The sequence below is a fragment of the Arvicola amphibius genome, chromosome 15 (genome assembly GCF_903992535.2).
Source record: "Arvicola amphibius chromosome 15, mArvAmp1.2, whole genome shotgun sequence".
NCBI classification, from domain to species: Eukaryota; Metazoa; Chordata; class Mammalia; order Rodentia; family Cricetidae; genus Arvicola; species Arvicola amphibius.
The window spans coordinates 6533132-6604685 of NC_052061.1; the positions used below are offsets into that span (position 1 = coordinate 6533132).

At 44.6% G+C, this 71554-nt stretch overlaps 2 protein-coding genes across 4 annotated transcripts; both read left to right on the forward strand.

Moving 5' to 3' along the window:
* Positions 1-989: 989 nt before the first annotated feature.
* Positions 990-25113, forward strand: LOC119801644 (carboxylesterase 1C-like). Of its 3 annotated transcripts, none has more exons than XM_038312243.1 (14): positions 990-1183; positions 1519-1723; positions 4308-4452; positions 6206-6339; positions 7616-7751; positions 9923-10027; positions 11172-11276; positions 15257-15301; positions 18117-18257; positions 19535-19615; positions 20505-20652; positions 22402-22533; positions 24432-24504; positions 24756-25113. In XM_038312243.1, exons 1-14 carry the CDS (start codon positions 1132-1134, stop codon positions 24925-24927), a joined length of 1674 nt encoding a protein of 557 aa, XP_038168171.1. In that variant the 5' UTR covers positions 990-1131; the 3' UTR covers positions 24928-25113. The 3 variants fall into 3 exon arrangements, with proteins under 3 accessions (XP_038168171.1, XP_038168172.1, XP_038168170.1); XM_038312242.1 differs by having other exon boundaries at positions 992-1183; positions 7616-7769; XM_038312244.1 differs by lacking the exon at positions 15257-15301 and having other exon boundaries at positions 7616-7769.
* Positions 25114-29217: 4104 nt separating this feature from the next.
* On the forward strand, positions 29218-58631 carry LOC119802211 (liver carboxylesterase 1-like). Its single transcript, XM_038313154.2, has 14 exons — positions 29218-29269; positions 32754-32958; positions 35705-35849; positions 37848-37981; positions 41818-41971; positions 45427-45531; positions 46740-46844; positions 48393-48431; positions 51980-52120; positions 53694-53774; positions 54010-54157; positions 56677-56808; positions 58000-58072; positions 58286-58631. Exons 1-14 carry the CDS (start codon positions 29218-29220, stop codon positions 58461-58463), a joined length of 1692 nt encoding a protein of 563 aa, XP_038169082.1. The 3' UTR covers positions 58464-58631.
* The last annotated feature ends 12923 nt before the right edge of the window (positions 58632-71554 follow it).

Consider the following 71554-nt stretch of genomic DNA (forward strand, 5'->3'; position numbering starts at 1 on the left):
ATACATGCAGCCAAACACACGTTTCATATAAAACAAAAATAGGTAAAATCTTACAAAAACAAAGAATTCATAAATAAATACATAGATGGATGATTAGTGTAAAATACTGTGGTCAATGGAGTTTATTGACTGTAAGAACACTGCAGTGGTTTGCATGAAAAATATTCCCATAGATTCCGGCATTTGAACACTTGATCCCTGGTTGGTGGTGCAGTTTGAAGGTTTTTAGGGGAGGCAGCCTTGTTAGGGGAATGTGTCACTCAGGAAGGCTTTGACAACGCAGAGACTCTCATCATTTCTCTGCTTCCAGCTTGCATTCCAGCTTATGAACTCTCAGCTGCTCCATCCTGCTAGTTACCATGTTGCTCTGCCATCATAGACTCCTAGGCCCCTGGAAACTGGCTCTTCCTTAAGAGTGAGATTAGCACAATCCCAGAGAACCTAGACAACAATGAGGACCCTAAGAGAGACACACATGGATCTAGTCTACACGGGAAGTAGAAAAAAACAAGATCTCCTGAGTAAATCGGGAGCATGGGGACCTTAGGAGAGGGTTGAAGGGGAGGGTGAGAGGCAGGGAAGGGAGCAGAGAAAAATGTAGAGCTCGATAAAACTCAATAAAATAAAAAAAAAGAGTGAGATTAGATACCTTCCAAAATTGAGAGCATAGCTGCTAGGAGACAGCAGTCTAAAGAAGCTGGCATTGTGCTAATTCCCCAGCTGAGCAACGCTGGGAAGGTAGAGTGCTCGCAGTGTTCAGGTTTGTAGTGGGAATCCTTAGCCAAGGCTGCTCACTGCCTGCAGACATCTGCTGGCTAGTGACTGTCCTGGGAAGTTCAAGTTGTGCTGTAGTTCGAGTGTTGCAGTTAGAAATGCTTACATAAGAAGTTGTTGCCTGAGTTCTTGGCTACCTGTAATCTGAGAGTCCTGGACTCTAGATAAAGAAGGGCAAACTCTTAGTGGGTGTGGCTTGGAAATCAGAACACACATAGAAAGTTCTTTGGAGGAGGAACAGATTTATCTAATTGTGCTAGCTGGGCTAGAGGCAGGCCTACAGCAAAGAGACGGGAACAATACTTTCTCTTTGAGCAGCAGGCACCTCCCTGCCTCCAGAGTTCTGGTTCTTCCGCCATGTGGCTCTGTGCCCTGGTCTGGGCTTCTCTTGCTGTTTGCACAGTTTGGGGTAAGTTCTTCTGGATTATACATATTGAGATGCATATTGGGAAATCTGTGGGACAAAGTGGGTGAGCATATATACAGGACAAGCACAAAATGGTGCCATAACTGTCTTGCTGTAGTGGCTTAGATTGGATACTTTTACGCCTCCAATGAGTTTACTTTTCAGTTGACCTTCTTAGACAAAGATATTTTTCTTTATCATATGTAATGTAATATTTATCATGTAAGAATGAAATGGGACCTTGGATGTTTCAATGACACAGTATAAAAGTGATAAACCAACCGTGAATATTGGTTTTATCTTTCTCCTCTGATGTGCCCTCATATTGTCTTGTCCAGGGCACCCATCCTCACCACCCGTGGTGAACACTGTTCATGGCAAAGTCCTGGGGAAGTACGTCAGCTTAGAAGGATTCGCACAGCCTGTGGCCGTCTTCCTGGGAGTCCCCTTTGCCAAGCCTCCTCTTGGCTCCCTGAGGTTTGCTCCACCACAGCCTGCAGAGCCCTGGAGCTTCGTGAAGAATGCCACCTCCTACCCTCCTATGTAAGCCTCCGGAATAGGACCAATTTCAGGGGGACGTCTATCTCGGGAGCTCCAGGATGATCTCAAGGCAATCCTCTGACTAGCTCTATTAGCAGCAGTTACTGTTGCACCTAAGAACACTGTGCTCCTCAAAAATGCTCTAGTTACTAAGTAACTTTCATAGTTTCCCAAGCCTTTTATTTGGCACATAACTTGTTCAGAACCTGAGTCAAATGAGGAAGGTTCTGAGTTTTCAGAAACTTTAGGAGGAAAAAAAATGCATACCTTAGAAATTTTATCCTATTGGTGGAAAGAGAAAATGAGAAACTTGTGGATTAGTACATCAAGTACATAATATGCTAGAATCTGCTAAATGGTTTGGAAAACAGTAATCGATCAGGAGAGGGAGCCTAAAAGAAGCCATATGCACCGAATTTGAACCTTGGCGTTGCTCAGGAGTGAGGTGGGTGTGCACTTGTGGGTGAGAACAGTGAACATGGCTGCCACTCTCACACCCAGGTCCACCTATCTGCATTCTCGCAAGCTAAGCAATCACCAAGGGTGTGTCACACCACCCCGGCACCTGAGTGAACACGCCCAGGAATTACAGATGGCCTTGCAGCCACCACAGGGAACTTCAGACACCTGCAAGTCAGTTCAGACAGCATTTGTGTCCCCAGCAAGGTGCCTCTGGGGATTTCCAGGATCCCACTCCTGGCTGTCTTCTTGGTATTCTGTCCTTTCCTTCTACAGTAATATTAGCTATTTATATGTTAGCAAAACAAGACACAAATATTACAAAAAGTAGGGAGATACACAGAAGTGAAGGAAAGTTAAAGTCGTGCAATTCAACAGCTCAGAGAGAACTGCTGTTAGCAGTTGAGATCATGCTTCCCAGGCTTTTGTCTGTGTATACCCTGCTTTAAACAGAGATCATAATACCGTGAGTTTGGGTGACAGCGTGACACGTCCATAAGCATCTGTATCATTTCAGACCATATATATAGCAGCTGAATACTTATTAGCTGTGCTTAATTGGGTACTGAAGCATTATTTATTTACCCTATCTTTCATATAGGCTCATTAAAGTACTTTGGTTTTCTTAACTATAAATAAAATTTGATGAATTCTCACTAGCTAAACCATTACACATAATCATGACTATTTTGGGATAACTTTCCAAAAGTAACAGTCCTATCAAAAATACGAATTTTAGGTACATTAGTCTCTAGAAACTGCCGGACTCTGTAGAGTTCTCCCTTGCAAACATGGAAACTTCCATTCCTGGACCCTTACCCATGCCATGGCTTACTTGGTGAAATTTTTCTTCTATGTGCATTGAATAAACAAACTGAGACATAACAATAATAATTAGAATCTTTATACTACATTTTCTAAACATTAGTGAACACGAACTCATGTTTCCTCCTTTGACATTTGAATTTATATTGTTATGAATATTGTGCACTAACTCTCAGTGATGTAAGGAACATTACTCTGAATGGAGGCTTAGGTGTCCCAGCTGTTCTAACTCTGCAGTTTGTGTGGCGTGCACAGCCTCACTCCTGCATAAGGATGGGGACATCCAGCCTACTCATTGCAAAGGGACCCAGAATGTTTCTGATTACCTACATGAAGTATAAGTGCTACCTAATACGATCATCCTGGCTATGTGTCCTTGGGACAGCTGTCAATCCTTCCTGTGCCTTCAATTACTTGCCTGTATATGATAATATTTATTAACACTAATAAAAATAATAATAAATTTATAATAAGGAAATAAATAATAATAGACACTTGAGGCTGAGCTGACTCTTAAATGGCTTCATACGCATGGAGAAATTGAATCTGTTCCGGATTCTCTGCAAGGACTCAGTAACTGCTGTCAATTCCATTCTGCATTGTTCTTTTGAAGACCCTTTATCAAGAAGCCAAAAGTGATTGTTGAATTAGGAGGATGTTGAACCTTGGCAGACGAGGCAGCAAGATCTTCAAAAACCTTACTCACCCCACCTGGACCTAGAAACTTGGGGCCAGAGCAGAAAAGGAATTCACCTTAGGTCACCCAGCACATCACGTCTGAGACCAGACACGAATTCAGTTAGCCTGAGGTTCTCTCACAAAGATGTCCTGCCCCACCTCAATCTTCAAAAGCTGCCTGTCATTGCAGCTACCTGTCTTGGTGGATGGACATCTTCTGAGAGCTACAGCATGTGAACCTGGTGGAGGAACATGGTCAACTAGAGACCACCATACAAAGCCCAGGAGATCAAAGCTCTGTCCGGGCACCACAGGAAGTGGTATCTCCTAGGGCAGGTCACAATATAATCACTTTTCTCCTTGGTTCAGAACATCCCATAATCTCTAAAAAGAAGTGAGGTACCAAAGTGTGTCTCCCTTTAAAGAAGTGAGGTACCAAGTGTGTCTCCCTTCACAGGACTGAGAGACCCTAGGATTACCGTGGTTGCCACCTCTCACCAATGGCAATGACGCCACTAAAGTAATAGGAACATCTTTCCTAGGTTCAAATCTCTCAGCGCATGGTCAGGCCCACATGACATGCACAGTCTGTCTGGTAGACTCTGAGATGTTCTCTCCCCTCCAGGTGCTCCCAGGATGCAGTTGGAGGACAGGTGCTCTCGGAGCTTTTCACCAACAGGAAGGAGAGCATTCCTCTCAAGTTTTCAGAAGACTGTCTCTACCTGAATATATATACCCCTGCCGACTTGAGAAAAAACATCCGATTGCCTGTAAGTGCCAGGACCATTGGTCCAGACTTCCGTTGTGAGTGTGTAGACCTTCCTGGGATTAGAAGGTCAAGGGCACACAGGCAGGGAGTGACTCCGGCAGCAGAGCTTCCTTCAGCTTTACACGTGCATGATTTCCTGGTGATGTCAGACATAGGTAGAGATCACTCTACAGCTGACATGTACTTTCCCAAGTCACCATAGGATGGAAGGAAAAGAATGGCTAATCTTATTTCAGAGAGGATTATCCCTGTGGCAGTTAAGCCATGATTTCCAAAATAGTTACAGTTCAGAAAAATTGGGGGGGGGAGTGAAAAACCCAGCATGATGCAGGTGAAGAAACTCAGGTCCTGATGGGAAAAAAGAGGACGTGGAAGGGATGCTCGCAAAACTCGGGTCTCCTGGTTATTACATGTGTGCTCTTAGATGGAGTCTCCGGGGAGATGTGTGATGGCTTTGTACTCAGGTCACCTGTAACAACTTTCATTGCCAGATGAAAATTTCTTCTGTCCCGTGGAGTAGGGAGAGAGGATGCTGGGCCAATCTTATAAATGTGTTTCCTGCCTGAAGACAGCAGCCTGGGATTTTATTGTAGACCATTTCCATGTCTAGCTATCTTTGGCAGAGTCTAATAACAAAGTGAGTCAGCCTTTCATATAGGAACACAGTGCAAGGTTGCAATATACCAGTCACAAGGTTGGGAAAGAGTTTTCTGGAAACGATAATCCCTGGGTTGCAACAGGCCAGCACCCAACACATTTCCCAGAAACCCTCTTCATGAAACCCAGGATTGGGGGAATTGTAGATACAAATGCTAAAATTCGGCATTACCTGTACTAGCAGTCACAGAGAGATAGGGGAAAGTCTCAGTGACACCATTCTTTACAGCATCTATTAGTGAGCATCCCAGGAGACAACCATATCTGGCCTTCTCACTGGAAAGGGACCCGGGATGTTGATGACTATCTACTTGGTTTAAGCTCTGCCTAACACGATCTTCATGGCTGTGTGACCTTGGGCCAGCAGACAATCCTCTCTCTGCCTCCAGTTCCTCATCTGTAAAGTGTGAACAGCAATAGATGCCTGAGGTTGATCCAAGCCTGCAATGACTTTGTGCATACTGAGAACTTGCATCTCTGTTCCTGACATTCTGGGAGGAGTCAGTAATTGCTATTAGTTCCACCAATCCTTGGACCTTTGAGACCCTTTATCAGGAAGCCAACAACAATTGTTGGAATAGCAAGTGGTAGAACCTGGGTAGGCCATGAGGTAAAACCTTTGGAGGTTTTTCTTAACCCCATGTGAACCAAAAGGTTCAAGTGCCTAAACCGTCAAATGAAGCCAGAGAAAGAAAATATTTAGGCTATTCCCACACCGCTATGTTTTCAAGACCATTCCAACTGCTCTACATAGATATATCATAACCTCTTCAAGACATCACCTTGGACTCAGCCTTCTCTCTTAGATACCCATGATTCCATCTCCCTTGGATGTTGCAGGGATCCAGTGGGAGATAACAGGCACTTGAGATCATGGTAACAGGAGACACACCAATAGCTGCGACAACAGGTTCTGAAACCACAACATCTGAGTATAAATCCCGGCTTTTCCTTTGAAAAGATTAAACATCAAAACATTTTCTTAATCTCAGCAATAAGCTGGAGTCCCAGCCTACATACAGGCAACCAATTAAGATGAACTTGGCAGTCTTCCCCAGTCTTCAATGTACTGCTTGTGTGGCTGTGTTGTTGTTCAGGTGATGGTGTGGATCCATGGAGGTGGACTGATGATAGGTGGAGCATCACCATATGATGGACTAGCTCTCTCTGCCCATGAGAACGTCGTGGTGGTAACGATTCAATATCGCCTTGGTATTTGGGGATTACTCAGGTAAGATACTAGATTTTCCTCTCTGCATATTAGTCTTTGCTTTGGTTTTCTTTCTATTAATAAAAAAAATACTGAGGCTGGGTAGATATAAGAATACTGTTTTATTGAAAACAGTTTGGGACAGTCCAAGTCCAATATTGGGGAGAAGACCTATAATGTGAGTGAACCCTTGGCCAGAAAGCAACATAGGAGAATAGAAATCAGATTTTTGCATGCAGATGAGATCACATGAAAAGGGAAGTTGTGAGTGATTAGAGACAGTCTGGCTACTTTTCACACACACACACACACACACACACACACACACGCGCGCACGCACACGCACAAACACACACACATACACACACACCACACACCACCCCTGGGACACCAAAGTTCTAAGGTGGCTACAGAGATCCTTCTTGGGGGTGGCACACAATGACATAATCACCGTGCACTTGACCTCATCTTTTCAGATTCTTTCACTGTTTGTATTGACTGTCATTGTAGAGATCAGAACCAAGCACTGGCTGTGCGGCCACTATTATCTTTTACTATTACCATAACCAAAGCCCGATGTCTCTGACATGTATAGTTTCTATAATCAGTGGTGGTTCCAAATCTGTAGTTTTAATACAATAGCTGCTCCAACCAGTGGCCTGAGTGTTCTGTGAGACAATGATGGGGCCTACCATGTCTCTGAACAGTGGTCCCCACTCACAATGGTATAGAAGATCCTGCAAAGTCTCTGGTCAACCTTCATCTCATAATTACTATATTTACACACCGATGCCCCTGAGCTGGGTCTCTGTATCTGCTGCTTCTCCTAGCTAAAATTCCTTTTGCAATTATTGTTGTACTCCTTTCTTCCTCTTTCACAATGCTACTGCTTCAGGTAGGTTTTCCAGCTGAAACACCACCATACAGCCCTACACTGGCCACATTGTCTTTCTCCATCAGCTGACATTCTCCCTTCTAGTCTACTTGATTCAGCTCTGCAGTGTGAGTTGTACCTAGTCAGAGATTTTGTCTGTCTTGTAATGGGATATACTCTAGATATTAGGGCAATGTTGGATGCATCATGGAAGCTCAGTGCAGCACATAGTTGCTAGAAGATGTGTGTGGAGCCCCACATAAAGCGATGCTATAGAGATGACAGCCTAGTAAAGTTACCCATGTCAAAGTTGCAGCATCCAATCTGATTTTGAAAAGGTCACTGAACCTTCCCAGGCCTTCCTAGCTCTTGAGAGCCTTGCCATGGCTTCTGTACCCCCCATTACACCCTGTCATCTTGCAGCACAGGTGATGAACACAGCCCTGGGAACTGGGGTCACTTGGATCAGGTGGCTGCACTACGCTGGGTCCAGGATAACATTGCAAACTTTGGAGGGAACCCAGGCTCCGTGACCATCTTTGGAGAGTCAGCAGGAGGTGTGAGTGTCTCCGTTCTTGTAAGTATTGTTGGCATCAGATTTCTTACGAGGGTTTGATATAGCTGTTGAAGGGACCTGTTGCAAAGCAACCAGTCTAGCATTACACCTTTGCATCTAATACCTATGTTCAGGTTGACCCTGTTGCACAGCATCAGATGGTGAATAGCTTCAGACGCAGTTAACTGTCTTTTGCTCATAAGTTTACCATTCAATTTTTTGCCCTGGGGCCATAAAAATCTTCAGATCCTCTTCTCACTTGGTTGATAGCTTCCTCTTTCCTAATAATTTTAGCATTAGGTCTCCCTTGGGATGCAGTGATAGGAATAGACTACAAATAGGAGGAGAGGAGCAATGTACTGAACCAAGGATCCTTGCTTGGGTTGAAGCCACATCTACAAATTTAGGAAATTCAAAGGCCAAGGTTAGACTGGGACTTTCCTTGAGGTTAAAAGGACAACACAGTCTATCTTCGGGGTGTAAGGGATTGAATAAATGAAGGAGGAGATATGGAAGCCTCAATGGGGAAGACTAGAGAAGAGGATGCAGGCATAGATTGGGTGTGTGAAGGGTCTTGCTGGTGCATGGAATTGAGTCATAGGGACAGTGAGGGAAATTGCAGGATGTTCTGGAAGCTGTAAGAAACCTTAGCTTCCTTAAAGTTGAGGAGAAATTCAGCAATGGAGTGTGCACTGGTTTTATACTTGAATTCTCAAGGAAGAATTTTTAAGTAAAGGAAAAAGAAATCTCTAAAATGCCCAATGAAGAGTAAAATCATCCATAACAACATACCCAGAGACTACCACTTGGCTATTGTCACATTTATTTTTTCAGTCTTTCCCTAAAACTGTGTATACATTTACATACATATGTACATAATATATGATACTTCTCATTCTTTTCATCTATTCATCATGCATGCATTTATCTCTCCTCCATCTATAATCCCTTTTATTTTTCCTCTATATATAACATAACATAAATATTTTCCCTAATGGTAAGCCATCTTCCCCATTACCACCTTTCTCTAATTCATCATATTGCATTGTAAGAATGAGTCCTAACTACTGAATTTTATGATAACGACACCTTGGAGTAATTCCATTTTTTTTTACCATGGGAAAAATGCATGAGCTTTCTGAGAAATTCTCACAGACTTCCATGATCTTTTAATCAATTAGTCTTAGGGTAATTCTGAACAACAGAGAGACAGTTTGTATGGTTAGATATTACCAAGCTTTTTAATGGTATTGTCTTTCCAAAAGTTTGAACTTCTCCTGATAGGTACTGGTAGTGTGTTGCCATTCCATTCAGTTTCTAACTCTGACCTCAAGTCACATCTTGTGGAGCTGCTCTTGGGGAATGTCAAGTCAAAACAAAAAGCTACTTGGGAATTGCGCTAGGACAGGTGTGAAGCAGTCATGTCCGCGGAGCACCAGGGCTACCACATGCGTGACCAGGAGAGAGGAGAAAGTAGAGGGGATCCTAGAAGGCAAGAGTGTCATGATTCGTAGTATTCGTTACTTTTATCCTTGCTGTGACAAAAATGACCAACGAGAACAGCTTAAGGAAGAGTGTCTTTTGACTCAGGGTTTAAGGATGCAGTTTATCACAGCAGGGAAGTCATGACAGCAAGAGCTGAGGTGACTGGTCACATGGAATCCATAGAGAGGATACAGATCAGAAGTGAATGCAAATGCATAACCCAGTGGGGCCTCAGATCTTCAAAGCCATGTCTTTCAGCATGGGTTAGGAAATCAGACAAGTGTGGTATCTCTCCAAGCACAGCAGAATTCATCCGCAGAAACTTGCACAGAACCATGACAAGTGTGTGTGAGAGGCAGACGGGGCAATCCCCTTTGGCTTTGGTCAAACATCTGGGACTTAGTTATAGTTTGTTTTTCTCCTTTGTTGCCTTTGGCATGGGCTGATGACCCAGTGAGTCAGCACTCCCATGTAAACAGAAGCCCAGAGACTGCGCAGACTGCTAGTTACAGGGCACAGAACACTCCTGCCGTTGTGATGTGGCTTCCAACTTCTTTTTCTATCTGCTATAGAAATTCCCTCACAGCTTTGCTTAGAGCTTTATCTCACGGTGACTCTGGATCTGTTTTCAATTTGATGTTAACCAGGACACCCATCTTGCGAACATAAAATCTCCTCTCCCCTGTCAGGTGCTGTCTCCTCTGGCCAAGAACCTCTTCCACAGAGCCATTTCTGAGAGTGGCGTGGCCCTCACTGAAGGCCTGGTCAAGAAGAACACGCGGTCTGTGACTGAAGTAGGTTCCAACCTGGACAACTGCACCCTTTTCTGAGCTCCCCTTGGGTCCTCACTGGCCTTTCTGGCTATGAGATGCAGCTTAGGAAAGCAAACAACTCTAACAGGAAGAAAGGCTTGGCAGAAGGGCTGTTTTGGGCTCAGAGCTAAGACACATCCTGCGAGTTCTGAAGTCCCTTTATGTGAGTCATGTTACTCAGATACCTTGTGATTCTGCCCAGAAAAAGAAACAGGAAGAGTTTCTGTAGCTCATCTGAGACCAACTATTTAGTGAGTAGAAGAGGTAGTATTTAAAACCAATCAAAATTATCCTTTATTTCTAATTGCCCCTTTAGAGGCTTTCAAGTTGAAGAACATTATGCCAGTGTGTGTGTGTGTGTGTGTGTGTGTGTGTGTGTGTGTGTGTGTGTACATGGTACTTAGCCTGGACTCTGTACCCATTATTTGTACATGGGGTACAAATATTGATTATGTAAATAGGACATGTCATTCTTCCAATTAGTAATAAAGCCAATATTCCGTGGGATCCACTATCTACACCTGGTAATTTAGAGCAATGACTCTTACCCCTCCTACTGCTGCAACCCTTTAATATAGCTCTTCATGTTGTAGTGAGCCCCAGGCATGAAATTATTTTCATTGCTACTTCATAACCCTAATTTTGCTACTGATATGAATCATAATGTAAATATCTGATGTGCAGGATGTATTTTCACTGTTACAAATTTACCCAAAGGGTTACAACCAACAAGTTGAGAGCTATTGATTTAGAGACGTTACAAACTGTCTCTAACAGTAAGAGACTGGGTGTGCCAGTCAAATGTGATGATGCATGACTAGAATCCAAGTACCTGGGGAAGCTGCAGTAGAAGAACTGAGCCAAAACCGAGACCACCCTTGTCTATATTCTAAGTCCTGGGCCAGTCAGGGATATTTAGTGAGACCCTATTACAAAAACAAACAAAAATAAATAAGGTGAATGAAAGGAAACAAGAGGGAGTCAAGGGGAGGAGGAGAGAGAAAAGGAAGGAAGGGGCTGAGGAGGATAAGAAGACGATTGGATACAGTCTAGAATCCACGGTCTACATAGATGAAGGATAGAATCATTGCTCTTGACCTCTGCTGTTGCCTGTGGTCTTTTTCAGCTAATTGCTACTGCTTCTGGGTGTAAAACCACCACCTCAGCTGTCATGGTTCACTGCCTGTGCCAGAAGACAGAGAATGAACTCTTGGAGATCGCACTGAATTTGGTACATGTGTCCATTCCAGTTGCCTCCATTCTGAGTCCTTGGTCCTAAACTCCATCTATTCTGTTGTTCTTACCCTGAATAAACTCTAAGGGTAATTTCTCAGCTCTCAGATAGAGCGTCGGCCTCCTCATCCAAATTGGGAATTTCATTTCTTATTATAAAACATATAAAATGCCAAAAGGTAGTCTAATAATATATTCCATGGTGAAGAATTGTATGGAAATCTTCCAAACTAGCTTTTCAAACATTCTTGTCACATTCTTTATTCAATAAGATATTCCAGATTCCTGAAAACATAGCTAGTAACCTGAATCAGGTATATACACATCAGAGTTACATTTGAGTTTAATATAATTATATTTTCCCTTCCTTTTCTCTCTTCAAATCCTCCTATATACTCCTCCCCATTCATATTCTTCATTGCCTTTTCTTTATCATTTGTTATTGAATGCATATATATATATATATATATATATATATTCCTAAATATAACTTCCTTAGTCCATATATTTTTACTTCCATGTATAGTTTCTAGGCTGGCATTTTTAACTATTCAACAATTTGGCATACTGTTCCTATAGAAGACCACTTCTCCTGCTCCCAGCTTTCCTCCGTGGAAAGTAGTGTTTAGCTCTCCTAGGATTTTGCCATCCACTTGGCCGGGTCTGTGGGTATAGTCTTTGTCAAGCCCATATTTAGGCAATCATGTTAGTGAGATTCTGTGAGTGTATCTTCTTGCATTACTATGATACGCTACCTCACAGCAAACTCCCTGATCCTCTTACTCTCAAAATCTTTCTGAACTCTCGCCCACAATGTTCCTGAGCCTGGAATGCAGGAGTGTTTTGTAGATGTAGCCACTGAGACTAGGCCCCAGAACTCTGCCTTTGATTTTTGTGATTTTCTGTAGTGATCTCCATCTATTGCAAAGAGAACGAAGTTTTCATGATAAGCTATGAGGATTACATTTGTTTGTGGGTATAAGGACACATGTTTATAAATTTGCTCTTGGGCTCATGCTGGTTTAATGAAGTTGCAGTTGTAGATTCTCCCCCCAATAATCATGATTCACAAGCGCTGAGTAAGTAGTTAGCCGGTTTTCCAGTACCAGGCACAGCTCCCTCCTTTTAAGCAAGTGATAAGTCCAATTAGAGGGCTGTTGATTACTGCCAACACCTGTGTGCCACTCCTGCATCCTTAGGGCTGTTTTGCCATGATGGCTGTTGATGTGGTTCGTAGAAATCAATTGGGTGAGACTGTTGATTGCCTTCCTCATTTGGAAGTTTGCATGGCACCTTTGGGTACCATAAAAGTTAATCCTCAGAAAGAGGCATTCAGGTCAGATCCAGACCAGAGGTCTCTGGGCTGGGTCTCTGTCTGAAGTGCATGGTGTCTTCAGCAATAGGGACTTACCTTCCACCTCTGGGGGAGCAACGAGGAGCAACAGCTATAGGTTCTGGGAGTCTCTTGGTTATCCATGGCCAACAACTCAAAAGAGGGCTTCTCATGTCTGATATTGAAGTTTTTGTTGGATAGTCTTTAAGAAAGCACTAGCAGCCCAGATGAGAGAAACATCATTAAAATTACACATATGTATTTGCACACAGAATTTTCTTATAATTTATATACAGAATGTTTTATAAGACTTGAGGGGATAAATAGTTAATAGTATAATTTCTGTGACTTTTTCAGATATCCTTATTCTTAATTTACCTTCCTCCCACCTTCTTCTGTATTAAACTTCCTCCCCGCCCTAAAGATCCCCCTCCTCTCCCATTTTCTCTTTAGTGCATTTGTATCTTGCTCTTCCCCTTGACCCACCCCCTTTCTTTTAATTGACTTTTCTCCCCCTCCCTAGAGGCCCCATCTTTCCCATTTCCCTGACCAGATCACTTGTACCCTGCTATTCCCTTCTCTTCTCTATTCCTTTCCCAAATCCCCATCCTGCTTGACTTTCCTGGTTTCCATGGTTACTCCAAATTATATATTCACATCTGAGGTTTCAGAGCTAGGATCCTCCAGTGAAAAAGATGTGACGTTTGTCTTTCCGCATCTGCACTAACTCATTCAATGTGATCTTGTCCAGCTCCACCCTACAAAGTTGATGAGTTCATTTTTCTTTACAGCAGGATAGTATTCTATAGTATCTATGTACCACATTTTCAGAATGCATTTGTCAGTTGAAGGACGGGTAGGTTGTGTCCTTTCCTGGCTATTGTGACTAGAACATGGCTGACAGAATTTGGAGTAGGAACTCAAGTCCTCTGGGCATATGCTAAGTAAGGGTATAGCAAGATCATATGGAGGTTTATATTTAGTATTTTGGGAATTTTCCACACTCACTTCCATACTGGTTGCAACAGTTTGGACTCTCACCAATAGGAATGGATTCTTTTCTCCCCACATTCTCTCCAACAATTATTCTTGATTGTTCTTTGAATATTTCCTATTCTGACTGGGGTAAAATGAAATATCAATGTTTTTTGGATTTTCATTTACCTAAAGACAAACATTTTTAAGGTATTTCTTAGAAATTCTCTCTCTCTCTCTCTCTCTCTCTCTCTCTCTCTCTCTCTCTCTCTCTCTCTCTCTCTCTCTCTCCCCTTGCCATTCAGGTCCCAGGCTCATTTTTGAATGAGTCGTTTGTTTTATAGACTCACTATTTTTTGAGGTTTTTTAATAATTTGAATACCTTTCCTAATGTCAGGCTGGTAAAACTTCTTTCCCATTATGTGGGCTTCCTCTTCCTCCATTCAGGACCGTGAGGATTGCCGCTTTTGTGAAAGAGGAGTTGGTATAAAGCCCAGTAGTCATCTGAGCTCTTGTCTTTTCTATATGAATCATGGTCACTCCAAAATCCTGCTGGGTCTCTTGGGCAAGTTCTAGCCTTGTGTTCTTTCTGAATATGCACAGCTTATGTTGATATGGCCTTGGGGCTTTGGTTATAAAGTTCAGAAAAGGAACACAAGATATTTATAGACTTAAAAGAGTTATTTGCTAATACAAGAAGCCATCCAATATTTCAGGTGTTCTTTATGTGTATAGGACAACCAGATGATGCAGGAATAGCTGATGATTTTCAGAAACTCAGAGACCTAAGGTTCCAGCACAATCTGAGACTATCTGAGATCTTGGAGAAGTGCTTCTATGATTATTCACTGCCCTATCACACATACACACACACACACACACACACACACACACACGTACGCGAACATGCAACACACATACATGCAAATGCACATATACACAGATATTGCTTCCCTGGCTGGTAAAGATTCAACCCGCAATGAAGGGTTCCTAACAGTGACTTCCCCATATATGAGAGAACAAATGGGTAACATGCAGCATTATAAACACTGCAATATTATTGACACAACAAAGGAAGGGATGTGCAGAAAACAGGGGTAACTGAACTTTAGGGCACCCACATTTTGTTAAGCAAGATTAGAATACTCTCCAAGAATTCCTGAACACAGCATTTTTCTCTTTGTCATTTTTATCAGAATTTATTTTAAACAAATATCATGGAAATTCTCTTGACATATGCTAGTATGCATCTTTAGGAAATCTACTTTCTGTTTATTTTTGAGATTATAATTTCAGTCTATGTCTTCCTTCCCTTTCCTCCTTCTAAGCTCTTCAATATACCTTTCCATAGTCTCATTAAAATACATGGCCTCTTTTTCCACCAATTGTAATGACATGCATAGGTTTGCTTGTATATACATATATGTTCCTAAATATAATCCCTGAACAGAATCTTCAAGCAACTATAAAGTTAGGAGCAGAAGGCTCATGTCACACCTGGATCAGGGGCTCTGAAGGCCTTATTCAGTATTCCCATCCTGTTATACTCTGTGTTCATACATGAGAATCCCATGTAAGACTCAGATGGGAGAAAGTGGTGCCCCGGGGTGCAGATCAGGGGGCAACCTTTTGTAGGGGTTAGTTTTTCAACGCATCCTTTACCTTTGTATTCACAGAATCCTTTTGACGCGGATGACAACAGAGACCACGGAGAGGTAAGGAGCTTTTTCTGGGTTACTAATGTTGCATCTTGAAAGCATTATATTCTAGTTAACTATGGATGAAGGCTTCCCCCTAGGCGCCAAGAGAAGTCACTGGCCAGTTAAAACAGGCAACTGGACCAGAGGTAGGGCTACCTGACTCCCTCTACAGGGCTCTCAGTCAGCAACTTTATCCCCCCTGCGTCCAGTTCTGCTCATGGTTCTCACTACCAGATGGCCTGCTGGGAGAAAACCACAATGAACCTCCAGGATCAGGAAACTGAGATAACCGGCTACGGTACAGGGCTGTAGTTACGCAGAGAGGAGCCTAAGACATTTGCACATGACCCAGGAAACAAACAGACAGTGCCCACGGCCTCCTCCCTCCTACCCTGCCACCTCCCAGCACTGGCCCGTGTCTGCTGTCGTTAGCTGTGAGCATCTACAGTCTTGTCCTCTCTCCTTCCCTGGAGATCACAGACATTCCCTGAAGACCCTGTGAGGAAGAAATGAGAGTCTTTCAGTCAGCTTTTACTGTGTGATGGGAGCTGATTCACAACTGAGCTAAAACATTGAAACAGACCGTGATCTGTGCCTCCCTAGACCTGCAGCGGGAGAAATTTAGGGTAGAGGACGTGAGGAAGCCACAGAGGTAGGAGGCACAGTTTCAACTGAAAATAAAACGGGTCATGTGCAAATGTCTTAGGCTCCTCTCTGCATAACTCCAGCCCTGTACCGTAGCCGGTTATCTCAGTTATGACTCACCATGAGAGAGATGATCAGTGAGCTCTGAACACTGGGGGTTTTTTAAATGTTTTTAATTGTTTTGATTCCAATGCCCTACCGTGACCCTCCTACCTCAGCCCCGCAAATGTCAGTATTACAGGTATAAGCCATAACACTGAGTAAAATGTAGAAATATATTGTACAACCAAGGGGCAGGGAAGGCCCAGGAGAGTGGGTAGGAAGACTGTACCGCAGGGATCCTGTGGGTCCCGTCAGGGACAGAGCAATGGAGTGATGAGACGTGGCTGGGGTGCAGATCATCGGGAAGGAACTTCTCACTGGACGTATAGACAAGCACGTTGTGGAGCACGAGATAAGCAGAAGAAGGAACGATGCCTCTGGCTTCTCCTATTCAAAAAGGCAAAGCACTTGGACTGGAAGTATAGCTGTCAGTATTCCCGGGCAGCAGTGGCATTTCCTGTGGGCCTCACAGTTGCTGGTATCAGAGTCTTGCTTAGAATCCCAGGTGCCAATCCATGCTGGCCCTTACGTCTCTCTTCTGGAAGTTTTCTGCCTCTACCGTTCCTCCTCACTTCATTTCTCCTTGAGAATACAAGTTAGACCCTGCCATTTTCTCTTCTGACAAGCCTGACTTTGCTCACAGGATTCATTCCCTTGCCTCCATTGAGGCAGTACCCACAAAACAGCCCTGAGTGCCAGGAAGGTGCCTTTTATATTTCTGTTTTACTTTCCTTTCTGTTGCTGTAATTAAAGCACTCGGATCCAAAGCAATTTGGTGGAGGAAAGGGTTTATTTGTGTTACACCTCTAGGCCACAGTCCATCATTGACAAGAGTCATGACAGGAATTCAAGCAGACCTGGGAAGCCAAGGAAATCAGTCCAGCGGAACCCATGGAGGAAGGCTGCTGGCGGGCTCACGGGAAGGCTCATGCTTAGCTAGCTTTCCTATACAGCTTAGGATGTGTTCCCAGGGAATGGTGCTGCCCACATTAGGCAAACAAAACATTCCTCCACAGACATGCCCGCAAGCCATTATGATCTCTACAATTCTCAAGTTGTGACTCCCTTCTCCGGTGACCCTAGGTTCTTAAAGCCATATATATATATATATATATATATATATATATATATATATATATATATATATATATACATATATATGGTAACATATTACAAAGAAATAAATTTTATTATGAAAGTTTTCAAACAATTTTTGTTGTTTTTCTGCCTGCACGCGTCTATTTGTTGCTTCACTGTTCATAATGTCAAAAAAAATGGAATCACATGTCTATCAGCAGAAGAATGGATAATGAAAATGTAGCATGTTACTCAATGAATTTTAGTCCCATGTAAATAAAAATGGGTCACATATGGTAAATATCATTCCACCCTGTGGTCCTCACTCTAGTACTCCCCCAGAGAAGTCCCCCAAGTCCAGGCCTCTGTGACTTTCCTGGGATTAGCCCTGTACACAGTCTCCTCTGTCACTGATCCATTCCCTCCCCACTTCTGACAAATGCCCGCTCTTCTTTCCATTGACCACAGTGTTCTTGCAAAGATTCCACTCCAGACATCAAAAAGCCCAGTTTCCTGTAGCCAGCATGTCCCCTCCCTTCAGCTCCTCCTGCCAGATCCTAGAGCAAGCCCTCTTCACTACTCAGCCTTTGTGAGGTGGCAGTAATTGCACCCAGGTGGTACTCACTATTGTTGGGCTGGCGCTTGTTGCGGTCTTTTATTTCTCTAAATAGGAACAAGGCACCTTGAGGAATAAGTCCAATGCCTCAAAGTCAAGAATATTCCCCAAAGCACCCAGATTTAGATATGGATAGACAGATGCAGATGGCCTCATTAATAGAATTCTCTTCTCAATTCCCTCCCGCCTTCATATTGCCACTGGTGACTGCCACTCACAGTTCCGAGCTTGAAGACTCCTCGTCTCAATCATTGATCTTAGGACATTTGTTTTCTGTGGTCAAAGCGATACAGATTTATGCTTGGCAAACTCTCAGACCAGCAAAGAGGGGATAAATGGGGGAAACACACAATGGGGTATTCATAAGCGCTATATTTCTATTTTCCCCAGGAAAATAACTCCCTGTCCACTGTGATTGACGGAGTGTTCCTGCCAAAGACTCCAGAAGAGATCCTGGCTGAGAAGAACTTCAACACTGTCCCCTACATGGTGGGCATCAACAAGCAAGAGTTTGGCTGGATCATTCCAATGGTGAGCATGTATAGGCCTCCTACGTGCACTCCACAGGGGCTAGTCCATCATCCTCCCTGCTCTGATCAAGGGTTATGCACCCAGCTTTGACTACATTTCAAAGAAGCTTAAAACTTTTCAAGTTAAATTTGTATTGAGAGTCCCTGATGAAGCCATTCAGAGTGCCAATTTACATCACATGAGGCAGAGGAGGGATTAGTAATTGGAATCATTCTAAAGTAACTACCGAAGAAGGGCTCAGGGCCTGTCTGCCCACTGTTAGCATCCAAGCACACCTAGCCTTGACCCTTGGGGACCTGGCAAAGTGCATCACCCCTGCATGGCAGGCAGTACCAGTCCCTTTAAAAGATGGTTCTCCTCCTACTTCTTCCTCTTCTTTCTCTTTCTCTTCCTTGCTCCCAACTGTCACACTCCCACCTCTCTCTCTCTCTCTCTCTCTCTCTCTCTCTCTCTCTCTCTCTCTCTCTCTCTCTCTCTCTCTCTCTCTCTCTCTCCCCCTCCCTCCCTCTCTCCCTTCCCCTCCCCCCAACAGAGACTGCTCTGTACTACCACCTTTCTCTCTCCCCTCTTCCTTCCCTTCACCCACTCTCTTCCCTTCCCCAATGACCCGACCCAAGCTCTGCCTGCATGGCTTGTTTGTCCCTCACCAGCCTGGTTTGGATCCACCTGCCAAGGTCCATCTCGCACCATTTCATATCACCCACCACCAAGCTTTCCATTGACAAAGCCGAGCTCTCTCAAGCAGGCATCTTGGAGTCTTGGTGTCAGCCTGAGATGTGACTTTCACTGCTAGGAGACATGCTGAAACCAGACCAAAACTCTGAGTGCAAACTTGGACAAGTCAGCACATCCCAGAATTCTGTACCTCTCATTCAGAAGACTTCAGGGGCCATCACTGGGAGACAGGCATACAAATATAATGCTTGATTTGGCTTCCCCTATCACCTGAGTCTAAAGAGGCATGACCTGTGTCCCCTGTTCCTGAGCCCCTGGCTTCTCCATGACCCTGGCCTGGATGCTCCACTGCCTGGAGGAACGTTCTGCCTCCCGGTGGAATAAATGCACTCACTTAATTGGCCTCTCTGCGTTGCTTAGATTTATTCATGTAGCTCCATTTGCTCTGTTTGTTGACTTTATTTTTTCAGAATCACATACTCCCATATCTATTATCACCCCTCACACACCAAGCATCTTTGTCCATTAGGTTTGTTTAGTTGATCTGTTGAATTCTTCTTCATTTTCCGGGAATCCCAAATGTTTTACCATTTGTTTAACAGATGATGGGTGAGCTATTCTCTGAAGACAAAATGGATGAGAAAACGGCCCGCTCCCTCCTGTGGAAGTTCCACTCTGCCCTTGTAAGGCTCTAGGGAATCATGGGAATTGGTTGGGAAGCAAAGGTCAGTGTCTTGCTTTAATCACAGACAGATTCAATGCCTGTAAACAGTTGTGGTGGCTGCGGTTCACCCCCTACCTCTCTACTCTTCTACTATGCACTCCAGTGTAATAAACTCACATTCATTGATTGCCCGTCAAAGACCCCCAGGGAGGGGTTCAGGACAAGTTGCCAGGAGAAAGATTTATTTAGAGAGCTTTATACTCAGAAAAGATTCCATGTCGAACACATGTATACATTGGAGGCCTAAGACCTTGTAGTTAGGAGGCATATCAGATAGGTGGGCACTGTGGCAATCACAGATTGCAGGTCCCCCACTTTTCTAATGCATGGGCTTCCATTGTCAGTAGGTCACCAGATAGACATTCTGGGTTCTGTAAATCTAAAACAAAATAATTGCTGATTAGAAAATCCCAGAAGCTGTGTCTTTTTTCATTTCATTTCCTAGGAATGGCTTATTCTAATGTTATTTGCTAGGGTACAAAAGGTGCCTTTCCCTTAGAGAACAGGGGAAGATACCTGAAGGTTTACTTCTCTCCACGGGAGACGGAGAAGAGCATTTTTCTCTAGAAACAGCTAGAGATCGCATTCTCTAGACAACAGTTTCTAAGCTGCCTTGTGGTACCAGGCAAAAAGATCTTTTCCATGGCGGCCAATTGAAGGCATAATTTTCAGGTGCCTGGCCTCCAAACTTAATGGCATATCCTAAGTGGATCTAGAGAATCCTCCCTGAAATAACCAGCTGGTTTGGCACAGAGCCCACATGGCTCATGAGCAATGATGTCTTTTAACTGTCTGCAGAGGCCTCAGTGATTACCAGGTGCCAGTGGTCACTTTCTGATCTGTTTCAGAACGTCTCTGAGAATATGATTCCAGCAGCCATTGAGAAGTATTTAGGACAAACAGACGACCCTGTCAAAAAGAAAGACCGTCTCCTGGACTTGTTTGGAGATGTATTTTTTGGTATCCCATCTGTTCTCATGGCCCGTGGCCTCAGAGGTGAGTCTTATATGTTGAATGGCAGGATGTGGACTCAATAACAAGTCTGTGACTTGCCCACTTCTCAGTCACGCACACACACACACACACACACACACACACACGCACACGCACGCACACGCACACGCACACACGCGCACACACACACACACACACACAGTACATGAGACTAGGATGATTCTCAGTTAGTAGAATGCCTGGCTAGAATTCAGGATGCCCTCAGTTCAGCTGTGAATACCAAAGAAGTCAGACCCAGTGGTTTATGTTTGTAATTTCAGTACTTGGGAGGTGGGGAAAGAAGGTTAGATCTTCTTTGGCTACATAGGGAGTTCGATGCCAGCCTGGGTTACACAAAACAATTTCTTACAAGATTAAGTCAATAAAAAGAATGAAAATCCAGGGTCAGAAAGAGGATTGGGGTGGGGAAGATCTTCTTCCAGATGAGAAAGTCCAAAAGGACAGAGTAGAAAGAAGTACGCAGAAAGGAAGTGTAAAGATCTTCAGTTTCTTTGGCAATCCTTTATCCATCTTGGTGCGCAATGGTGGAGAAGGTAAGAACTGGGCTGGTATCTACCAAGGGCAGTCTGTCACATTGTTGAAAGTGGGATACTACTGCATTGGTATTATATTCCATTCTCTCTCTCTCTCTCTCTCTCTCTCTCTCTCTCTTTCTCTCTCATCTCTGTCTTTATCTCTCCCTCTCCCTCCAGATACTTTACTATTTAAGATTTGTTTTACATGTTTATGTACATTGCATTAAATCTGTGTTTATATTCCATTGGTGAATTGACTTCTCATAAACATATATCATCTTTATTTTTTCTTTTTATACTTTTTTGCTTTAATTTTGAGGTAGCTATAATCCTCTCTTTTTCTCTTTTGGTTCCTCTTTGTGTATAATATCTAATTTCCCCTGTAGATCTTAAAACATTGTGGAGGTTTGTTTTAAGACCGCAGAAACTCGGGTCTTTTAAAAAACCCTTTCAGTCACTGCATGCCCCTTTACTAGAGAATTTATATTGAAGGGGATTATTGATGGACAAGGACTTACTAATGCCAATCACTTCAGATGTTTTCTGATGGGTTTTTAAATACACTCTTTCTGCCTCCCTCTCTTGCCCCATTTCAGATGACTGGATGGTTTTCTTACACGCTTTGAATATTTTTCTTGGGTGCTTTCATAAGACGTTCACATTGTGACTACCACGAGAATCACTTACAGTGATGCCCTATGTACATCAAATTTTCCTTAAACCCAAAGGCAGATTTCATATATATATATATATATATATGTGTGTGTTTGTGTGTGTATACATACATATATATATGTATATATATATATATATATATATATATGTATATGATTATGTTTAAATACCCTCATATCCCAACAAGTAACTTGGATTTGCATGTTTCTACTGAATGATGGAGGGAAACACTGAGGATGTTCCAAACCAGGCTGACCAGGTGCTGGTTTTCTCAGAATGAGCAGGCACCGTGTATTATCACTGAACACACCCCAGCACCACTGTCTGCGTTACTTCCGCTCATTCCGCATTCCACAGACACCTGGCTCAGATCCCAGGCCACCTCACACAGCTGTGCAACCACAATCAAGTCACTGGGCTTTTCAGAAGCTGCCTCTGTCCCATTCTAGGAACCAGTAGTTTCCTTCAGGGATGGAAGCCTCAGTGCCACCCAGGGGTCCCTCATGTAACATAAACTTTGCACGAATCCATGTCTCCCCAGATGCTGGAGTTCCTACCTACATGTATGAGTTTCGGTACCGTCCAAGCTTCATATCTGACACGAGACCCAAGACGGTGATAGGAGATCATGGTGATGAAATATTCTCTGTATTCGGGGCTCCGTTTTTAAAAGGTAATGGATTTATATCAGGTGTGACCCTGGTGTCAGGAGGACTGGGTTACAGTCTTGGTTTGGGGACCTTCAACAATTTCTCCTTCTCTCCTGTGCTAATTTCCTGGCCCTCTACAGCACCACTGACCTACATTAGGTAGCTCCCAACCTTTCTCCTATTCTAACACACATGAAAGATGGCTGAAATGTCCCAGTCATGGTCATTCTCTGAATCTGACCTGTGGCTCACCCACAAGGCCCTGACTAGGACTAGAATACCACAATTTGATTTCCCACAAAACAACCTCTGCTTAATGTCTGTCTGTGGGTCCCTGTATGCGTTCCCATCTTCAGCAGGAAAAAGCCTCTTTGGCGATAGCTGAGCAAGTTGTTGTTCTATGAGTATAGCAGAATGTCATTAAGAGTCATGTTATTGCTACATTTTTGTTGTTATTTATTTATTAATGTCTTACAACAGTACTATTATTTGGCTTTGCCCTATGTCCCTGGGCTATGTCTTCTTAGGTTCTTGATCATTCCAACAGTGTCAGGCATAGGTTCCACCTCCTGGCATGGGCCTTAAGTCAAATCAGGTATTGGTTGGTTGCTTCCACAAGCCTTATGTCATCTTGCAGGAAGGATATCATTGTAGATCAAAGGGATAGTGACTGTCTTGGTGTTTCCATTGCTCCTCTGGAAGTGTCTAGAGTACCTTCCTATACCAAAGGCGCTACAATGTAGGGGTAAAGTCTCTTGTAGCCACCAGCTTGACTTATTCAGGTCCGATGCATTATATAGGTGATATCTTCAACAATGGAGCCACAAATCAGTCTGTGGAGAGCAAACTTATAGCCTGGGCCATTTGGAATTTTCCATGGGACCTCTCTGACCAATATGTCAATTAGATGTAACCCAATCCCAGTAATGTAAGCTTCACTTAGTGACAAGAAAAGGCCAGTTGGGGCTCTGTCTCCCCTTATCAGTAATTTCATTTATATTTGATTTTTATATGTATATATTTTAGGAAGTTTCTACTCTATTAGGTTTCCATACCCCTCAAATATCCCTTAATTTAACTCTATTTGCTCATGTTTCCTACCTCGTCCTCTTCCCCTTCTTTCCTCCCTTTTTCCACTTGATCCTCCTGTTCCAGCCCGTGCTCTCATCTTTCCGTAACTATCTATTCTATTTCCCTTCCCTAGGGAGATTAGGTGGTAATTTCCCAAGGAATATATGATATATTTATTATTTGTGTGTGTGTGTGTGTATGTGTGCATGAATGTGTGTGTGCATACCTGTGGAGATCAGAGAATATCTTGTGAAAATAGTTCCCTAGCTTCTACTGTGAGTTCTAGTAATACAGCTCAGATTCTCATGTTCGACGGCTAGTGCCTTGACATACTAAGCCATCGCCCCAGTCAAACAGAGCGATATTTAAAGCCTTTCACAAATGTCTTCAGAGCCTTACCTCTCAGGACTTTTACAGGCTCATGACCCCCACCCCATGGCTCCTCCTGGCCATTTCCTGGCTGGAATACTCCTTAGTCCCCTGTAGTTCTGATATCTTTTAGAGCCTGTGGATAAGACTGTGTCTGAGTGACTGAGAGAAGACCCAGGGGCAACTCTCCAGAACAGAGGACACCCTGCAATGTGACATGTTGAGCCTGAGGAAGGAGGGAAAGACAGATGAACTTGGACAACAAAGGCAGCTCCTCATGGCACACACATTCCCACTACTGAATCGTGTATCAGTCTCTCCTCACGAATGTCCACAGTAAAGAGCCTAAAGAGCCAGGATCTTCTCACACTGAAGTGTCTGACTGAGTGGTTGAAGAGTGACCACTTCTAACAAGCTCCCTGATGATGCTCCATCTGGTCCACACTTAGAGTAACAAAAACATTATTTCCCTTCCCCATAGAGGGCGCCTCAGAAGAGGAGACCAAGCTCAGCAAGATGGTGATGAAATTCTGGGCCAACTTTGCACGCAATGGGTGAGGCTTGCGGCAAATGTGAAAGGGAAGACAGGGTGTGATTGGGCATACCTATTGGAAAGGATGGCTTCTGAAGTCACAGTGACAAAGCTCTGACCGTTCTGTGTGACTATAGTGCTCTATAGAGTTTTCTAGAAGCGATGGGCTGTCACAAACGGTGTAAGCTCGTTTTCTGTAGAAGCTGTCAGTCTTTCCGAGGAATGGAGGGCCACATAGCACTTCTGAGGAATTCTCTTTGATTCTGTTCCCAGGAACCCCAATGAGAAGGGGTTGCCACACTGGCCAGAGTATGACCTGAAAGAAGGGTACCTGCAGATTGGAGCCACCACCCAACAAGCCCAGAGACTGAAAGGGGAGGAAGTGGCTTTCTGGACTGAGCTCCTGGCTAAGCAGTCACCTCAGACAGTACACACTGAGCTATGAATGGGCTCTCTGCCAGTCTCAAAACCAAAAGAGCCAAGATGGGACTATTCTACAAAAGACGTTGCTCAGGAAAGATGGATCTTACAGAGGAAAATGCAGGATTGGATAGTGGGGGATGGGCAGTGACCAAAAAGGGGAAATATTTGTACCTCAATGTGAAAAATAAATTTTCTTTTGGAAGTCAAATCAGGAGTTGTGTCTTGGGCCACAGATGAATCTATCATCACTGGGGACAGAAAGATGAAGAAAGATGCTGACATAGAAAGACACCCTTTTAGGGAAAGTTTTGGGGAATAGTTGCTGGAATCTGAAGAAAGATAGCTGATTGGTGGGAAGGTGGGATGTGAATTATTGCCTTATGATTTACCACCCAGTTGGCGACATTGTCACAGTGCAGAGCTAATGGCCTCTTGGCCAGTGTGGGAGTATAACACACACCCCCGACAACTGCAAACCCCAGGGGGAGATTGCATCATTCACAGACTCTTCTCCATGGCCTTCCACCAGGTGTTCACGAGCAAGAATGACAGCAGATAGCAAGACTAGACTAAGCCTATCTCTAAGAGTCCAGCACACAACACTACACAAACTCTTACATGAAGAAATAAAATCCTACAACCCCTGCAGAATAAGAATGGAATCCTCTCTTCCCAGAGCTCTAGAGAAGGCCCACTGAGGCCAAGGAAGCTGTGATGGTCTATGCCCCTTGGTGGAGTAGAGGACACGGTCCTGGGGGAAGATAATAAATGTCTTTCTGTACCGGAAAGAGCCAGGATTGCTGAAAAGACATCACCCTTAGACTGGGGACACAAGTTCTCCCTAAGATTGGGATTAGGTCAGAGTTGAAGAGACTGTCCCCAGACACTGGCACCGAGTCAGCAGATACCAGGTCCCATCTACCGGCGGTCTACTTGTAGTAGAAAGGGAGAATACAGAGAGAGACTCTGTGAGGGGCAGGTGAGCAAGCTGAAGAACATAGGAAAAAATGGGACAGAGATGGAAGAGAATGACGTATAGTCACGTACAATTTTTAACTCATGTAATTTATACAAAGCTGCTTTAAAATTGAACATATAGTATCTAAAAGTGTGATACTGAAAAAAAAGACAATTGCTAATGATTTTTTTATGTTGCTGAGCATTAGAACTTTTTAAAAGAGGTCTGCATAATAATTCAGTGTTGGAGATAAAATGGAATTGTCATTCTCAAAGGAAGCTAATGTGGCAAAAGGAGCAAAGAATAAATGAACATCCAGAAAAATAATGAGTAGAGTTCTCCTTATGAATAATTACACTAAATAGAAATGCCTTAATCACAAAGCTAACGAAGATCTTGAGGCTGGGATTTAAAGGGCAAAACCCAGTTATGTACTGAATAATATGGAGTCTGGCTCTACTTCCTGACTGTTGACTGCTGGTGGCTTTTAAGCCTCACAGGTTGCCTTCCCCCTCTAACCCCTTATCTGGAGACGCTGATTAGAAAGCCTGAGCACTTCCTCGGTGCCAGGATAAGATCCCAGCCTCCTAAGCTCCCATAGCCCCACCCCAACCACATAAAAGCCCTAAGCCAATGACCTTCCTTCCTAATTGAAAGCTCTCTTCTGTTCCCCACACCTCAGCCAAGGCCTCTACTCCACACGTAGAAACCAACCGGCACAGTTTCTCTGGAGGAGGGGAGGTGTGGTTAGAAGTCACTCCCAGTGGGCACGCTCTGGAAAGGACAGGGATGGGTCAAAGCAGGAGACAGGTGTACCAAACACATAGTGAAAGATGTGAGGGCTACGTATCAGGTTAACAGATACTGTGAGGAACGGGAGCATCAGAGAATACAAATAGGGTCCATTCACCAGCAAGACGCAGCAGGCTTCAGTATGTGGTTACATAGGCATAGTGTCACATAGATCTTACATGATACTTTTGCATGCAAGCTACATGCACGCACGCGCGCGCACACACACATACACACACATCATTCTGAAGACAAATTTGAGTGCTGTTGTAATTTCAGGAAATACTCAGGGGCGGGGAGAGACCAGATAGCCCAGGGTTCAGCCACTGCAGGTGAGGGGCGCAGGCTCCTAGTGGAAGGATGAGGCAGCCCACAGGGGACCAACAAGACGTGGCATAAAATGGAGTTCCAGAGAGGAGATGAAGGTGTGTGATGTACGTATGCTCCCACCTACATGCAATCAAGGGCTGTTTTATGGCCCTAGGAAGAAGACCAAGACACATGAGGGAAAGCCGGGAAGCCCATGTATACATGCTGTGTTGTTGCTGTTCACAGCCCTAGGCATCCTGAACACGACTCTCTTTTTCACAGGTGTCCTACTAGGTGTCCAGATGTAAATGAGACTTACCATCCAATATGTTTTCTTGTTCATTTCACGATTTTCTATGCGGTACAAGTTGAAAGATTGCTTTGGGGCTTTCCCAAAACCCCAATGGCCAAGTAAGAGACCATTCCAACTGACTGGAATCTTCCTGAATGGGACCTGGGCACTATAATTTTTAGCTTTTAGGGCTTCTGACCCAAACTTCTTATTGAAGATCACTCGCTGAACTGAATAGTATACACATTGCCTAAGTTTCTTGAAGCTGTCCACGTTACTGCTTTAATGTCCTTGGCATTGAAGATACTCTATAATGAACAACTTTGGGAGTGGGACTTTCATTTTTCAGAGTGACTTCAGGCATTCAGGTTTTCAAGAGATGGGGTGTGTCCAAGACCAGCCCCTCCTTCAATCACTCCTGCAAATCCTGCAGGCACAGGACCCCTAAAGAGCCTCCTCACTTCAGCAAGCAATAACTTGTATTTTCCATCACTGCAAAATATTCTTCTCAGAAAGCTCCCCCTGACCCACAAACTCTCACTGGCCCGAGTATTTCCCATTGTCCAGCAGAGGGCAGCAAAGGCAGAAAGGAACACTCTTGTCTAGGAGGTTCCTGGAGGCTGACACTCTGGCAGAGAAGGTGCAGACCTGGACAAGAATAGAAGCCTAAATACAAAGATAAGACAGAACTAATCTTTGGGTGTGGTGTCACACACCTGTGCTATCAGCACTTAGGAAGTGGAGGCAAGAGAATCCAAAGTTCAAGACCAGTGTCAGTTAGGGAAGGAGTTCAAGTCCCTTACAGAGATCCAGTCTCAAGACAAAAACTAGAGTGCAATATCAAATGTGTTGCTGTCTTCTCTGGAACATGTGGAAGTAGGGAAAGGTGCAGAAAGCCTACATCCTAAGAAGAAGTTTTTTCAGATTGCAGGAGAGATGGAGTTGTTTTTTGTTGTTGTTGTTGTTGTTTGTTTTGTTTTTTTTAATATGAACATTCTTTCTAAACATGCTAAAAAGTAGTGAGTTTTCTGATTATAGAAGTCATTGTCACCAGGCCAAACCACTTGGCAGGGACATGAATGCAGCACACCATGCCCGTTTGTACTCTATGTGCCACCTTACAGTTCGTGAACCAGGAAAGGGGCTGGAGATTGAATCACACAAAGACTCACAGACAGAGAGAGACACAGGTCATCCTTGAAACAGGAATGCCCCAAGAATGCCCCCTTTATTATGTCCAGGGGCAGCTTATATAGGGATAGCCACACTCCAGCCAAACACACCAGAAACCATTCCTCTGCCATCAGGAAGTCCTGAGGGTCTTGTGCTCAGAGCAGCTGTAGGCACTCAGATCAGGGAAAAACAAGTTGTTTACAAGAAATTCAGGATCTGAAGGTTCACAGCTCCCAACACAAAACTAATTTAGGCATCAAAAGGAGAACTGTGTGAAATTTAGCTTCACTTGCACACTTGAGAACACAGAATTCTTTGACCCACTAGTCCAGGGACATTGCAGACTTGTTCGACACTCCCAGGACAGCAGCTCAGGAGCTGTGAGTTCCTATAAAATTTCCAGCCTTCTGGGGGTCTCAGGCCAAAGCTGAGCCCCGCCTGAAGGTGCCATTTGTTGTGCCCACCTTTGAGGACCTCTAAGTGGATGATGTTAGAGAGCCACAGGGAGAGACTTTATGTAAGAAGTTGATGAACCAGTTTGAGATCATCCGTAATATGATAGTTGAGTCTGGAACCAATTATAAGAGCTTAAACTCAGGCTGGGTCTGGCTGGGTTGCCATCAAACTCTGTGGAGCAGTTAGAGAACCTTTCATTTCATGATTAGACAACTGGACTGCACATGAATAACTGAGGTCACAAGACCTCACCATCTGAGAGGGATATACATACTCTACTGGAAGAGCTTCAAGACCACCTCATAGGGCCCCAGGGCAGCTGGCCTTCTACCATGTGGCTCTTTGCTCTGGTCCTGGTATCCCTCAACCCCTGCATGGCTTTTGGTGAGTTGTTCTAATACACAGACCATGGGGGCACATCTGAAGCTCCCAGGCCTAGGCTAAGGTAGGTGGAGATGGGTATAAGAGGATGCATGGCAGCTTCTGTTCTGCACCAGTGCTCACCAGCTGCACTTTGACATGGGCCCAGAGCATCAAAGCTCAGCAAGCTCTGCCCATCACAGAGATGCAGGAAGGACAAACACCGTAATACCCCAACTGCAGGTGCCAGGAAGCCCAAAAGCAACCCCCTGCCTCAACATGAGGAGTTAAGGGAGCCCCAAGTTGTCTTACTCCAGCCCTGGTCAGATGTGGAGGTAGAAAACTCAACAGAGTTTTAACAACATCGGACAGAGCAGTGCTCAGAGTGCAGGACTTGATAGAGTCTAGCTCAAGTCTGTGTCTTTTGACTAGAACTATGCAGTGCCTGGGTCCTGAATCTGGACTATAAAAAAAACAATGGTACCTTCCTCCCTGGACTGTAGTGGAGATGAAATAGGTAGTTATTTCTAGCATGTTTTTAGCATGATGCCTAGGCTGGAAGCACCAAAAAAATGGATGGATTTAAATAGGTGATGATTTAAATGGGGTATATTAATGAAAGCTTGAAATATGGTCAAGTCAACATGTTAAGAGCCAATGGCTAAACGCACTCCTCACGGTCCTGACTTCCTTGCTCATGATCTCCCTCCTTTTGCTCCTCATCGGGACCTTGGGAGCTCAGTCCGGTGCTCCTATGTGGGGCTCTGTCATTTTCTCCATCCAATGCCAGGTGACGGTTCTATGGTGATATGCAAGATATTCATGAGTATGGAGTGCGTTTACCCATTGAGACGGTGGGACAGATCTAACGGGAGACCACCAAGTCCAGTTGGAATGGGACTGATGGAACAGGGGACCAAACCGGACTCTCTGAATGTGGCTGACAGTGGAGGAGGTCTGAGAAACCAAGGACAACGGCAATGAACGTGAACTCTACAGCATGGACGGGCTCACTGTGAGCCTTGTCAGTTTGGTTGCTCACCTTCCTGGACTTAGGGGGAGCTGGGAGGACCTTGGACATAACATAGTGAAGGGAACCCTGATGGCTCTTTGTCTTGGAGAGGGGTGGAGTGGGGGTATGGGTGGAAGGGAGGGGAGGGAAGGGGGAGGAGGAAGGAAGGAGATGGAAATCTTTAATAAAAAAATAAAAAATAAAAAAAAGAGCCAATGGCTACAGAAAAGATAATTCATTCCTCAATTCGCAAGAGGTGTTGGTGCTTAGCTGTATGCTAGGTAAGAGGATGAACAGAGGTAGCCCTTAGGTGCAGGGGCCTGACCTTGTAGGGGAAGGATCATAGATGGGAGAGGGAACAGGAAGGAGTTACAAGGAATTGGAGGAGGGAGTGAGGCCTTCAAATCACCATGGGGAGCTGGGATTTGTAACTAAGGGAAGGTGGAGTTACACAAGTAAAAGAGAGGAGTCTTCAGAGACTCGGATGCCAAAATACAAGTCCTGTCTGGGAAGGAAAAATAGGCTACAAATGCTGCTAAGTGGAGTCCGTGGGAAGGGGAGGGGAGTCCTGAAATATACAGGTGCATGATGGGAAGGATAGCAAATCCCTAGCTAAGAAGCTAAAGTTTGCTTAGTAGACAAGTAAACAGCAGGGACCATTCTGGAGTCAAGAATATTTTCCTGGTAATTCTTAACACAGTCACCTAACCAGGCTGCTGTCTACCTTGTGGGCTCCATTCTTGTGGAGAAAACAATCGCTCCCCCAATTCCCACAGCTCCATCCCTGTCTTGGTGCCACTTGGTGAGGCACTATAAAAAACCAACATGACCCTCTGTCTTGATGCTGATTGCTACTCTTGATGACAGCCATGGATCATGTGTTGTCCTATGCGGCTCCTGGGTGGGACTAATATCTCAGAACAGCCTTCCCAGAACATGACATGATTCTGCTTTACATCCTCCAGTGGCCCCTATTGAATACAGACAATACATCAACATCTCCACTCAAGTGTGTGGTCAGAATAAAATAATAATTCAAAATTGGTCTAACCAATGCATTGTCAATGGCCCAAGAAGGTCTTTATAAGAAACCAGGCTACAAAGTAGTAACAGTGCCCAATCCAAAACATGAAAACAGTCGCAACTGAGAACAGCCACCCAAGTGGTGGCAGAAGGAAGAGGGAAGCAGCGTAGAAGTTTAGGGGAAAGTGCAAGAGGGGCTGAAAAAGGCAACATATGAGGCAAAATCACTAACTGTGGCCTATGTTAGCTCAGTGATGCTGTTCCAGACATGAAGTGGGTAGAAGCCAGTAGCCAGGGTGGGAGATGAACTATTTGGATGGGCGATATAAAAAGGAGTTCAAAGGTTACAACTCATGTCAGATGGAGGTAAACATACAGAGCATTTGCTGTGTGCCAGATGTGCACTCCAGTCTCTTGGCATTACTTCTCAGAGAAGCCTTGCTAAGCGGGCACTAATATCACCATGCTACCAATAAGGAAACCGAGAGATTGGAAGAATCCTGAACAGATTTCCTAAAGATGGAATTGGGATGAGGTTTCCAGGGTTTTCTTCTGGTTTTCTTCCAGCACCAAAAGGCTGCTCTATTCCAAGTTTGTTGTTCTCATTCTGCCTTACGTTCAGTTTCAGATCTGCCATAGTGTCCCTGGGCCAGAAAGGAGACAAAATCTAGACATGGTTTGATGGCCAAGCACTAGCTCTTGATTCAGAAATAAACAATGTACAATTCGGCCCTGTTGCTGGGGTACTATATGTCCTGTGAGTCTTACTTTCTCGGCCCCTCAAATGGCACAAATGTATACTGAAGTTATGAGTTGTCCTGCAATAAGCATGGATTCTGCTTTCTGTATTTAAGGCTTTAAAACACAAAGCCTTGCAGTTCTAGAGATGCCATCACTCACAGGGTCCAACTAATCCAGAGCCTGTACCGCAGCCATCTCCAGTACCAAGTTCTTGTAACCTACCACCTATCTGACTGAATCACTCAGAGCTGAGGTGAGGGCAGCCCACAAGCTCCAAAGAACAGTGCAAACTAGCTTCCTCTACCTCTGCTTCTCTTCCTTCTCCTGTCTCACAATCCCTCTGCCTCACTCTTTTACTGACATGTGTTCCTTTCTTGGTCCATTCAGTGGTAAGGAGCATAAGTAGTAAATAACAATAATAAATAATAAATAATAAATAATAAATGCTCACCTCGCATTCATCTTACCCAGCATCCAACACCAACATCACACATTTCACTGACTGAACTAACTCCCGACCTCCAGGGGATGGATGCCTTTCTGCTTTCAGTTCTGGTTTACCCCTTCTGACATCCCACTGAACTGGGAAGAATGGCGTTTCTCACCCTAGTTTTATGTTAGAAACGATTGATGCCTACATAGCTATGGTAGCTTATTCGTGGCCAGAAATGTAAAAGTAGAAAACAAGATATTCCTTTTGGTATATTTTTATTTCTATTCCATGGTCATCAGAGCACCCGTCCTCACCACCCGTGGTGGACACTGTTCATGGCAAAGTCCTGGGGAAGTACGTCAGCTTAGAAGGATTCGCACAGCCTGTGGCCGTCTTCCTGGGAGTCCCCTTTGCCAAGCCTCCTCTTGGCTCCCTGAGGTTTGCTCCACCACAGCCTGCAGAGCCCTGGAAGTTTGTGAAGAACGCCACCTCCTACCCTCCTATGTAAGTCACTGGAGAGGGCCTGGGTCTCTTTCAATAGGGTATCTGCCTCAGAGAGCTGTAGGAAAGTGTTGGGAGGGCTCTCTGACTGACTGCACTTCGTTTAAGTATCCTTAACACACTGTAAGATCTTAAAGACATTCCACACCTGTTAGTGCTCTAGAATTTTTGATCAAAATATATCTGTTGAGCAACTGTCATATTCCAGACATATTCTAGGTTCTGATAATGTATCAGTGAACACAATAAAGATCCCCTACCTTCATAGAGTTTTATTCTAGGAGAGACAGAAACAGAGAGACAGAGAGAGAGAAAGAGGCAGACACACATACATACATACATATACACACATACAGAGAGAGACAGAGACAGAGAGAGAGAAAGGCAGACACACATACATACATACACACACATACAGAGAGAGACAGAAAGAGAGAGAGAGAGAGAGAGAGAGAGAGAGAGAGAGAGAGAGAGAGAATAATTGCAAAGCAAGAAAATGGATTGTGTGGTGTTCTATAATGGTTAGTGATTCGTTCATTAGATAAAAATGCTGATAGGAAGACAAGACACAGGGATCATACCTCTCCTGTCTTGAACTTTTCGTGGATGAAGCTGCTAGTGTTGGGGGTGAGATGCTGGGAGTGTTGCAGCTGAGCCCAGGAGGCCTGAAAGCCCAGGCGGCCTCTCAGGTAAGGTACCTAGCTTTTACACATCCCTTCCCTGTCCCCTCCCCTCGCTGTCTTCCTTCATTTTTGGTTGTGAGCCCTCTCTCCAGCCCCACTGTCTTCCTTTATAGTCAAGTGGTTTTCTCAAGTGGTATCCCTTGATCCTTTGACTTTTCTTCATTGCCCCCAAGACAAGTTTTGGCTTTGTAGTAGCTGCGTCGCTATCAGCAAACACCCAGGCTTACAGTATTAACCTGAGAGGACCTTGCCTCCTGTCACTAAGACAACTCACACTTTAAATTTCAACTCTTCCCTGCCGTTTTGAGTTTTTGATGTTCCATTTCTATCCTGCATATTATCACCAAATTCAATAGATATTATTTTTACTAAATAAAATTGTTTTTTCAGTTTAAAGACAGGTGCGGATACTTATCGTGATGATGGTGCTAACACAGCTGGAATTGTCTCTGTGTCTCCCGCGAGCAAAGGTTACACTCCCTGTTGCAATGCTTCTATCTGGGAACTCTAGTAGTTCATGTAAGGTAGAGCTGGCAGCAATAAGGTTGTTCCCTTTTGTTTGTCCGGGCATATGAGAACTCCTCCCTGTGCTGTTTGCTTTTTTCTTACTGTTTGTTTTCATTTACCTTTGATTGTTGAGTTTGTTTGTCATAGGTGATTTTATTGGGTTTGCTAGAACTCGTGACCTTTGAATCTTAGCAGCTCCCTCCAGGCTGAAACAGTCTCTGTTATCCTTTGTGAATAAGCGTCTCTGTTCTTGGTCTTCGTCAGTTGTCTCTAATAACCTCTGTGCTTGCTCTTTCGATGCTCCTAATGGGTCTCATGAGTTTTCTTTCTTCATCCACATTCTTTTCTCACTGTGCAAGGGCCGTGGTTACAGCTCGGGCGGAAACTGTTTGCTTGGCAATTAGCGCTATAAAAATGACAAAGCAGAAGCATGCAAAGGCCAATCTTTAAGCGCTGCTCTGCCGTCCGCTGCCTTTGTTGTTGGTCCATTTCTCACCTCATTCATTGGAGTTTTCAGCTTCAGCATCCCCGTTGGATTTTTTTTTAACATTTAGTCTCAATATTAAATTTCTATCATACAGTAAAAACTGTATCTGCTACAACAAGCAATTAGACATATTTCTCTATAGACAACTTCTTTCCAAATAAAACTTCTACGATGAACGTATGAATCGTTTCTTTATGTTCCCTTGAAGTCTATTGTTCTTCCTTAAAACAAACAGAGAAACACTGTTTGGAGTCAGAGTTGTGAGAGATCCCGCGTTCCTATTGTGGTGGCGACAGTCTCGGGTGCTCTATTTTGTATATTTATTGAGGTTATGTTGCTCTGAATATTCTTAATTCTCATGGTCACCGTACAGTGTCTACACATTAAAGGCCCAAGTGTTTACCAGTGTCTGCAGCTGGTTTCGTACCTGAACTCTCCAAGAGTAGATTGGATGCTGTGTTCCTTAAGCCAGTGACAGCTGTATCCATCTCAGCAGTACAGGGGACGCTGATCCAGGCTTGCTGTAGGTCCCGAGGCTCTCCAGAGGAGATAGATGACAACAGAGCACACATGAGGAAAATTCCAGGACTGCACGCCCTTACTTCCCCAGGGATTCAAGCCTGAAAATAGGTCCCAAAGGCCAGGCAAGTCTATCCCCCATAACTTTGCTACATGGAGGAGCCAGATGCCTCTTGCACTAAGAACAGCTGGAACTGAGACTGAGCCACCTCAGTACCTGTGTGAGGCAGATGCTGGAGCTTCTGTCTCATTGAATCTATCCCCCTGCAGTCATCTGTACAGACATGATAACTGTTTCATTACAAAATTAAGACCTAGTGTTGATGCTAGGTCCCCCTTGGATCTGCTGTGTGACTGTAATGGGTGCCGGTGCTACCGCATGGTCTCTGTGGGATTCCAGGATTCTTGCCAGGACTCCCAGACAGCTTCCCATCCAAGTCATTGTCTCAAGTCTGGTGATAACAATTCAAGTTGTGAGTTTAAACCACCCAGTAGAAAGCCCTCCCTGGGCTTTGTCTGTTTGAATCTCAAAGGGCTTTCTCCCCCTTCTCAGGTGCTCCCAAATTACAGGGGCGGGACCAGTGCTCTCTGATGTCTTCACCAACCAACTAGAAGACTTTCCTCTTGAGTATTCTGAAGACTGCCTTTACTTAAATATTTACTCCCCTGCTGACTTGACCAGCAAAGGCAAGCTGCCGGTAAGCCCCTGATGGAAGTCGGTACCCTGGGGCTTCAGCATTCCAGATTTTCTAAGGCAGTTTAGAGAGGGTGAAGGATGTTTGAAGTATAGGTACTGTTAGCCAGACCTCTGACTTCCCTTGACTGCAGGAAAATTATTCAGGTACTTCAATTTTCCCCAGTGATACTAGGCATATGTGGGAGACTGCAGTGTATCCGTAAGTACCTCCCAATTCGTCTGTGCTTTCTCACATTAAGATTAGAAAAGTAATGATGGTTGTCTTCATTTCTGTTTGAGAATCTGATCCCTGAGGAACTGAGACATAATTTCCATTAAGGTCAGAAGTGGAAAGAATCCACAACCCAACACTCACCTAGTCCCAATTTTATATAGAGAGCAACTAAAACAAAGATAGAGGGAAGCTATAAATTAGGGTTAATGGACCGAGAACTTGTGTCCCCTGACCTTCAAACCACATCTTTTAACATGGACTTGGAAACCAAACAAGTGTGTGACCTTCCAAGTACACCAGGATCCGTCTGTGAAAACTTTCATGGTCCCATGAGGAAGGTGTGTGGGATGCAGACTGGAGCAGAGCAGTCCCTACCCCCCCCCCCCCCCCCCCCCCCCCCCCCCCCCCCCCCCCCGCTTTCCCTTTGCCAAACATCTGGGATGCCACTTTAATCTGTTTCTCTCCTTAGCTGCCTTTGGCAAGGCCCACTGACCCAGTGAGTCAGCATTTTCATATAAACAAAGGCCCAGAGATGGGACAGGCTGCTAGTTACAAGTCACAGGACAGAGCTCTTCTTGGAGAAAGTCACCCTTGGGCCGGAAGACCTCATAGTAGCCTCTTCGTTTTATCACAGCCCACCAGCCTTTGCACTCGGCCTTCCCTCTGAGATGGCCGTTCCTCAGTCCTTCCCTCCAGGTGGTAGGGGCCCAGGAGGAGGAGAAATGGGCTGTGGGAGTCTAAAGGCAGGATATGTTCCAACTATGGACACAGGTCCCAGAGAACAGAGTCAGGATTAATCCTGGCTGTGCCTTTGAAGATGAGAGACCGGGGCTATTTCTAACTTTCTTAGCCTCTGTTTCTTCTCGTGGGCACCATCCCATGTGAGCATGCAGTGTTGACTTTCAAGCTATGCTTCAGTCCTGGATGAGCATACACAAGGCAGTCAGCACATCTGCCCTTTGCCCTCATAGCCCCAACAGCTACCTCACTGAACGGCAGCTGTGGGCTACAAGAGTCAGGGCTTGAGTCAAGTCTTGCCTCCACCTCTCATGAGCTGTGGAACTTCAAGCAGGTTGTCTGCCTGTTACATGGATAGGGTATTTTAATGTTCTCTGAATAGTAATTAGTTTGCAGTTTGTGGGTTCTTTTATATTTTATTAGCAATGTTATAGAATTTTATTCTTTCAGTTCTTTGAAATGTGACATCAGGAGCCATTAATCAGAAATTGTACCTACTCCCTTTTCTCATGGTCTTTGATTCATTCTAAAGACTTCTTGGAAAGGTAGATAGGAGATGGGAAGGTCTGGGGAAGGCTAAGGGGAGACACCTCAGGAAGGGGCACCACTGGGGACACGTGCGCTGCTTGAGATATTTCTTCAGTCACAGGGAAAGTTAGCTCACCAGTAAACTGAGGTACAATCAAAATGCAAGCTCTGTCCTTTGCTATGTCCAGGTGGGAGATGGGTGGTGTCCTGGGGAGAAAATGACATCCTTGGCTTTTGCTGTTTCCATATCAACATTCTTGTTTAGAAGAACCAGTAAAATACATGGTCCTTGAGACCGGAGAGAAAAGTAATACAACGAATAGCTAGGCTGCATTGAGTGGAATTGTGGTCTGGGACCCAGCTGAGAGAGTTGGGAAGGATAGGCCTGTTGTAGCCATGATAGACACCTGTGGGCTTGGATAGTGGCTCCCTTAGTCATAAGCAAGAATTAGTTAGGTCATCAAATGCCATTACTTCCCTACTTCTTATAACCTGAATGGTTTCTTGATGCCTGTCCAGGTGATGGTGTGGGTCCATGGAGGTGGTTTACTGTCTGGTGGGGCATCAACTTTTGATGGACTGGCCCTGTCTACCCATGAAAAAGTGGTAGTGGTAGCCATTCAATACCGCCTGGGCATCTGGGGATTCCTCAGGTAAGATATTGAACCTTTTTCCGATTACATTAACACCAATCCGGACAGTAGGATTCATGCCTGGTCATTCATCTGCATTCCTTAAAGCATTTATGTTTCTGGAGGTTGGACTCTATCCTGTCTTCTCTTTCCTCACCACACTTTTTGCCTTTGCTCTGGGCTTTTGTGTATACTGTTCTCTCTGCCGTGAAGGCCCGTTCTAAACTCACCTATCTTCCAAAGCCTAGCTCTTATTCAGTTCTGAAACACGTGTCTCCTTTCACCTGTGCGGCCAAGCACACAGCTTTTCCTAGAGCAGTCATTGAGAAGTTCAGTGTTGCGCATCTCCTCCTAGGACGGGAGGCACAAAAGAGTTCAGAGAATGCTTTGTTTGTTAAGGAAAGAGTGGCTGGGGTGGATGGAAGCTGTCAGAGGATCTGACCACTGGAGGGGTGGTAGAGGACACACAGCTCACTTCCTCCTTAGTGGCTGGCACATGCAGGAGTCCAGGCTAGAGTCTCCATCAACTGTGAGATCAGGACCAGGTTTCCTGCTCTAGGATCCTTTTCTGCATATTCCATACAATCCTGAGATGGTTGCTAAGTAATCCAGCTGAACCGCAGCCACCGCTGAGGAGACTGAGGAGCTGGAAGATGGTTCTGGTCTGCCTCTCCACTGGTTGCTTTAGGCTTCTGCCTCAGGAACAAAGACATCATCCCTTAAGGTAACAAACAGGTCTCTTTCCCTAGGTTCTGTTTCTCTACTTTCTGTTTCATTCAGCCTGCCACAAGTGGTCCCTCCACCTTCTCTCTCCCTTTCTCTCCTCCACCCATGCCTGGCAGGCTGTGCGTATTGAAGCCACATGTCCCCCTACTCTCCCCAGTACAACTTTCTGAGACCTCAGCAGCAGCCAAGTGAGCACCTGTGCTTCTGAACTGCTTCTTTCTTCTCGTCTTGGCCGCCCTCCACCTCCTTGGCCACCCTCCACCTCCCTGCTGCCTTCCACCTCCTTGGTTGCTCATGTTCAGTCCTTTCTTGCTCCTTTCCTCCCCATCCTCAGGCCTCTGTATGCCTCCCTTTCCCCATCCATTAATTCCCAGAATGTTCCACTATGGAAGTTAGAATGAGAAATGACTCTCATAGGCGCATACATTTAAATGCTTGGTCCCCAGTTAGTGGAACTGTTTTGGGGAGGATTAGAAGGTGTGGTCTCGTTGGAGGAGGTATGTCACTGGGGGTGGTCTTTAAGGTTTCAAAAGCTCATGAATCTCTCTCTCTCTGTCTCTCTCTCTCTGTCTCTCTGTCTCTCTCTCTCTCTCTGTCTCTCTGTCTCTCTCTCTCTCTCTCTCTCTCTCTGTGTGTGTGTGTGTGTGTGTGTGTGTGTGTGTGTCTTCTGCTTGTTAATATGGTGTAAGTTACTGCTTCAGTGCCATGACTGTCTGCCTGCTGTCCTACTTCCCACTATGATAGCAACTGGCCCTCTGAAACTGTAAGCAAGCCCCTTTTTTTATATATAACTTTCTTTTATAAGTTGCCTTGATCATAGCATCTTTCCACAAAAACAGAACAGTAACTAAGATACCCACCTCTCCTTTGAAGCCAAGATAGCATCTTTAACTATGTCCTCCTGTCTCCCTGGATGTCTAACCAGGACTGCCTTCCTTCACAGCGCCAGTGTGAATCCTTGACAACTCAGAGACCACAACATTTTGCTTCCTGTTTACATAAGGCCTCCCCCCGTGAAGCTGTATTTAGCTTTATACTTTTGATTATTCATAATAAAGTGCAGACTTGTTTTTATTTCATACCCTATAGCTACATGGCCAGTAAAACTTTCTAGCTTCTGCCCTCTAAATATATAGCTCGTTCACAGCTCAGGTGTTCATTGATTCTTAATCTCCACCAAGATCAAAGCCCTGTGTCTCTGGCCTATGTTACTATAGATACGATTTAGTTTCCTCTCTGCTTCTTTCATGCAGTGGTTACACCACATTGGGCCAGAGAGCTTGTATAAAACGTGCATCCACAGAGGACACCTACCTTCCTAATGAGTGTGTTTATAGTTCTTATGGCTGGAGATTCTGCCAGCCGGGAGTAAAACCTTGAGATAGCTCTGGGTAGGAAGTTCAAGAAGAGGTCTTAAGTTCTTTCCTTGAAGTTATCATGTTTTTGAAGGTGTAGGGGCATGACCCCGGTCACTGGTTCCCGGCAGCCACGAAGTGACCAGGGATAGGTAAAAAGCCCCACGTTGAGCGCCAAAATGTAGGGGCGTGGTCGATCAGCAATTATGATTAACCAGACTAGCTTTAATATATCAGCTTTAATAAAGGAAAGAAAGGGGAACTTACAAAAGCCAAGGTTCCAGCAAGGAGTGCAGGGAAACAAAGAGGGTCAAAACAAACAAACACGGATCTTTTAAAGGTATTTGGAGCCCCAGAGGGGTCACACCCCTCAGACAAAGGGATTGGTCAGCTCACCCATCAGGAAGGCCTCTATGTCTGATGGCCCCAAAGCCTTTTTCCAGCTAACCCATTATCAACCTCCTGCTCATCTCTTTATCGAGTGATTTCTTGGGTCTATCCCTAATTGCTTTCTCTCCGATCCTTCTCTAGGATAATTTCCAACATATTTCTAGTCTGTTTCCCTTTGACCTTCGGCGTCACTGAAAAATCTCACTACCATCAGCCAATGTGTCCTGAAGGCTTTGCTGTTTAGAAATTGTTTCCACTATGTCAAGTTCCCCATCATTCTTACATAAAGCTTTAGGGCATGGGCATGGCTTTTCCACCTTCTCTGCAAAGATGGTCTGCCTCTACACTTGTTGCCTTAGGCTTCTGCCTCAGCAACGAAGACTTCATCCCTTAAGTTACCAGGTCTCTTTTCCCTAGATTCTGTTTCTCTATTTTTCTGTTTCATTCACCCTGCCACAAGTGGTCCCTCCACCTTCTCTCTCCCTGTCTCTCCTCCACAGAGTATTCTTTTTCAGAGTTAGTATCTGAGTCACCTATAACACCCCACATACCACACTTCAGGCTGACCAGCCTGCTCCTGCAAACCCTTTAGACTTTTCCCAAAGTCACTTTCACATCTTCTAGTACAGTGGTATCAGCAGACCAGCTCTTTGGTACCAAATTCCTGCAACAGACTGCTTTCCACAGGTATAACAAATACCTGAAGCTTACTATTTTGAAAAATCTGAGGTTGGGCTGCAGAGATGGCTCAGTGATTAAGAGTGAGTACTGATCTTGCAGAGCACCCAAGTTCAATTCTTAGCACTCACATTGGGAAGTTGACAGTTGCCTATGACTCTAGCTCCAGGGAATCACATGCTTCTGACTTCTTGCAGACACTAGCATCCTCACAAGCACAGACATGTATGTGTGCGCACACACGTATACACACACACACACACACACAATTAAGAATAAAATAAATTTAAAATGTTAAATGAGGTTCATTTATCACACAGCTTCAAAGGTTAAAAGTCTAAGCAGCATAGTGTCAGCTGCGACAAAGACATCTGGGCAGTGTCATGTTAGGGCAGCTGGTGTTGTGGCAAAGGGGTTATCAGGAAATCAGAGAGCAAGTAGGTGCAGGCATGGTTATCTATAACCTTTTCATAAGAACTAACTAGAATGCTGCTTGAACTATGTTCATCCTAGTGTCCTCAATAGACCAATCACCTAGCAATGGACTCCCCCTCTTAAAGGCTGGACTACCTCCCAACGCTGCCCCATGAAAGACCAAACCTTTAGCATACAAAACATGGAGGGATGATCCTCCCATAGCTATGGCTCTCGACCCATCATAGCCCAGCTATAGCATCTCTGACTCCTACTCTCACCGTTCTCTTCCAGCACAGGAGATGAACACAGCAGAGGGAACTGGGGTCACTTCGACCAAGTAGCTGCCCTACAGTGGGTCCAGAGCAACATTGCTAACTTCGGGGGGGACCCAGGCTCTGTGACCCTCTTTGGCGAGTCAGCAGGAGGAGAGAGTGTCTCTGTCCTTGTAAGTATTTCTGGCACCAAGCCTCATGTCCAGGGCTGATGTGGGTGCTGATGGGTCCCCTTGAAAGCCATTCAACCCGGCCACAAATACTTTGGCAGGCAAGACCTGCATTCAGACTGACCCTATCTCCTGGCTCAGCAGCAGTCAATGTATAAATAAATACCAGGAGCTCCCAAGAAGCTCGGAGCCCAGTTTTGTGTCCTGAAGCCAAAAGAACGTCCTGTTGAGCCTGTGACCATGGTGTTCCAGCTGAGCCTGTGACCATGGTGTTCCTAGTCATCTTGCTGATGTTCTCTCTTTCCTCTTCCTAATCATCTTAGCTTTGCCACTCCCTGACATGGGGCAGGTGTGACATATGAATAAACAGATGCTAGTGCTCTCTAGGAGGTCCCTGTTCCCCTGGAAACCAGACTCACAGGTAGAGAGAGAGGCTAGCACTGAAAGTAGCTTCCTCCAGGTTGTCCTGTGGCTTCTTTGTGCCTAGGGGTGTGGGGGGGGGTGGGCAGCATTCTCTGGGCCTAAGGCAGTGTGCTATAGGGGAAGTCAGTGAGGGAGAGAAAGAGCAGAAAATGTAGCAGAGAGGGCTAGGAAAGGGGAAGGCTGTAACACCTACACGTGAGAGTGATTTTGCTGGCTTAGAGATTGGGGCACATTGAAGGATGCTAAAGAAGGCCCCGGGGGCTGCTCCAAACCCTCCAGCCACCTCGGAGTTAGGTAGGTCAGCCCCATTATATTTTAAACATGTATTGATTTCATAGTTGAATACACACAGGACAATATTTGATGTTTTTAAAGTAGATGAAAAAAAAATAATGAGAAAGAATAAATAATGCCGAAGGAGAAACAAGTCATCCGTGATTCCCCCCCCCCCTCCTCCTCCTCGCAAAAATCCGGACACTGTCATTCTGATGTCCTAACCTGTATTTCCCTTGTCTTTTCCTACAATTCTACCTGTCTCTTGTATGTATCACAGAACTTTTTTTTTTTTTCGAGACAGGGTTTCTCTGTAGCTTTTGGAGCCTGTCCTGGAACTAGCTCTTGTAGACCAGGCTGGTCTCGAACTCAGAGATCCGCCTGCCTCTGCCTCCTGAGTGCTGGGATTAAAGGCGTGCGCCACCGCCGCCCGGCTATCACATAACTTTTAAAGAACATTTTTCTTCACTATTAGACTGTCATAAACACTCCCCAGATGCTAAAAGCCTTTCCTTAATACTTGCTTTTACAACAGCATAGTGTCCTATGGCAACCATAAAACATTATTACGAAGTATTACAATATGAGAACCTAAATCAATACACTATGAATTTTCTTTATTTTTATTTTATTTACTTTCTACTTATTGGTTTTTATAAAAATATTTTTAACACAATATATGTTGACAATATTCTTTCCCCTACCCCAGTTCTCCCCAGATCTCCTCACCTCCCTCCCCACCCAACTCTATGTTCTTTTTCTCAAAAGAAAAAAAAAATAGAAACAAACAAGCAAAAACAAAATAAAACAAAAATGCGAAGAACACCACCCCCCCCCCCAAAAAAAAAACAGCAATAAAAAGCACACACAAAATCATGCAGTCCATTCTTTGCTGGCCAACTGCTGCCAAGCATGGGGCCTGCCCTTGAGTGTGTCGGACTTGCACTTGATATATATATATATATATATATATATATATATATATATATATATATATATATATGGTGTCCCTTCCAGCAGCTTTCCACAGTGAATAGCCTCTCGATTAGGGTGGGACATTGTACCCACTTCCTCTTCTCTGTGCTCAGACCTGGTCTGGCTTGAACTTGTCAGTGCTGTGAGTTTTCTTTTTAAGAAATTCTTTTAGCCGGGCGGCGGTGGCGCACGCCTTTAATCCCAGCACTCGGGAGGCAGAGGCAGGCGGATCTCTGTGAGTTCGAGGCCAGCCTGGTCTACAAGAGCTAGTTCCAGGACAGGCTCCAAAGCCACAGAGAAACCCTGTCTCGAAAAACCAAAAAAAAAAAAAAAAAATTCTTTTTAAATAGGAGATTTATCTTAATATAATTTTTTTTCAAATTGGTTTTTGTTACTTATTTTGCTTTTTGAGATTATAACAAAATGACATCACTTCTTCCTTCCCTTTTCTCCCTCCCATCTCTATACCTCTCTTTGCTCTCTTTCAAATTAATGGCTGGGCTAGAGAGGTGGCTCAGACATTAAAGGTAGGCTCACAATCTAAAATATATATAAAAAAAATAAGTGTTCAAATTAATGCCCTCTTTTCTCATTATTTTTACATGCATATATATGTATATGCACATGTATATACAAGTCCATCCCTAAATACAATCTGCTCATCCTTTATAATGTTACTTGTATGTCTATTTTCAGGGCTGACTCCCTGAAAGGAAGGCTGGATAGTCAGTTGATGTACTGGTCCTCGTGGAAGACTATTTCTCCCCGTCTCAGAATTCCTTAGTTTCTGGTAGCTCTTTGTGTAAGGTTGAACCCTCCTAGGCTTTTCCCATCCACTTTGGCATCCCTACTGCTGTCCTTGCTCAGCTCGTGTTTAGGATGAGACATTACAGGAGTTGTTTCTGACTTTACTAGAAGATGCTGTCTCACAGCAAACTCCCCAATCTTACAATCTTTCTACCCCTTCTAGGCACTGGTCCCTAGTTTTAAATACTAGAGTTGTTTTGTAGCTATATCCACTGGGCTCCACGTGCCTGCATTTTGATTGCCTGTAGTTTTCTGTAGTGGTCTCTATCTGGTGTTGAAAAGAGAAGCTTCGGCTCTCTGTTTGTACTTAAGAAACTTGGTTGGTTTGTTTTTGCAAGACAGAGTTTCTCTGTGTAACTCTGGTCGTCTTGGAACTCACTCAGGAGACCAGGCTGGCCTTGAACTTAGAGATTTGTCTGCTTCTGCCTTCCTTCCTAGTGCTGGAATTAAAGACCTGTGCCTCTGCTGCCCTGTTAAGACCTTCTCAACAAAAGGGAAATCATGCCTGGTACTGGAAACCTAGCCAACTACCCAGGGCTAGTGATCTTGACAGAAAATCCACAGATAACACTTTACTAAACCAGCATGCTCCCCTAGCTACATTCTAAATATCTGCCCTTATAGCCACAGATCAGTATCTTCATCAAGGGATGATTAAAGTTCTCTATGGATGCTCATGATCATTATTCCCAGCACATTTTCTGAGTAATAGAGACCCTGAAACAGAATTTGTAGTTAGGAACGGCAAAACCTTTCCTTCCAGTGCTTTTGACTATCATAGTAGGTGCATGCCACATACTCCCTCCTCTGTCCCTGGCTCTGAGGAAAGCTGGGAAGTGATCAGAGACAGGTAAGGAGCTGTAACCTGCAGTGAGAACCAAAGTCTCCAGGCAAGGGGTACAAGTGGAGGGAACCTTACAAGATGAGCAAGTCGTTGGCCATCTCCCTTGAGTATTAATTCTCCCCCTCTTCCTTTCCAGGTGTTGTCTCCCCTGACCAAGAACCTCTTCCACAGGGCCATTTCTGAGAGTGGTGTGGCCCTCACTCCATGTCTGTTCAGGGAGAATACCAGGCGTGGGGCTGAGGTAGGTCACCTGGGTAGCCCAGTCTAAGCTCTCCAAGAACCGAATAATCGGGACCACTGGGACTCAAGCTCCAGACAATGGCCTTCAGCTCAGTGCAATGTCCCCTGAGCGCACTGGTTCCAGTGTAATAAAGCAGAGGGCTACACTGGGCAGTGACTGGTGGCCTGGAATTTCAGTACATCTCTGTCGGAGTCTGGGGTCTAGTGTTCTGCTTGCAGTTATAGATTTGGGACGATTCCTCCCTGAGCCCTGGTAGCCAGGGCTGGTTCCCAGAACATTCATGCATTGGTTCATTTATTTATTCATATATATATAGTGAATATACCTATGTGCTTTGTAACCTAGAAAGCATCCATTCTTATAAAGGAGATTAATTTTTAATTGTGTAATCAAACAAATGCCACTGTTTCATCAATGAGAAGATGCCTAAAGGAAAGAGAATAACCAAATCTGATGAAACCACAAGAATCCGAAAGGAATGTTTAGTGAGAATGTGACCAATAGGTAAGCAGAAAGATCAGAAAGAAGAGACATATTTACCTGGTGAGCAAAGGATAGCCCAAGAAGGAGCAGCACGTGCAAACGTCCTGTGCAGAGGGGAATCCTGTATGAGAGTGAGGGAGGGCTGCTGTGGCCAAAAAGACAGAGCAAGCTGAGAACAGAGTGAGTCAAGGGTCTCTTGCTTTTGATCCCACACCTGGCCTATGCTTACCACCTCTTGTGCCTCCTCTTCTGGTCAGCTCACTCCCAGGCCACGCGGGTGCCACATCTGCCACTGAGATTACAAACTTCCTCTTGGCTCAAGAGGAGAGTAGCTTTGTTCTGTGATTTAGCAGGGGAAAGACTGTTTTCTGCTTTGACCGTCTCTGTGGCAATGGGGTATGAAATCAAAAGGCAGAATTGGGTATTCTGTGCTTCTTTAGCCACCATTGCACACCGTCATTCTTAAAAGGGTCAGCTTTCAGATAACCATACCCATGTTACCAGAGAAATGGCCACTAAGACACAAATGTGTACGAGACTCATGTCACAATCCAAGCTGGTAACAGGGGCAATATTGCTCAGTCCAGCACCTTCATCTGCTGGCCTAGGGCATTTTCTGCCGCCACATCCCACAACGGCAGCCGTGAGATAGAGTCCCTCTCTCTGTATTCATGGAGAGCAGCAATGATGCCATTTAATTCTCCTGTTGCCTGTGGTCTCTGCAGCAAGTCGCCATTGCTACAGGGTGTGAGGCCACCACATCAGTCAATATAGTTCAGTGTCTGCGTGAGAAGACGGAGGAAGAGCTCTTGGCCGCGACACTGAAAATGGTAGGTGTGTCTATCCCGGTGGCCCCCACACTGCTGGCCTAGATGCAGGGGTCCTTACACCCCAAACAAACTATGTGGGAGCCTTTCAGGGACAGTGTCAGACTTCTGATACAAGCTAGATATGTTTATTGTGAAATAAATCAAATGTCAAAAATGTCTAGAAATAACTTGTTGAAAAAAAATGCTTAAGAGTGCCCCAGCTTTATCAAAAATAATCACTCTAGCATTATTATAGGCGGATGTGTTGTAAGAAATTAAGCATTTTTCTCTTCACAGAAGTAACAACCATCCTAAATTTTAGGGCTGGAGATACTACGCACAAAGGTTCTCAGAAGTACTACAATTTGTCTAAGAGTTGGTTAATTAACTTTATGAAATAGAATATTGCAAATATTTTTCCTAATTTCTATCTTTTTTTCCTACTCTTTCTGTAAGTATTTAATCAGGATGAATCCAGAATGGAGATAGTTAATTATCAATTGTAAGTCAGTAGTGGTATGATTCTAGGGTAATCATACATTCATCCATTTATTCATCTATCCATCCATCATCCATTTATCCAATCACAAATCCATCTATTCAACCATGATGTACTTCCACAAATGCAATATCAACTCACCTAAAGTGCTTCGTTTATCCTTTCTTGACCATTTGAATACCTATGCATCATCCAGCTGCTGTTAATGTACACCCCACAATCCATTCCAACAAAACAATAATCTATTACAAATCACCTCTCGTTATCATCCTCTATGAATGAATTCATCAGATTCACCAGTATGCAGTGTAATGGTAATATGACCACCCATTCATTCAGACATCTATCCAGGTACTTAGTGGGTTAGATGGGGTGAGAAGACAGAGAGTACACATTCATTACACCCAGCTAAGATGCTTGAAAGGAAGGTGGCACAGAAGATGGGTGACCATGATGTTGTCATCATAGGGAGGCTCGTTGGAACAAACACCCAGAAAACACAGCATCTGGGACCATGTGACCTATTCCCTTCATTAGGAAGATGCCAGTTCAAAGTCAGAGGAACTTGAAACTTTGATCCCCCTACCCCCTGTTCTTGCTTTCCTTCTCTCTCGATTCTAAATGCTGGAAGATACTACTGGACCCTATAACATCCGGTTAGCCAGGGGCACTGCCTATATTTCCTGGCACAACAGGTTCACATAAAATGAACAAACTAGTCAAAAAATATAGTTGACTTTTAAAGCTCTGAGACAGATATTTCAGTGATTCTCCTCGTGGCACAGAAGAAAGGGCACGTAAGAAAAGAAAGGCACACTAACAGTACCGACGCCAGAGCTAGGGAGCCTCACCCTGGCTCTTGGGGTCTGTCTCTTGGTTTGTGCCTATCCTGCATTGCTTGTCTTACTCCACCATCGTGTGCTTGTGTGCAGTAGAGCTCAGGCCTTCCCACACTGGGCCAAGCTGAGGGGGGACCAGGACAGAGAACCTGGCAACTCAGGAGTGTAGCTAGGGGTCGGTCTTTGGAGAGGGACACCTGCTCACCACATCTTCTGCCTTTGTCTTCACAGAAATTCTTTGCTCTTGATTTGCTTGGAGACCCCAGAGAGGTAAGGATCCCTGCCTTTTCATGATAGGTACTAAGCTTCAATTAACTATGAAGGCAAGAGTTTCCCTTGTGAAATGGCAGTCCTGTTCTGTGGGCATGCTGCAGAGGCCCAGAGGAGGTAGTCCCTTGCCAGAGTAATGTAGCCAGGAAAATCACAAGCGGAGCTGATCTTCACAGTGAGCATGCCCAATAAGTAGTCCAGGCTCAGGTAATTCCCTTCTCACTCACCTTTCCTGCTCATAATACGGCCCTGTAAGAGGAGCGTACACTAGAACCTTCCACTGTCAAGGGGCAAAGTTGTTTGGGTAAGGATCTTAGGAGACTTCACAGAGGACTCAGCAGAAACTCCAGCTTTTGCCCTCCCACCCTGTCCTGCACTCCCACCTCCCAGCGGTGACCCCGTTGGCTTGTGACATTTGCTGTGTAGTGTCTATGGTCAGGTTCTATGCTCTATCCCTGGGTATCCCAGCCATTTATTAAGGGTCCTGTAGGATGGTTTGAAATTTATTAAGGTTTCACGATGAGGCAAGACGCAGTTCAGTGGCTGGGATAGAGCAGTGAAGCTGATAGCACTCTGGACCTCCCTGGAACATTCCGTTCTGATGCACGCAACAGAGCAAACGGATAAGAGTGACGTGGACTTAGATTTTGCCAGCATCCGTTGACGACAAAGTGGAGACAGACAGAAGGCAAGGACCAGGCAGGTACAGAGACCAAGAAAAAAGATCCTGGGGACTACCAAGGCCTTGGCAGAAGGGTGGCAAGAAGCAGTTTGCTATGGGATATATTTGCAGGGATAATTGACAGGATTTGCTGACGGAAGCTGCAGGGCAAGAGTAAGAGATAGAGAAGAAGGAAGGACGCCCCTCTCTTCTAGCCAAAGCTGGCAAGGAGTCTGGACGTCATGGCATCGCTGATCCCCATAGCAATCCCTCTGATTCCTACTGTTGCTGATGTTCCCTCTGAAGATGCTACCTTCAAAAGGACCCTCTGTCTTCTGGACCTTTTCTATTTTCTAGGTCCACTTTCCCTCCTGCCCCATGTCCCGGTATCATCAGATTTACCCTCCATGGCACAAACCGAAGTATGCCAACTCCTTTCTTAGAGTAAGACCTGTTTATATATAGCACGAGTCCTCTTGCCTCCCCCGAAAACATCTTTAATCAAAACATGCCTGATCTGGGCTCTTGTGAGTTGCCAGACACTGTGCAGAAAATGTGATTGCCCTGTGACCCTCTCCCTAGGGCTCACACTCATCCACACCCAAGCTTCTCGGTGTTTCTGGGGATAGCCCTGCATAGTGACACCTCTACCCTTTTTCATGTGCCCTGTCCACTGTTTGGAAATCCCAGTCCTTCTTCACCGTTCAGCTGTCTTCATTCCCAAAGTCCACTGCCAAGGAAAAGAGCACCTGCACCATTCGTATGACCTGCTCCCCTGCAACCTCCTTCATCAGCCTCTCTGCATTCTACACTTTGTCTAAGGCAGTAATAGTTGCACCCAGAACCTATTCATTACTGTTAACGTGCATGGTTTAGATTCTAGATCTTTGGGGTGGGTCTGCTTTGTTTTATTGAACCATGTACAGTGAGGCCTAACCAGTCATTCGTTCATCCTTTCAGAGTGGGGCTAGGTCCTTGGAACCTAGTCTAGGCATCTTCCAGCTCCATCTGTTCTCCAAGGAGGGAAATATTGTGCATGGAACATGGAGCTAGAAGTATGGCACAAAAGGGTAGTGCCATAAAGACCCAACGGAGAAAAATAACTCTGCCAGTGAAAGTAATATCTAGTGCTTACTGAGCCCTCTCCAGGGACAAGTGCTATGCCGAACATTGCCTGTGTTCAGTTGTTCACTTCAGTGTGGGTCCCACCATATCAGAGCTCTAGGTCAGGCATTTAACCAAACCCACAGCCAGCTTCCCAGCTGGCAACATGTAAACAAGGCTCCACTTAATCTTTCAAATATTTTTCATCAAGCATAAAATAAAATCAAAATGTCTGACAGTATAGACATATATATATATATATATATATATATATATATGATGGATGTCATGGCCTTCTGTGTCTCGCAGAAGGCATCTTGAAGGTAAGGGGGTTTTGTCCTCATGGAGAGAGAGAGCTCACATGTCAGTATAGACAGATGGGTGGAGTTGGTCCATCTTCATCGTGGATTCTGTGCTGGGCTATTTGTAAAAATGTGTTTTCTAAGTGCTCAAATAAACTCGAAGTGGTTTGTGCCTGCTCACAGGCGAGGCAGGGAGTGGCGAATGTCTGAGGCATGTGGTACCCAAATTCCATCTTAAACCAAAGCAGTATCCTGCTTCCTCCATCTCCCTCATGAGGAAGTGTGTTCCTCTCCTGTGGGCTTCCTACATCACATCCCACCTCTGGTGCTGTCACTGATTTCTTGTTTAAAAAGCTCCAGAGAATATGGAAGAAGGTGTAACTAAACACACCAGTGCTACAATGTGCATTATTAATGTGTGTGTGTGCGCGCGCACATCTGCGCATGTGTCTGCGTATGGATGTGTATGTGTGTATGCATGTGTGTGTGCATGTGTGTGTGCATGCGTGTGTGTGTGTGTGTGTGTGTGTGTGTGTGTGTGTGTGAAGTGAGCCCCCTTCAGGTTTCAGTTGCAGAACTATTGGGTATGAGTTTGGTGACAATGTCATCAATGTATTAGATCCACAAGAAGAGACATGTAAGTTAGACTGTTCTGCCAAGTGTCAATATGACACCTGTAACATTTGATAAAGCTGCAAAAAAAGGAGAAAGGCTGAATCTGTGCGTTCATGGCATGAGGAAAAAATTTAGAAACAAGTAGTAGACAATACAGTTGTGAAAACAAAGCCAGAGAAATCTACAATTATGTTCCTCGGGGTCAGGAACAGGCTAAGCCCTTCCTCGAGGCAGTACAGAGTGATACGCTTCTAGCCAGCTCTCTGCTCCACAATCCCAAATGTTCTGAGTGATGACAGGAGTAAAAATTCCACAAATGGGCTTCCATGGCAAGTGACAGTCAAAATGTTATGTATGCGACATCATCAGACATCAGCAAGAGGGCTAAAGAGAAGGCTTAAGGTCAAGAGCATTTGCTACTGCTGCAAGGACCTGACGTCGGTTCCTAGCCACAGTGTTGGGTGGCTCCCACCTGTAACTCCAGCGTCAGGGGATCCAGTGCCTCTTCTGACCTCTGTGGGAACCTGTGCTCACGTGCACATGCCCCCACACAAATACATGCACACAACTAAAATTAAAATAAGCCTTTCAACAGAGCACCAATGAACTTCATGTTTTAACTTGGATCCCATCCCTACAGAACTTCATTATGTATACACAAGTATTCCAGAACTTACCACTGCCCCACCACCTTACCAGAGACACCCACAGGTCAGAGTTCTATCCCCTCACAGGGGGCCTTGAGCATCTGTGGCCACTGCCCATGCTTATGTATTTTGATAGTATATGCTTGACCCTCAGACAGATGGCAAAGGGAGCACGGGTGTTCTGGGGAGCAACTAACCATGGGTCGCTTTGTTCTCCAGAGCTACCCCTTCCTGACCACTGTGATTGATGGGGTGCTTCTGCCAAAGGCACCGGAAGAGATTCTAGCTGAGAAGAATTTCAACATTGTGCCCTACATCGTGGGGATCAACAAGCAAGAGTTTGGCTGGTTTATTCCCACGGTGAGGAAGTAGTGATCTCACAGACTTCACTCCAGAACCTGCAACCAGGACTTCTGCCTTCTCTGAACCTCTCTCTGAATCCAAGGAGGCTGTTTCCATGGTCGCAAGTGAACATTTCCATGGAAACATTCTCCAAGTCCAACTGTGCCCTGGAAAGTGTAGTCCTCAAAGCTCTGCTCCACTTTTTTTTCCTTTCCTAAAGAACCCTGCAAAGCTGAGTGAGAGATCTGTAGTGAGGAGAAGTGTGCAGATTGCTCTTGAAGGCCAAGAAGGGATGACAGTTGTTCAGATGGGAGAACTAGGGATGCCTAGAAAGGAGAGGGAGCTGGAGAGCAGGAGTCAGGCTGGGGCTCAGCAGCTTCCACCTTGATGGTGAACTCACATGCCCAGAGATTGCCATGGGCACACTAACCAAGACCAGGGAAGACTGGGTTCACATAAGTGAAAACTGACATGCAAAAGGAAAATGGGATTTTCTTGAGTTAAAAAAATAAGCAATGAGAAGTATCTATTCCGGTAGAACGATAGGGTTCGTTTCATAGTACGAACACACTAGGGGAAAGTTCATGTACAAAGTCAACTCTGATCCCTGGCACCAACAGTGGAGAGGTTTCAATGCTGTGATGTTCTCAAAGAGCCACTGTGGTAGTGAGGGTGAGGCAGTGTGTCCAGATACAGAAGGGTTAGTCCGCACCCATCTGCAGGAGAACCTCCTTCTCTTCATGGAAGGACTCAGCGGGAAACTGAAGTTGAGCGCTTACCACAGTTAGGGATGTTTCCTTCCAAAAAAAAAAAAAAAAAAACTAGTAGAAAGAACAAGAGCAATATCCCCAAATCGCTCCCTGGTCCTTGAGGAAACTGTTTTCGTTGAGGCATTAGTATCTCAAGGGGCATCGTAAAGACTTTTAACTGTGAACTCTCTATGGTAGATGCTTTAGCAGAGATCAGGGCAATTGGCTCAACCCCAGGTTTTCTTCTGGCAGCACTGAGTTCCCCAAGTAAACATGGCAGGGGGCTAGATCATGCTTCCACAGCCATGTTGATGGTAGCTTGTCTCTGGCAGCAGAGGTTTGCACACATCGACACATGGTAAGAGTTTGTAGTTCTCCATACCGAAGGTTTTTCAGAGATTATCAAATGACACAGTCATTATGGTTGCTCATGAATTGAGTGGGGGAATGTCTTCTGCCCTCTGTCCCTGAGTTCTTAGCTTCTAAATACATGGTCCTAACTTTCCCTCACGGCATAGAGGATCTTTGTGTGTATTCCCAGCTTCATAAACAGACACTCCCACACAAACACACTTCACACACACACATTCACACACTGCACACAAGTGTACATGCACATACCATCATCTTCTGCTAAACTTGGTTTTTAATCTCTCTTTTGCATTCATTCATTTTCTGGAAAAGTCCATCAAGCTAACTATTATTGTCTAATTCATCAAAACCCATGAACACCAAGGCCTGTAAGCGTCTTTGTTGTGCTTCAGTTTGGTTGACTGATTAGCCTATTTGGTTTTTCCCATTAATTCCCAAAATTTACAGATGAATGACTATTTCTTTAACAGATGATGGGCTATCCACTCTCTGAAGGCAAACTGGACCAGAAGACAGCCACATCCCTCCTATGGAAGTCCTACCCACTTACTGTAAGTACAAGTGCAATCGTGGAGAAAAGTTGAATTCAAGGAAGGGCTGGGAGCTTGCCCTCAGTCACAGGTGAATTAAATAGAAGGGTAAAGATAGCTGGAATCTGGAGTTCCATCCCGGAGTAAGGATTCACACAGCATTGAAGTTGGTCGTAGTCAATTGAAGTCTTCTCAATGGTCTGGGAAAATCACATAGCTCACTGGTGGGGGTGGGCTCGCTCTTGATGTATTTCAGAACATCTCTAAGGAACTGACTCCAGTGGCCATTGAGAAATATTTGGGAGGATCAGACTGCCCTGGCAAAAATAAAAACCTCTTTTTAGATATGATGGGAGATGTGCTATTTGCTGTGCCATCCGTGATTGTGGCCCGCTATCATAGAGGTGAGTCCCCGGGGGCTGTACCAAAAAGGGACACTGACTTCCCAATACAGTCAGATGTGGAAACTGCTGAGGGTCAGGACTCAGAGACCCGTTCCATATGGCCCAGAGGTGATGTGGGGCATGGTCAACATTGTGCTCTTTCACATGAATCTCTAAAACAGGACACAAATGCAAGTTGCCAATTTGGGAGTTAATCTCAGTCAACACTTTTAAGGAGGTAAGGATATGATACTTGAAAGAGGCCAGTCATTGATCCGCTGCGAAGCATGTGTCTCCTGTGGATGGATGGAACTGAGCTCTTAGAATCGTGCAGAGGACACATGAGTAGCAAAGGAGCTGCTCATACCCATCGTAACACCCTTGCCAGCGGTGGAAAGCTATTTCAGTGAGTTAGTTCCTTGACACCTTGACCTATTGCACACATGGTCAAGGTAATCCATAGCCATAAACAGAGGCCCATGCAAAGGTGCTGGAGTTGACCTGCCCATAAACAAAGGTATTATGAAGCACAGCAACATCTTCTTGGTATATACAAAGATAAAATGCAAGCACTTAGAAAGCTTGGCAAAGCCTGACAAGAGACTGAATAAGGAGATAGATAACTGATAAGACAGCTAGATAGTTGAGAGGGGTCTCCTGGGGGAATAGACTTGTGGGATTATGAAGGCCAAGAAGTCTGGGGCCAAAACAGAACAGAGACTCTGGGGTTCTGGCAAAGTGACCACCACAAGGTGGAAAGCCTCGGGACCAGCAAAGCCTATGGTGTGCTTCTCTAGTACAGACAGAGGCCTTTGGGAACCCCGAATGTAAGTCCAAATGAGAACATCCTGGAGTCCTAGGCAAAATTTCAGGGGCAGAAGAAGCTCCAGGAGAGAGGATGTCACCTTCTCTCTGCTTTCTTCTCTGCGATGTTCAGCATGTCTGATGACACCTGTCCATACTGAGAGTAGACCTTCCCTGTTAGTGTACCACGTGTGTGTGCATGTATGTCTGTACATATATGTGTGTAGATATATGTATGTGAATATGTTTTGTGTATGTGTGTTTGTATTTGGTTGTAAATGTGTATATTATGTATGTGTGTGTTGGTGTGTGTGTGTCTATCTATGTGTGTGTCTGTGATTGTGCATGTGTGTATGTGTCTTTGTAGGTGAGTGTCTGTGTGTCTGCATGTGTACTTCTACCTCTTAAACTGTCCCTGATTGTTGTTACCCAAGTGTCTATGTCCTGCTTTCCACTGAAGACTAGTTTTGTAATTACACAAACGTTACTGATCTTTTCTCAGTGGTCGTAGGGAACAGGCTGGAAACCAATCACACTGACTAAAATGTTCTCATCCACAAAGTGCTGGGGCTCTGGCTTCCTTCCGCAGTCATTTCAGTCTCTGAGGCTAGGTGACTCTTCTGTGTGTGGCCTTGAAGTGACTGCTTCAGAAGTGGGTCACAGGCCATGGAGGGGTGCTTGTTCAAAGCAATTCTTGCTAAGTCACGGGACAGTAGTGGAGGCTGAGCAGGCACTCTGTGTCTTCAGGCAAAAGTGACACAATTGTCTACCCTTTTAGGGATGAATATTTAATAATATGAAAAATGATTCAGTATGTTACAAGATGTCTTGGATAATATCTTCCCAGATTTATAGGCAGAAGGGTCTGTACTAAAACATCAAGGCACTGCCAGTGGTGAAATTATGAGGGAAATTTTTTCTTTTTTTCTTTTCTTTTTTTTCTATATTTGCCAAGATTCTTACTGAATGCAAGCAAGGAAAAGGAGTGAGATTGTTCTACTTCTCTGGTTCAGGGCCTTCTCCTGTTCCCAGAGTCACTCACTCCTCTGTGGGTATCTCTGACCTACTATGACCACTGGTGCTGAGTTCCCTGGGATCCAGGGGTTAGTACATAGGTAGAAGTAATTAGCTGACACAATGATCCACTGGGCAGGAGCAATGCTGCCATGGGGCTAAGACATGATGTCTTTGGGGGTGAGGGTGAGAGAAGAAGACAAAGGGGAGAGGCAAGCTCACTTTCCCTTCATGCCCGAAGGCCTTAACACTCCCAGCCAAGCATGACTCAAATAAGAATCCCAAGTTTCAAGGATTCATGAAGCCTAAAAGACAGAGTGCTTGCTGTCTCCAGTCTTGCATCCAAAATGTCCTTGTGTTCAGGCAGAGTGGGTTTGCATCACTCTCTTCTGGATGATCAAGAAAAACACTGGGGGTGCTCAAAACCAGGCTGACAGAAGATGCCTACTAGGTGCAGGTCTGCTCAGGATGAAGGAACATGGGGTGTCATCACTGAAATGCATCCACACACACTGCCTCAACTGTGCCCACTCACTCACAGTGAAAACTTGTTCAAATCCCAGTTACTCTCCCCCAGCAGCCCCAAGCAAGTCCCTAGGATCCCCTAATGTTCTGTTTTCCTCCAGCTGTGAATCTGGGGGATTTCCTGCACAGGCAGAGGACTTTGTATCACCTCTGTGAGTCTGGTAACATGTACTGTACATGAGTCCATGTCTTCTCAGATGCTGGAGCTCCCACCTACATGTATGAATTTAAGTATCGTCCAAGTTTTGTGTCTGACATGAGACCCAAGACGGTGATAGCAGACCATGGTGATGAAGTGTACTCTGTGTGGGGGACACCATTTCTGAAAGGTAATACCTCTCTGTTGGCTTGAACTTCAAGTTAGGAGTTTTGGGTTCTAGACCTGGTTTGATGGCCTTAAGCAAGTGTCTCTTCTCCAAATCCCCATTTCCTAATAGGATTGTTAGTTTCTTTATACATTTCTGTGGCAAAATACCTGACCGAAGCAACTTCAGGAGAACAGAATTGTTCCCACTCACTGTTTCAAAGGGCCACAGTCCCCCACGGTGAGGAAAGCGCGGGGCTGGGGCATAGCATTAGCTGGTCACATGACATAGGACTTAAGAAGCAGAGGAGTAGTAGGGAGTGAGTCGAGCCAGGCTGTAATCTCAATGTTCACTCCCCCTAAAAGCTCCACAGCCTTCCCAAACAGTGCCACCAGTTGGGGGCCTAGTGTTCTAACACACAAACCCAACAAGGACATTTTACATTCAAACAACAGCAAAGACGTAGTTATCGCAAGCAATTCCCACTATTTCTACTCCTCTAACAGGCACACAGGAAGCTATACTTCTAGGCAAAGTGGTCGCACTCATGAGCCTCACCTGTGGTATCAGTAGGCCAAGTGGAGGGTCATCTACACGGCTCAACCTCAGGCAAGAATGCTGCTCTTTTATTTTTAATCACTGGAGCTTATAGAGTGTGAGAAGAGAGACTTAATGCTGTCGTTAAGCTTAGGTAGCTTAACTATATATCTTTTCTTATCTCTGCCTACATATCAAAATATCAAAAGTTTAGAATTTTTAATAATAGTATTTAAAGGAAACGTCTCACAGATATCTTCAGCACATGGATGTCCAACGTGTGTAAGTGACCCGTGACTCACATCACGGCTGTTCAGAGGACACCAGCCTCTCTGAGCATCTCCTACTTAGGTGTCACTTTAGAGCACTAATAGTTCAGGTATATTTCAAAATCTATGAGACTGTGAGAAGATCCTGTGCCTTGAGTAGGGAGGGAAAAACAGGCCATCGTGAGAAATAAAGGTAGTCAGCTCGTGGACAGACTATACGCCCATTTGTGAGTCCTAGACTCACATTTCCAGGCTTAACTAGAACACTCAGTCTAACTCTTCCGGAAACGTGGATTTTGAGTCAGCAGGCAAAAGTGCAGACTGTATCTCTAAACATTCCAAGCCTATGCTACAACTGCCCACAAACCTCACCATGGTCAGGAAAGGACTCTTGTCTTCTTCCCCTCAGAGGGTGCCTCGGAGGAGGAGATCAACCTCAGCAAGACGATGATGAAGCTCTGGGGCAATTTTGCTCGAAAAGGGTGAGGCTGGCAAAAAAGATGGAACAGGCTTGGTGGGCGATGTGGGGTGCTGGGAAGACTCCAAATGGGAAGGGGTAGTTTCTAAAGTCTGCGTGACCAAAGCAGCAGCCATAATGGTCTGACAGGGAGAACTCCCTAAGAGTGGGCAGGCTGCCCCCAGAAGATGAGAAGTGTCTCTGGGGCTATATGACCTCTTTTTGACTCTGTTCTTAGGAACCCCAATGGAGAGGGACTGCCACACTGGCCAGAGTACGATCAGAAGGAAGGGTACCTGCAGATTGGAGACACCATTCAGCAAGCCCGGAAGCTGAAAGACAAGGAAGTGGCTTTCTGGACTGAGCTCCGAGCTATGAAGGTGGAGGAGCCATCCAAAGGAGACACAGAGAGATAAGGAGGAAGCAGTGGAGCTTTGGAAGCTTTTAGCAGCCAAGGGCAAGGCTGTTCCACAGAAGGTGTTTGTAATGCAGAGATTCCTCATCACCGAGACTGGAGAACTGTGTGTCAGGGTGGGTAGAAACCGGGGAAAGAAATGTTTGCTTTCAATTTGTAAAATAAATGATTTTTTGTGGTGGGGGGAATCAAATCAGTATCTGAGTCTTGAACTACAGATGAGCCCATCCTCCTCGGAAAGAGAAAGATGAAGAGAGAGGTCACCACCAGCAGGGAAACCACTCCTGTGGGAATAGCTTGGCCTGTATATGTGCTGAATTCCAGCATGCTTCGAGATGCTAATGGGGACTTTGGACATATCCAATAATGAACAATGGGACATGGGAAGCTAGGGTATGACAGAATGACAATATACATGTGTGATGGGACAGTCTCAGTTTTCTCTAGTCTTGACCTCAGCAGCTATCTCTGTTCTCATGGTCCCCAAAGAGATTAATTCAGACAAGATGCACTACAAGAGTAGATCGTGCAGTCAAGACTTTAATTACAACAAACAAACAAACAGAAATATATTCTTTAGGAAAATTTTGAGCTGAGCCACAATGGCCCCAATCCCAGCAGGCAAGGCGCTTATATCTCCCCTCTCCCCACTCTTCCCTTCTCTCTTGCTTCTTCCAGGATGGACACTTCCATGAAGGAGATGTTTTCTTCTTGAAAGCCCATTTTACCAGAATTCAGTCTGAAAATATATAAGACAGAAATGGATGTGTAGGGACTCAGAGTTCACTAGGGTAAGGGTTACAGCTCTCAGCCCATGGTGCCCTAGTGAGAATATCCCTGATCCAGCCAGAGGCCACTACCATCTATTGTTCTTCACACTCTATTCTTGGGAGACCCTGAGCTGGCCTGTCCTGAGTGACCAGTTGACCACCACTGTTACCTTTATAACTTGCTTTAGGGTCTTGAGAAAGCCCCCTGTAGTTTTTTTTTTTTTTTTTTTTTTTTTTTGGTTTTTCGAGACAGGGTTTCTCTGCAGCTTTTTTTAGAGCCTTTCCTGGAACTAGCTCTTGTAGACCAGGCTGGCCTCGAACTCACAGAGATCCGCCTGCCTCTGCCTCCCTAGTGCTGGGATTAAAGGCGTGCGCCACCACCGCCCGGCTTCCCCCTGTAGTTCTTTATGTACATTTTAGGGATCTTTGGTAAGTCCCTGCCAGAGTTAGCTTCCTGCCTAAGGAGAAGAAGATAGACGCTGTGTTGACTGTGGCACCTTTGCATCTGTCCCCTGACTGTCATAGTTCCTCAGTCCCTTCCTGAACATAGCCCTTTTGGCTATCTCTTCTAAAACCATTCTGAACCTTTCTGTGTCTGGAAGGACATCTGATCCAGATGCAGACTACTGCAGTAGTTCCCTAAAGTATAATTCCAAAACTGGCCTCAAGAAAACTCTGAAAAGAGATTTCTGTATTCTCTGGGACATATGTGCTCCAAGGAACCCCACTCTATCCTAACAGCACTGAAACCTGTATTACCACCCAAATCATGACTTCCTGCACTGGAGAGCTGAGGTTGCAGGGTCAGTGATTACCCAGAAGTCAAGAGGAGGACAGACACTTCTCCCTTAAAGAAGAAAATCCTTCAACCATCTGGTAGAGAGCAACACTCCAACTATGTCACTTTTAGTGTGAAATAGGAAATGGTCCTAGGTCAAGGCCATTGGCAATATTTCAATGTTGCAGAGGGGTATGATCCCTGAGAGGGTCCTGTCTCCAAGGCCTTTCTGAGGCTGAAGTTGGACCAGATAATAAAAACTGAAGCTACCACTGAGTCAGCAGATACTGTGAAAGGCACATGCACAGGGCAGCCTGAAGCTGAAGGTAAAACAACGCCTTAAGAAAACCCTTCAGAAACCAGCCCTCACACAAGCACACTAAAACATGCAGAGCGCGGGGTAATACTAGAAAATATGACTCAACTTTTATTTCAGAAACCCAAGGCAATAGGTATAGAGTACCCAGCACACACTTACATACACACACAGTCAGCTGAACAGAAGGTGTGTTGGGGGGATCTCTCCAAATACCACAACCAGCAGTGTTAACAATCTAAGTGAGGCAGGAAGGAAATCCGGTTCAACATGGCTCAGCAGCTAGTATTGGTTCGAACTTCTGGACTCTGACCCTGGGCAGTTTATTTTAGGCACATTTAAGTACCATCTGGGAGGTCTCCTGGTGTGACACAATCCCATGTGCACAATAGGGGATAATTACATCGACACTCTTCTCAAAGTACATGTCACTTCTTTCATGAAGATGGTTTTGAAAGATAGGTCACATGTGCTGTCTTAAGGGCCTAGGGGAGGATCTGGTGTGGTCTCTGTCATGAAACTAGTACAGAGGTCATCTAGACTTTAAGCTACACCTGGTTCTTGTTTTAGGAGCTTGAGGAAGTCGTTGGCCATACAGATAGCTCAAAGGTCATCTAGACTATTAGCCACCTCTGATTCCAGTTTTGGGGAGCTTGAGGGAACCCAAGTATGGCCTGGCCTTACAGATAGTGCAAGGGTTACTTAGGCTATCAAGCACCTCCATTCCCAGCCTTTTCAGCAGAAAATAGGTTATACATCTTTTTCTTTGAAAAGAAAGCCTGTGTTTTGCATTCCTGGTTTCCCTACAAATTAAGCAAGCATCAGAAGCAAATAGAAGACAAAGCTCACCACTGTCAGAACTAATGTCTAGGGTGGAAAGATTAAAAAGATCATATGAAAAGCTTACATGGACAGGTAATGTTGAAAGCAGTCATAAATTCAGAGTACCAAAGAGGGGATTATGACTAATTTCTCTTTTTTATTTGATTTTTTTGAAAATTTCATACATGAATAATTTGTGTCATTTCCATTCTTCTCTCTTCCCTTGTATCCTCTCATGCCCCCTCCCTCTCAAATTCATAACTTCTTCTTTAATCATTAATGTTACATATATATGTTCTGGCTTATTTTATATCAACTTGACACAGGCTAGAGTTATTTGAGAGGAAGAAACCTCATTTGAGAAAATGACTTCATAAGATCAGGCTGTATATGTTGGAGGGGATGTGGAGTAAGGGGAATACTTTTCCTCTGCTGGTGGGAGTGCAAACTTGTACAACCACTTTGAAAATAAGTATGGCAGTTTCTCAGAAAATTAGAAATCAATCTACCTCAAGACCCAGATATACAATCTTGGGCATATACCCAAAGGATACTCAATTGTATCACAAGGACACTTGCTCAATTATGCTCATAGCAGCATTATTCATAATAGTCATAATCTAGAAACAACCTAAATGCCCCCCAACTAAAAAACTGGTAAATAAATGTGATACATTTACACAGTGAAATATTACTTAGCAGTAAAAAGCAATGACCTTATGAAATTTGAAGGCAAATGAATAGAACTAGAAGAAATCATGCCGAGTGAGATAATCAAGACCCAGAAAGAAAAACATGGTATGTACTCATCCTAAGCAGATATTAGATGTAAAGCAAAAGATATCCAGGCTATAATACACAGCCCCAGAGAAGCTAGGTATCAAAGAGGACCCTATAAGGGATGCACAAATTTCCCTGGAAAGGAGAAACATAAGAGATCTCCAGTGTAGTGGGTATTTGCTCTGCCCATGACCTTGGGCTATCTGGCCTGACAGAGGTGGTGCCTCTTGTCTACCTACATGGCCTATTATAAATAAGGAGGAGGGATAATTGCTCTTTCTTCAATGGTCAAGACTGATGGCATGAAGCAGCATGTGATCAGTCCCCGGCTTGCCAAGGATGCTGCAACTGGATTTACCATATCCTGTATTCATAAATACATTTCCTCCCTTTTATATCTTAATAAATCCTTGATATCTCTTAAATAGATGCACATGAATTTCTCTTAACAATGCATATGCCTTATCCCACAATTATGAGGTTTGTTTTAATTTATCTTGGTTTTAGAGACAGGTTCTCTCTGTGTAGTCCTGGCTGTCCTGGAACTTGCTCTGTAGAACAGGCAGGTCTTGAACTCAGAGATCCACTTGCCTCTGTCTCTTGAGTGCTGGGATTAAAGACATGTACCACCACTGCCTGGCTAGCTCAGTGGATAGAGCATGAGACTCTTCATCTCAGGATCATGGGTTCATGCCCCACATTGGGCACCACTTGTTAAGAAAAATCCACAGGCATCTGTTTAAGGGGTATCAATGATTTATTAAGATATAAAAGGGGAAATACACTCACGAATACGGGATATGGTAAATCCAGTTGCAGCACTCCTGGAAATCTGGGGCCTGATCACACACTACTTAACGCTTCAGTCTTGACCCCCCAAGAAAAAGTGACCATCCCCTTCCTTCCGTATAAGCAGTCACATAGGCAAACAAGAAGACATCGGGCCAGATAGCAAAAGGTCATGGGCAGAGTGAATACCCACTACACTCCTGGGTGGAGGGTGGAGGGAGATGCGAGAATGGGAACAGGGATCTGATTGGTCGAGTTGGAGGTGGAAGGAGGGGGGAGAGAAATAAGAGAGATATTTTGATAGAGGGAGCCATTTTGGAGTTAGGGAAAAACCTAGTACCAGGGAAACTCCCAGGTATCCACAAGGATAACCCCAACTAAGACTCCTACCATAGTGGAGAGGGTTCCTGAACTGGCCTTCTCCTGTAATCAGATTGGTGACTACCTTAATTGTCAAGAGAGCCTTCATCCAGTCACAGAGCTCCATAGCCAAGCCCTGGGCCAACTCCAGGAGTCCAGCTGATTAGAGGGAGCAAGGTGGTCAAGATCATGATGGGAAACCCACAGACAGCTGACCTGAGCTAGTGGGAGCTCACAGACCCTGGGCCAACAGTTAGAGATCCTGCATGGGGCCGAACTAGGCCCTCCGCATGTGGGTAAAAGTTGTGTAGCTTGGTCTGTTTGTGGGGTCCCTAGCAGTAGGATCAGGACCTATCCCTGGCACATGAGCTGGCTTTTTGGAACCTTTCCCCATGCAACGATGCCTCACCCAGCCTTGATGCAACGGGATGAGCTTGGTCCTGCCTCAATGTGATACGACATGCTTTGTTGATTCCCATGGGAGGAGGAGTTGATGGGGGGATAGACCAGAGGAGGGGAGAGGGAACAGGAAGAGAGGAGGAAGGGCAAACTGGTTGGTATGTAAAATAAATGAAAACAAATTAATAAAAATAGAATAAAACGGCCAGGCTATAGGCAGGCCTGTAACACATTTTCTTAATTAGCTATTGATGAAAGAGGATCCAGCCCGTTGTGGGTGGTACCTGGGAGAGTGTCTATAAGAAATTCTACAGCTGAACAAGCCATGAGAAGCAAGGCAGTAAGCAGCATTCCTCCATGGCCACCTCAACTTCAGCTCCTGGCTCCAGGTTTTTACCCTGTCTGAATTCCTGTCCTGACTTCCTTTGATGATGAACTGTGCTGTTAAATCACAAGCAAAATAAACCCATCCCCCCCCCCCAACATGCTTTTGGTCATAGTGTTGCCTGACTAAGGCAACATGTATGTGTATATTAATAACCTAAATGTATATTTATAACCTAAAACCTCCTGAGCCCATTTAGTGTTGTGCTTATGTACATGTATTTAGGACTTGCCATTTGGTATTAGATAACCCTCTCAGGGGCCTTTTTCCTTGCAGAAAATTGATTCTCTGTCTCAGCTGTCATCGATCACCTGTAGCTCTTCATCTAAGGGCGGGACCTTGTGAGATTTCCCGCATCCCCCTTGGCATGTCACTTGGTGTGTCACTGTGCAGGTCTTTGTCAGGTGACCATGTTGTTGAGATTTCATGAAAACGACTTCCCTGCTGTGTCTAGAATGCACTCACTAGCAGAAAGTGTCCTAGATCTCTCGTTCCGACAGTCTGCCTGGCCCCTCTTCTGTGATATTACCTGAGTCTACTCTCTAGGCTCTGTCCTACAGCTGTGTTAGATCACCTAACAGTTAGTCTCTGCATCTTGGCGATTTATGTATCTGTTTGTTTTTTTAAAAGAGGCTTCTTTGAAGAGAGGTGAGAGCTATCCTTATCTGTGGATATAGAGATAGATATTTAGAATGCAGTTAGAATCAAAGACCCAGATATCAATCCACATACCTAGGAACACCTGATTTTTGACAAAGAAGCAAAAAAATATAAAATGGAAAAAAGAAAGCATATTTAACAAGTGGTGCTGGCATAACTGGATATCAACATGTAGAAGAATGAAAATAGACCCATATCTATCACCATGCACAAAACTCAAGTCCAAATGGATCAAAGACCTCAGCCTAAAGCAACGACACTGAACCTCATAGAAGAGAAAGAGGGAAGCATACTTGAACTCATTGGCACAGGAGACCACTTCCTAAATATAACCTCAGTAGCACAGACACTGAGAGAAACAATTAGTAAATGGGACCTCCTGAAATGGAGAAGCTTCTGTAAAGCAAAGGGCACAGTCAATAAGACAAAACTGCAGCCTACGGAATGGGAAAAGATCTTTGCCAACCCCACATTGGACAGAGGGCTGATTTCCAAAGTATACAAAGAACTCAGGAAATTGGTCATCTAAAGAACAAAGAATCCAATAAAAAAAAATGGGGTACAGACCTAAATAGAGAACTCTCAACAGAGGAATCTAAAATGGCTGAATGACACTTAAGGAAATGCTCACTATCCTTAGCCATCAGAGAAATGCAAATCAAAACAACTTTGAGATTTCATCTTACACCTGTAAGAATGACCAAGACCAAAAACACTGATGACAGCTTATGCTGGAGAGGATGTGGGATAAAGGGAACACTTCTCTATTACTAGTGGGAGGGCAAACTGGTACAGCCACTTTGGATTTCAGTATGGCGATTTCTCAGAAAATTAGGAAACGACCCACCTCAAGAACCAGAAATACAACTTTTGGGTATATACCCAAAGGATTCTCAATCGTACCACAAGGACATGTGCTTAACTATGTTCATAGCAGCATTATTTGTCATAACCAGAACTTGGAAACAACCTAAATGTCCCTCAACTGGAGAATGGATAAGGAAAATATGGTATATTTATACAATGGAGTACTACACAGCAGAAAAAAATGACATCTTGACATTTCTGGACAAAATATCATATTGAGTGAGGTAACCTAGACCCAGAAAGACAAATAATATATGTACTCACTCATAAGTGACTTTTAGACATAAAGAAAAAAAATAAACTACAATTCACAATTCCAGAGAACAAAGAGGACCCTAAGAGATGTATGCGTGGATCTAATCTATATGGGCAGTAGAAAAAGACAGGATCTCCTGAATAAATTGAGAGCATGGGGATCATGGGAGAGGGGAGAGGAAAGAAGGGAAGCAGAGAAAAATATATAGCTCAATTTAAAAAAAATAAAAATACATAGCTCAATTTAAAAAAATTAAAAAGATAGCCCTCCCCCCAAAGAAATTGTATTGTTTTAAAGGTCTATGACCTCTTCAGCCATACTGGCTAGGTTTGCAGAACCAGACATGAATTCCCTCCTATGTAGTGGACTTTAAGTTCAATTAAACCCCTGTTGGTTACTTCCCAAGATATGTTTTTATATTGCACTTTTGAATATAAGTCTTTCTGAACCTGTTATTGTTTTAGTTCATAAGATTTATGGCTAGGCAGGACTGTTGACTGTTTTTCTCCCTTGGTAACTTGCCCAGCTACTTCAGACACCGCAAGGGTGACGGAGATACTAGGAAGGTGGTTTTGGGGTCATATCCAGTTCAATGCTTCCAAGTCTCATGTCCAAAAGTCCTCGGCAGTAAGGTCTTACCTTCAGCTTCTGGGAGGCTAACAAGGGCAATGGAAATAGGGTATGTTGTTTTAGGGTTCTCTTTAAATAGCTTTCCAAGACCAACATCTAGAAGGGAGGGTTCCCATGCTTAGCACGGGGATTTTAAATAGTCTATAGGTTTTGGAAGGAGCATTATTATATTAAATATGACACATATTAAGTGTATGCATTTATTATGTTATATTATATGTAATTCATTTAACATAAATATAATATGTGTATAAGTTAGCTTATAAATTGATGTGGGATTCCCCTCTGTATGCTGTGATTACCACGGATTAATAAAGAAATTGCTTTGGATCTATAGCAAGGCAGAACAGAGGTATACAGGGAAAACTAAACTGAATGCTGGGAGAAAGAAGGCAGAGTCAAGAGAAGCCATGTAGTCCCACCAGAGACAGATGCCAGATACAGAACTTTACCGGGTAAGCCACAGACATGTGGCAATACAAAGATTAATGAAGACGGGTTAGTTTAGGATATAAGAATTAGCCAGAAGTATGCTTAAGCAATTGGCCAAACAGTATTGCAAATAATACAGTTTCTGTGTGATTATTTTGGGGCTAAGCAGCTGGGAACAAATAAGTGGTTTCCTACTACAATACATATGTTTCCCTGTGGCCTTTTCAAACATCCTTACTGCTATTTATCTCCCCTTCTTCCTCCTCCCTTCGTTTTACCTCCCCTCCCCTTTATTTTTCTCTTTTCCCCTTCATAGCACCTTTACCCTACTGTCCCTCTCTGTAGAGATTCTCCCTCCCCGCTGGTCCCTCGCTGCTTTTCCTGGCATCTGCATATACTCCCAGGTACTCCATGTTACATGCTCACAACTAAAGACTTGGAGCTAGGACCTAAAATAAGAGAGAACATGTGACTTTTGCCTTCCTGCGTCTGGGTTACTTCAGTCAGTATTTTCCAGTTCCATCCATTGACCTGAAAATTTCATTACTCTTTATTTTTATTTTTATTTTGTTTTATTTATTTATTTTATTATTATTATTATTATCATCATCATCATCATCATCATCATTATTTTGGTTTTTTGAGACAGGGTTTCTCTGTAGCTTTGGAGCCTGTCCTGGCACTAGCTCTGTAGACCAGGATGGCCTCGAACTCACAGAGATCTGCTTGCCTCTGCCTCCTGAGTGCTGTGGTTAAAGGCGTGTGCCACCACTGCCAGGCAAAATTTCACTATTCTTACTGTTGAATAATATTTCATTGTGTATCATTACCCACTCATCAGTGGGCGTGGTCCTTCCAGATCAATCAATAATGAGACAATAGCTCCATAGGCTTGCCCACAGGCCGTTCTGGTGGAGGAATTTTCTCAATTGAGGTTCCCCTTCTCAAATGACTCTAGCTTACGTCCAGTTGACAAAAAGAAAAACTAATGAGGACAGAAGTAAACAAACAACAGCAAAAAAGTTGAAATAAAAGTAAATGAAACTTTTTTTTTTAGTTTAACTCACTAATTATCCAAAGGGAAAAGATAATAATACCAATGAAATGTGGGTTTAAGACGTGTGTCACATCAGAACATATGACAAAATGACCTAGAGAGGCGGCTCAGTGGTTAAGAGCATTGGTTGCTCTTGCAGAGGGTTCAGATTTGATTCCCAGTACCCACAGGTCAGTTTGCAACTGTCTGGACCTCCAGTGCCAGGGGATCCAACTCCTTTTGCTGAACTTCATGGATGCCAGGTGTGCATGTCGGGGAAACTGCTTACATGAATGCAGGGATAACATTAATACACATACAACAAAAATAAATACATCTTTAGGAAAAAAATCATACAGGTGATGGGAACTAGGAATGCCAACTATTTTTATGGAGTCCTTATGCTCGGGGTGACTGGTACTAGATCTGAATGCTGTGAGTCTCAGTTTGCTGAGTGCAAAGTCAAAACCAAGTACAGTCTAGAACAGAGATGGAGAAAGGTTTATTGCCTGCCGGAGGCAAGGGGAGTTTGGGAGTCATTCCAAAGAAGTGCTCTCCTGGAAAGGCTGAAATTTTATTCAGGGCACCCATACTTATTTATAAAGGAATCTCTTTAGAGGTAAGCACTTCCTGAGCGTGCTCAGTTAAGAAGCACATTGCTGAGCGTGCTCAATGTAAGGATGATTCCAGAAGACAAGATCTCGGGTACATTTTGGAGCAGGACTCATTCAAGGTCATGGTACGGGTGTTTGAAAGATTATCATGGTGGACAGGAAGGCATTGGCATCTCCTCTGCCCCAGTCATGAAGATGGCAGACAGGAGTACCTCTTGGCACACACAATAGTCACCATAAAATTATACCTGAAAGAAAAATAAAGTCTCCTTGTCATGGCTGCTAACACTGTTGTGTTATTTGAAAGTATAGTGCGCTTAAACATAGATGTGTACAGTATACTCATAACCAACGCTAAAGCCCGCTTAGAGAGGTATGGGAGACAGGCCATAGAGGCCACAGCAAGTACTAAAGCAGGAAAAACAGAACAACACATCAACAAGCAGAAGGGGGTGTTAGCAGATCTTAAATCCACTCATAGCAATAATTACATGAAATTAAAATGCCTGAGAGTATTAACCAGGAGATTTGTCAGACCGGATTTTCAAAGGAAGACCCAAGTCCCTGCTGTTGAGTGTGGACTATGGCTCCACTGCCCGACCTTTGACTGCTGGTAGCTTTTGTGCCTCACCTATCGCCTTCCCCTCTAGCCCCTTATCTAGAGAAGCTGATTAGAAAGCCTGAGCACTTCCTCCCTTGGTGCCAGAGTGAGTGCTCAGCCTTGTAAGCTCGCCCTGGCCCCACCCCAACCACAAAAGTCCTAACCCTTGCCTTTCAGGCCTTGTTAGATCTGAGTGAGAGATCTGCCCTGAACCTCAACAGTGTATATAAAAAAACCCTGTGCAGCATCAATGTAATCACACACACATTTATATGTTTATATTTACATTTAAAGTAGGAGAAAGATGCACTACACAATCCAGATGCTCAAAAGGCAAAATTGGGTGGTTGTATTAATAGTCTATGAGTCAGAGGTACAAAGGAAGAGAGGTTTATAGATATCAGTGGGTCAATTCACCAAAAGAATCTATTATTTACAGCAGCTGATGGAATCGCAGAGGCCCAGCTCAGTGTCTGGGGGCTCGATTCCCCCAAGAGTAAACCCTGAGAACAGTCATACTGGGGGTGTATGGGGGCGGTAGTTACAGAAGCACTGGGAAAGAGAGGGAAAGAGACCATGGTGGGAACCAGCTCCTGTAACTATGGAAAGAGGCTGCTTAGTGGAAACTGAACCATTTCCACCAGGGACCAGCAGGAGGGAGACCAACAGGACAGACCCAGCGCTATTCCTCCTGGAGAGCTCAGAAGGGGATATCTATACACCAACCTCTCTCCCTGGCTTACAGCCCTTTCCAGGCCTGTGCCGGATCCCATGAGACACTGTAGATGATCATCCCAGGAGCTTGGAAGGGAAGCATCCTCGTGTGTAGGAACAGTGAGCAGGGGTTTGGACAGAGAACGAACAGTGTCCATTGTACTAAAACAAGAAGACCCCTGAGCCATCGTAAGGCACTGACCCAAAGTCATAGCCAAAGCCAATGAAGACACACAGAGTCCCCTCCCCCTTGCTAGATTCTTTAACCACGCAGCCTAGTCAAATGCACAGCACATGAGCATGACATCCCTGCTCTGATCACACTCTGCTGCCTGTCCACCACATGCTCACAGCTGCTTCATTTCCTGCGTGGCTTCCGGGTGTGACACAGACTCACCAACACATATTTCTCAAGCAATCTTCAGAGCAAAGCTGAGAAATGAGTAGCTACTCACTTCCCGTGAAAGGTAGCACAAGGCCCAAGGAAAGTTTACTGGTAAGTGACAGGACCAGCCACATGCAAAGCATAAAGCTGAAACATTATTATCATTATTGATGGGGGGATTTTAATAGTATTATTATAAATTTTTAAATTATACATTTTAAGGCAGCGATCACAAAGTATTAAAACAGCTGCTTTCTAAAAGCACAGCTCTGTGACCACAGAGGTATCACAACCACAGAGGGGCCCCAAGGACAGACTTCGAATATGAGTCTAGAAGCGTCCATGCATACATAGCTTGTCCTTGGTAGCAAAGCAATCTTGCCTTGTGAGCCTGCTCACAGGTCCATTTCCAAGGCGCCAGTCCCGCTGACAGCTCTTTGCTGCCCTCTGGTGGCCAGTTGACAGACAGCAGCACTTGCTTCCTGGGAAGGACTCCAGACTATACAGCCTGGGGCCAGCGCTCCCTGCCACTTACCCATCATAGGTTTGGGCCTGTGCTGACATACCAGGGAGAGTGTTAAGATGCTTTCTCACTTCATTCAGCTTCTACAGTCATAATCAGGCCATAGGAAGCACTAGAGGGATGTAAAGGGGTGTGCTGCTGGTACTCAATAGTACTCCCTTGCCAGCGAGCCATCTAGCGCCCTCTCAGGTTGAGGATCTCAAGGTGAGGTTTATTTATCCATTGCATTCCCTAGACCAGTGGTTCTCAACCTTCCTAATGCTGGGACTGCTTAATACAGTTCCTCATGCTGTGGGCTACTTCATAGCCGTAATTTTGCTACTGTTATGAATTGTAAATATCTGTGTTTTCTGATGACCTTAGGTGACCCCTGTGAAAGGCTGTTCAACCCCCGGAAGGGTAACAACCCACAGATTGAGAAACACCGTACTAGTCTGTGCCTATACAAACTGGGAATCTCATCAGTGAATAAATGAATGAGTGGTTTCACTTGAGACACAGTAGTGTGGAAACAATTGATCTGTTGTGTCTGGGTAAGATAATAACTGATTTTCTACACTCACATAAGCTCTGAGAAGAATCAGGTTGGCGGGGGAGACTTCAGGCAACTCTAGACTTCCTTCAGCTGCTACTTCGCTTGGGAGTGTGTTTTGGTGCCACCTGGTGGCTATATGATATTTTAACCAGCTCTCTTCATTGCCAGGGAGGGAGGGAGCTAGAGAGAACAGAAATGCTTTGCTTAGCTTATATACTCACTCAACAGGTCAGAGGGGCCTCTGTAAGTGCACCTGAGGTATGTCTACAAACCCTGACAAAACCTGCAAGACCTGAGTTCTGAGTCCCCTCACAATTACTAGAGTAATTGATCCCAAAAGGTAGAGTAAGTTTAAGGGTCTTTTTCTGCAGTCCTTGAGTCCCTGATGCTTTCCAAAGTGTCCCTCACTACCCATCTATGCAAAGCGTAGGCTCAGTACC

What these genes read in the sequence shown, in the direction of transcription:
- LOC119801644 (XM_038312242.1), top strand. Translation starts at nt 1,132, where the DNA reads ATGTGGCTCTGTGCCCTGGTCTGGGCTTCTCTTGCTGTTTGCACAGTT. An exon ending in GCCACCTCCTACCCTCCTAT is followed by an intron (nt 1,724 to 4,307) that starts GTAAGCCTCCGG and finishes TCTCCCCTCCAG; the next exon opens with GTGCTCCCAGGATGCAGTTG. An exon ending in CGGGGCTCCGTTTTTAAAAG is followed by an intron (nt 22,534 to 24,431) that starts GTAATGGATTTA and finishes CCTTCCCCATAG; the next exon opens with AGGGCGCCTCAGAAGAGGAG.
- LOC119802211 (XM_038313154.2), top strand. Translation starts at nt 29,218, where the DNA reads ATGTGGCTCTTTGCTCTGGTCCTGGTATCCCTCAACCCCTGCATGGCT. An exon ending in GGCATCTGGGGATTCCTCAG is followed by an intron (nt 37,982 to 41,817) that starts GTAAGATATTGA and finishes GTTCTCTTCCAG; the next exon opens with CACAGGAGATGAACACAGCA. An exon ending in GGCAATTTTGCTCGAAAAGG is followed by an intron (nt 58,073 to 58,285) that starts GTGAGGCTGGCA and finishes CTCTGTTCTTAG; the next exon opens with GAACCCCAATGGAGAGGGAC.